General features: G+C 44.3%; 5 protein-coding genes across 5 annotated transcripts in view; 4 read left to right on the forward strand and 1 right to left on the reverse strand.

The window, feature by feature from the left end:
• Window positions 1-524: 524 nt before the first annotated feature.
• LOC136950936 (SH3 and cysteine-rich domain-containing protein 2-like) lies at window positions 525-17,203 on the forward strand. Its single transcript, XM_067245461.1, has 11 exons — window positions 525-623; window positions 7,545-7,887; window positions 8,669-8,763; window positions 11,844-11,928; window positions 13,552-13,664; window positions 13,786-13,849; window positions 14,443-14,498; window positions 14,862-14,950; window positions 15,621-15,672; window positions 16,629-16,766; window positions 17,105-17,203. Exons 1-11 carry the CDS (start codon window positions 525-527, stop codon window positions 17,201-17,203), a joined length of 1,233 nt encoding a protein of 410 aa, XP_067101562.1.
• Window positions 17,204-29,557: 12,354 nt separating this feature from the next.
• LOC136950842 (large ribosomal subunit protein eL19-like) lies at window positions 29,558-31,621 on the reverse strand. Its single transcript, XM_067245324.1, has 6 exons — window positions 31,591-31,621; window positions 31,003-31,109; window positions 30,660-30,782; window positions 30,208-30,328; window positions 29,947-30,057; window positions 29,558-29,738 (listed from the first exon to the last, which is right to left on the reverse strand). Exons 1-6 carry the CDS (start codon window positions 31,593-31,595, stop codon window positions 29,615-29,617), a joined length of 591 nt encoding a protein of 196 aa, XP_067101425.1. The 5' UTR covers window positions 31,596-31,621; the 3' UTR covers window positions 29,558-29,614.
• A 1,158-nt stretch (window positions 31,622-32,779) lies between these two features.
• Window positions 32,780-53,651, forward strand: gpam (glycerol-3-phosphate acyltransferase, mitochondrial). The gene is made up of 21 exons (XM_067244924.1): window positions 32,780-32,899; window positions 38,099-38,227; window positions 38,409-38,528; window positions 38,772-38,845; window positions 39,934-40,047; window positions 40,619-40,768; window positions 40,980-41,079; window positions 41,224-41,360; window positions 41,685-41,784; window positions 43,761-43,973; window positions 44,073-44,186; window positions 44,413-44,498; window positions 45,247-45,374; window positions 46,198-46,268; window positions 46,762-47,026; window positions 47,366-47,520; window positions 48,003-48,080; window positions 48,369-48,503; window positions 48,916-49,105; window positions 49,252-49,310; window positions 49,576-53,651. Exons 2-21 carry the CDS (start codon window positions 38,132-38,134, stop codon window positions 49,690-49,692), a joined length of 2,502 nt encoding a protein of 833 aa, XP_067101025.1. The 5' UTR covers window positions 32,780-32,899; window positions 38,099-38,131; the 3' UTR covers window positions 49,693-53,651.
• A 427-nt stretch (window positions 53,652-54,078) lies between these two features.
• On the forward strand, window positions 54,079-58,744 carry LOC136950615 (FERM domain-containing protein 6). The gene is made up of 13 exons (XM_067245055.1): window positions 54,079-54,151; window positions 54,310-54,400; window positions 54,879-54,952; window positions 55,542-55,600; window positions 55,791-56,055; window positions 56,279-56,434; window positions 56,864-56,929; window positions 57,057-57,125; window positions 57,312-57,477; window positions 57,707-57,859; window positions 57,988-58,227; window positions 58,334-58,356; window positions 58,542-58,744. Exons 1-13 carry the CDS (start codon window positions 54,080-54,082, stop codon window positions 58,572-58,574), a joined length of 1,467 nt encoding a protein of 488 aa, XP_067101156.1. The 5' UTR covers window position 54,079; the 3' UTR covers window positions 58,575-58,744.
• Window positions 58,745-64,257: 5,513 nt separating this feature from the next.
• Window positions 64,258-70,443, forward strand: part of cpn1 (carboxypeptidase N, polypeptide 1) — a 10,411-nt gene continuing 4,225 nt past the window's right edge. Inside the window, exons 1-3 of the mRNA XM_067245056.1 lie at window positions 64,258-65,009; window positions 67,705-67,901; window positions 68,608-68,763. Coding sequence (XP_067101157.1) covers window positions 64,775-65,009; window positions 67,705-67,901; window positions 68,608-68,763 — 588 coding nt within the window. The 5' untranslated portion in view covers window positions 64,258-64,774. The remainder of the gene's footprint in view (window positions 65,010-67,704; window positions 67,902-68,607; window positions 68,764-70,443) is intronic.

Genomic DNA, 70,443 nt, shown 5'->3' on the forward strand with positions numbered 1-70,443 from the left:
CCATCGCGTGCCTTCTGAAGAAATACACCTGTGTCGCAGCACCCACCGTCGGAATGTACGTCATCCACCTCAAGCCAATCGTGACGTGGTACTACAGCTGTATTAGCATACCGTGGGGAGTTTGGTCCAATCAGGACCAGCCAAGCATGTCCGTAAATCAAAGTTTTTGTAAAGGAGCGCGTGTAGCAAAGGAAAGAAAGTACTCGCCGGTGGTTTATTCAGGCGTTCAAGTCGAATAGCATAAGAGGATATATAAGAGCGTGAAGCACTGGATATTTCATTTATTTCACGCATGCAACATCGCAGCTCAACCCCTCCTGTTAATTGAGGTATTGAAAAGAAATAATAGCCCATTCTTTTTCACAGTAGGGATATTGTTCTTATTGTACGTTTGATGCGTGTTTGTAACGTAATGCACAGGCATTACATGACACCATATCAACTAAAGATTTCGAAGAGATAAATAAAAAGAGACATTGACGTCTGACCTCATATTTGCAAACGATAAAGTGTTTTTCTGACACATGATGACGGAAATTAGTGAAAAAGAAAATGAACCACAGAATCGAGACCGGGACCTCCAGCGTTCATTGGGAACGGTGCCTATACAACCCGAATCAAAGGTAAGGAACTCACTCGACCTGCTACCCCCTAACCCCCCTGTGAATTGATAAGAATGTTCTTGACATGAATTCTATATATCTTTGTAGTCGAAGACCCCGTGTTAACAAAATGCAGGGGACAACAAGTTACAAGCAACAGTACACTTATGTAACCCTATTAGGCTCAGCACAGCCTCTGCATGGTGATCCTTGCAGACTACTCACGGGTTGTGTAAGGTGAGAGGTAGATTCAATATGTAGTATAACATGTAGTGAAGCCATAGAAATGTCAAACTTTTCAACTAATGTTGACACATGCCACCTATGGGTGATAGTATTACAGGAGATAACACCTCACAGATTAGCTCCTGAAATCCTAAAGTATAGCATCACAACCAGGAAATATATAGCCTTTTTTCAGACAATGTCTATGACAGGAGGAATGTACAATGTAGCCACAAAGTGTTGCTGTTACTGTGTTGTATGTTTGTCTGTGTGTGTCTGCGAGGATGTGTGTGTGTGTGTGTGTGTGTGTGTATGTGTATATATGTGTGAGATGAACTGGTAGACATAGCTCCAGGGCCAGTCTGGATCTGGTCACCCCAAAGGTTTGTACTTGAGCAGAGCAGCTTTGCTTCAACTCTCCAAGCACCCAAAACTATCACTGGATGCCCCTGTCCTAAAACCCCTTGTATATGTGCAATGGAAGTTAAAGTGATTATGAGAGGTTCACTATGTCAACTTGCTCTGTTGTAGATCAATGGATCATAGCCCTTAGTGTGGCATGTTCAAAAACATGTTGTGGTTAGTAATTATCACATGTAGTTCCCTGAACGTCTATTTTCTTAGTGAAATAGTGTGAGAGTAGGCAATTTATATTGTGAAGTCAGATTTTTTCACAGTCTCACATGATAGTATTTATTAAAGTGAAATGGAAGTATGCTTAACAATACCTACAGTATATAATCTAGACAGTAAAAACAATTAAGAAAAGACATCTTGAGTGTCAGCTATACAACCAACAAACATCTCCAACTAAAACGTCAGCAGCAAACAGGCACCACATTATCCTCAACCCCAACGCACCCCAAGCCACCCCCCCCCCCATCCCCCCCCAGCGTCGCGAGGATGGGAGGGTCCGCTGTTGATCAGGGCTGGGGCAGAGGGTGGGCTGGTCCAGGCAGGGGAGAAAATTTATGACTTAATCAGGTAACAGATGTTTCTCTTGTCTGGCTTGGAGCTGGGTCATCACTCAGATGAAACGCTGGCTGGACAAGACAACAGCGGAAAACAAAACAAAAGCCCCCACTCCATGTTGCTCTCTCTGCCAAGACCCCGGCAGCCGTGTTCCCTTTCCAAAAGAAAGAGGGGGAAAATGGAGGAGAGAGAGAGAGAGAGAGAGAGAGAGAGAGAGACAGAGAGAGAGAGAGAGAGAGAGACAGAGAGAGAGAGAGAGAGAGACAGAGAGAGAGAGAGACAGAGAGAGAGAGAGGGTTTTGTGTTGCCACAGGCTGGAAGAATCATCCGTCTTTCATGCTGTGCCTCTCTGTTCCTCTCTCTGTCTCGCATACTCAGTCTTCCTCAGCTTATATTTCTCTCTTTCTTTTCCGTCCTCTGTCTTTCTGCATCACTCCCTCTCTTTCTCTGCTCTGGATCTCCCCCGGTCTCACCTTTCCGGCTGGTTCTCTTGCTTACCACTCTGTCCTTCTCATAGCTCTCTCAGGTGAGCCCGCTGGCCTTTAGTGCCCCTCTCAAAGTAAGACAGTGAGAAGTTAATGGATATATATATATATTAGGGAGTCAGGTGGCTGAGCGGTTAGGGAGTCGGGCTAGTAATCCGAAGGTTGCCAGTTCGATTCCCGGTCATGCCAACTGACGTTGTGTCCTTGGGCAAGGCACTTCACCCTACTTGCCTCGGGGAATGTCCCTGTACTTACTGTAAGTCGCTCTGGATAAGAGCGTCTGCTAAATGACTAAATGTAATGTAAATGTAATCGTTTTTCCACTTCTCTTTTTTACATTCTGAAGGCTGGGTTGATTATGTTGAGGTTTTCAAATAGACGAGTCCACTTGAAAGGTCCATGACACAGCGGGGGTAGAAACATGTACAGTTTTGCTTCTGAGTCCCTTTCTTTCGTATTTCACTTCTTTTATTAGCTGGTGTAGCTGGTGAATTTGCTGAATGTGCAGAGTACCAGGCCCTCTTTACACGGCCCATCAGTTCAGCAATGAACACAGAGACACTTTTATGAGTGAAAAAGTTATGATGCCGGCGTGCCTCTGTATGGAACTCCATTTAGCTGCTCACTTGATTTTGTCCTGTTGTCTCAACCCGTTTCTTGTTTCTTTGTCAAACTGTTTCCCATCTCTCTCTTTTTTAGGCTTGAATCCAAACCCATGTTTATCTGTTCTTCCATCTAGTCTATCTGTTGTTCTCTCTCTCCTCGTCCCTCCATCTCTCTCATGTTTTGCTCCCTGCCTTCCCCTTCCCCTCCTGGTCTTTCTCATCTTCCTCTCCTCCTCAACCTCTCTAAATCCCCGGATAGCGATTCGCTGGGATTTTGGCAGGTTGGAGGTGTCCTTAAGGACAGCAACAGGGGGCACACACCAGAGGATGGTAAAAGTATAGAGGGAGGGAAGGTAGACGGGGAGTGGAGGGAGAGGGAGTAAAGGGGTGGAGAGCGATCCAGGGAACGCAAACGATACGAAGACAGGAAACGAGAGAAGCCAGAGAGAGATGCTGGAAATAGAGACACACTGGCAAGGAAATAATGAGGTGATGGAAGGGAGATAGCAAACACATGCTGCAGTTCCAACAAACGTTTTCTCTTTCCCTTCTTGTCTCCTGTATACGTGATATCTGGTTTCTCCTCATTTCTCTCCCCGTGAGTTGAGCTCCAGCATAAAGGTTACTTCATTCACAGCACACAGTAGGGGCGGCGTTAGAGGAGAGGAGAAAAGCTCAATTCAGTCATTCAATACAAAAAAAAAATAGTCTCTATTATGCTCATAATGACAATATTTAAAAGGTGACTCTGACCTAGAAAGGTCTTTGCATAGTCAGCGTGAAGACTGAAAACAGATGGATAAACAGAAGTGACCTTTTGTGGTTTAATTACAGAATAGAGCTGAGTTGGGATGTTCTTTACAAGGTGGGGAAAATTGAAACAATACAGTGGGCAGGTTTAAAGGCTGGCACACACAGAAAAAAGACAGATTAATATATCTTTCTTTTGAAGAGTTGTGTTGAATGCATACAGCACACCCCACAATATATACTAAATGTCTATATTCTAAAAGCATTGCTTTTGAATTCATATTCCAAATTTAAACTAAATTGGATGAAATATCAGTTTGAAAGAAGTATTGACATGAGGTTGAAGTTTAAAAGTGAAAGGTTGTGTGAGGACACTAACATCCCTTGTAGTACAATAGAATACTTGGGCTTTCCTTAGCAGACTTGGACCTCAGCTAATAGGAGGTGTGTGTGCACCCATCTGTGTTCCTGGGTGTGAAAGCCATGAGAAGATGTGAACAGTGGTGACGTATCCCCTCACCCTGCCAGTCGCCCGATTCGCAGATTGATGACTGTCGAGTTTATGTATTCCAGAGACATCAAAGACCGCTGTTACCTCATGCTAATTGCTTAAGCTGCTTACGAACGAGATAAGCCTTCTGAACTGCTGTATTTGGATCTACACGTTCTTCGCCACAACACTCTCAAACAACCACCATGCTAACATATGAACAGCTCATTATAGAAGGCAATGCTGTGCTAAATAAAGACCAACCTAGAATAGTAAGACACATGAACAATGCTAGAATAAGAAGGCCTTCCACAAGCGGAAACCCTCCACTTGTCTCATCGACTGGACTAGCTCTCCACAAACTATGAGCCATTCCTGTGAAACCTTCCCTTTTCAGGACATCTTTGAATCAAGCACTGATTGGATCTGTGCTTGCGAATTTGTTCCGTTCAGCCATATCAGTAATGAACTGTCTAAGAAGTTCCATCACATGCAGCACCATTTAATAACTAATATTATGTCTTGACAGTATCATCACTTGAAACAGACACAATCCCCCCCTCAAAAAAAACAAATTCTCCTCTCTACCTGTTACTGGGACAGTCGCTATAAAGAGATTTTTATAAAGCCAGTTTGTGTTGGAAGCAGTTTCCTAGTATCTTGAAACCTCACCATTCCTAGGCAAGCCATGTGAACAACACCTCTCCCTGTAATCATTAATTTATCCATGCATCTCACAACCGGGCTATAAATAGCACCACCAAACATCTCTGTGCAGCACACGCCTTCAAACAGGCAGAGTACAAGGCCGGGACGTCTGCTCTGCTCTGGCACTGTCGGCCCATCTCAGGGGGTTGGGGGGGGTGGTGGGGGTGGTTGGGTGGGGGGGGTTATGGGGTGGGGTGGTGTGGGGGGGGGGTCAGGGCCGGGGTGCATTGTTTGGGTCCTCAAAGGGGAAGGGGAGAAAACAGGGAGGAAATATTTCCCAGCCTAGTCTTCTTGTTGTCTAACCGCCTCTCTGTTAACTCTCTCTCTCTTTCTGGCTCTCGCTCTCATTCTCCCATGCTTTCTCTTTCCCCTTCATTGTGGCCTTACTGCTATCTATCTCCCTCTCCTGCTCTGTCTCTTTCCCTATCGCCTGCTCACTCTGTCTGTTAGGCTAATTGCTGTCAGTTGTTCAAAGAGAGATGGCGCTCTGGGTTTGGGAGCCATAAATAGATTCTACAGCACCTGAGGGAGAGATAGCAGAGCAAAGAAGCACTGTTGGGATTGACAAGGTTGGCGGTCCCCAAGGGCCTGCTTCTGTCCCATTAATTTTTTTTTGGGGGGGGGGGGGGGGGGGGGGTAGAGGGGAGGGGGGGGGTTGGACAGACAATGGGCATCGAGGCAAATTTAAGTGGCAGGCATGTTTCTCTTTCGGCTCATGAATAGGCACCCCCACAAAGTTAAAACTGCACTCGTCATCACACGATCACCACCACGCCCCTGACACCTCCACGCCTCATCTCACACCCGATACCCCCAACCCTCCCCCTGAACAAACCTCCCCCCCCCCCCCCCCCCCCGCCCCCCCCCAACGCATCCACGCACCCCTGGGCCCCGATGTGAACGCCGAACACTGCGGCGGTTATGAGTCAGATGCCTCGGGCTCTCTGGGGGGCTGGTGCCAAGGTGTGAAGGCGCCCATGGGAGGAGCCTGTCTGTCACTGTGCCCTCTTGTTCACAGCTGGTATCTCTGCACAGCATGGGACCAGCCACTGTGCTTTACCCACTGCCTCTGCATAAATGTGACAGCACTTTAGCCCAAACCAAAGACCCGTGGAATTAAGGAGACATTGCTGAAAAATGCAGACCTAACAGTCTGGTGATTAACCCTGATGGAATTCACAACTGCGTCAACATTAATACTCGGAGGTGCTTAACTGTGCTGTCATTGCGGTTATTCATTAGAGACAGTTGAATATGTATGCAGGTGTTTTACAGGAGGCCTGTGATCTAGCTCTTTGTGCGAAGGTAAAGAGACAGCAGGCAACTGCGTTTCAGAAAGGACATTGGTTTGAGGTTTACTCAGGTCATTGTGACAAAAATTTATTTTTATAAGTTCACAGATGAAAAGAATAAATAAAAGCAGCAATAAAAATCCGTAGACTGGGAAGAGCTAGAAATAGATTACCAAGGTCAAATGGGGGCACGCATTGTGGTGGAAAGGAAAATGAAATAGCCTATTTGATTAGTCCACCAGTCAACCTGAAAAAAGACATTAAAGCGAGCATGGCTACAGCTCCCACAAGAAAAACATTTGCAAGAGACACTCACTAATGGGTCAACAGAGAGAGCTCTGTTCATCACTCAAGCTAATTGGCGTTAGTGAATCCATGGCTTTAGGGAAGAAAAGAGGAAACTACTCAACATTATTGATGATCCTTTCCAAGAAGAAGCGCACACAGGCTACAATAATTTCTCCCAGGTGCTGAGAAAATATACAGATGCTACAGAGACACAAGGAGATGGCACACCCAAGCACACACACACACACAGTTGTGTACACCACAGACACAACAATCATGCAGAGAAACAAAACATATGTTCCCCCAAATGTGTCTAATATGATAAAAATCACTTGAAACTAACTGTTTTGTTTTGGTTTCCACTGTATATCACTCACTCGCCCTCACGCCTCATGTTCTGTTGGTGCTTAGGTCCGTGGCGCTTATTATCACCAAATATTGGAGCTCATTGCCTCCAACTCCCCGTAATCTGTTGTCATTAGTGACATCTCATTATTGCGGCCAAGATCAGTTCCTGGCAAGTCCGCAGGAAACGGGAGGTGAGGGGGGGTGGTAGTGGGGCAGTCTGAGTGAAATATAAACACTGTCTTTGTTGTGCATCAATGCCTCAAGTGTGGGGGAGCAGGCCGCTCAATAAAACTAATCAAATCTGAATTTTAAGGGATATTGAGTTGCCAGGATTTGCTAGGAACAGCACATTTCTGATCCAAACGGAGAAGGAGAAAAGCAGAAGATGAAAGAGGAGATGCCAAGTCTGGCAGGTGAAGGTCAACCAGAGGGCATAAGCAGGCTGCTGGAAGCACTTAACGTCGGACGCCAGTTACTTGACCTACATGTAGATGGAATTCTGTTCATCCTAATTGCCAGAAATTACAATATTGTTTTAATATACAGGATATCGATATTTCCCATTTTTTTTCCAGTTTTGATTTGGAAAAGCCTTAAACCCTTGGCTGATGTCTTGGAAGTACTCTAAGCCACAAATGTGTCATTTTCTGTGGAGAAAAACCTTCCTAAAAAACATAGTAATAGTACAGATTTTGTTACCATTGTGAATAACAGCACCATGGTATATATTGGAGCATTTCTACTCCAATGTAAAACAAACCATTTTCTTTGGTCCACAGCTCCAGAGACTGAAGCGTTCTCTCTCCTTAAAGTCGGTGATGCGCAGTAAAAGCGTGGACAACTTCTTCCAGCGGAACGGCGAAGCCCGCCTCCCCTCGACCCTCATCACCGAGCCTTCGCCGCAGGAGTCCCCTCCGGCCGCCGAGCGGTCGCCGTCCATCTCGCCGTCCATCAGTCCCAACCCCTCGCTCTCGTCCCACTCGCCCTCCGTCAGCCCCTCACTCTCGACGTCCTCCAAGGCCCACGTCCAGGCCCTGGCTCAGCCCAGCAAAACCCACTGTTTCCAGGAGCATGTGTTCCGCCGGCCCACTTGCTGTCAGCAGTGCAAGCACATGATCCAGGGTAGGTCCTCTGAAGGCTCAGGCACATGATCCAGGGTAGGTCCTCTGAAGGCTCAGGCACATGATCCAGGGTAGGCCCTCTGAAGGCTCAGGCACATGATCCAGGGTAGGTCCTCTGAAGGCTCAGGCACATGATCCAGGGTAGGTCCTCTGAAGGCTCAGGCACATGATCCAGGGTAGGTCCTCTGAAGGCTCAGGCACATGATCCAGGGTAGGTCCTCTGAAGGCTCAGGCACATGATCCAGGGTAGGTCCTCTGAAGGCTCAGGCACATGATCCAGGGTAGGTCCTCTGAAGGCTCAGGCACAACACAGTGGGCCATTCGCTTCCACCCTGGTCCTGCCATCCTAGAGTCAAAGGGACGGTAGTGTATAGTAACAGAATGCAGCAACGTGTTTTGCAGTACAGCGCAAACACATGATCCATGGTGACAATGGTGACAAGATTTGTTGTCTACTAGTGTGTTCAACCATACATTAGCAATCTTTAAACCATGAGTCTTACATGTATTCCCATTGTAAACCCAGATGGTCAGTAGCTAGCTAAAGTCAAAGCTGTCTATCTGTGGAACATCTTGTTAAAGCACCCAAGTGGAGCTCCAATTGAAGCCCATGTATACAATCATGATGGATAGTTGTTCTTGATCGAAGATCAATGACTTCTGTCATCACTTGTGCTGTCATACCATACAGTATGCACTGATACCTCTTATTGCACAGGATGCTGCTAATATTCGTTTATACTCTTCTTTAACGTGGGTGTCCTTCATGTGTGTGTTTGCAGGAAACTCCAAACAGGCGCTGCGCTGTAAAGCCTGCAAGCTAGGAGCTCACCTTTGGTGCTCCTCCGAGCTATCCCAGCAGCCCTGCACTGGCAAGGTAAACCCAGCTCTCTCCCCACCACAGTCTCTCACCAAATGCTAGTACCAATAAGCATAGCTTCCAAACACAGTTCACAGTCTATATACATTGTCTTCTATAGGCAGCCAATGTAAACAGAAAAAGGAGTACAAATTGCAAGGTAGAACTTGAGATCAAACCATCACCAAGACCCGTAGTGGACTTTTTTTTCTTTTATTCCTTTTTTTTGTCCTCTTGTTCATTTCAACTCAACCATGATATATGAACTGGCTAAACAACAGTTCTCCAGAGGCTAGTTGATTATGCAGTAGGTATTGTTTCAGCTAGGCAGGAACCAGCTGGTAGCCTTAATTGTCTCTCAGTTGACTCAGATGTGTGGGAGGAGGTGGGGAGTCTGATCAGTGCATTTAGACTCAAACTCCCTGCGCCAGCGTACTTCGGAGCGGATCAGACCTTTTCCTGAAGCGTTGGAGGAAATATAAAAAGACAAAGTGGACCGAGCAAAAGAATTAGAGAGAGAAAGAGAGGTTGAGAAGAATAGGGAGAAAGAGAAGAGAGAGAGAGAGAGAGCGAGAGAGAGAGAGAGAGAGAGAGCGAGAGAGAGAGAGAGAGAGAGATGGGAGGAATGTGTAAAAAGTATCAGATGTTCTGTATGAGAAACATAAGCCAAAAGTGCAGAGACTGATATCAGCTTGGGTCCCAATTTATTCCCTTGCCCCGCCCCCCCGACTCCCTCCCGCTCCCCGCCCTTACCCCCCCCCCCCCCCCCCCCCCCCCGCATACCCCATCCCAAATTCTGTGTTTTCCTTACTCTCCTCTCAAGTCGCTCGGAAAATCAATATCTCCCTGCACCAGCCGCTGTGGCTAATTCAGTGTGAAATTTGCTGTGTTTGAGGCGCACGTGGGCCCTCGAGGATACGACATGCCAGGCCGGAGCCAGGCCTCGTGTGTCCACACCGCACAGTCATCAAAGCAAGGGATTAGACATATTGAAGAACTGGAAGAGAGATGCTAGCACACGCTAGCAGCTAGTTTATTTCAAATGTAGCCTAAGGTTGGTGGCTTTCTGTTTCTTTTTGGTTAAGGGGTGTAATGAATGTTGGTGTCATTTCCTCAGCTTATGCAAAAGTGCTCCCACGGGGCTATTCCTTTTCCTTTGATTAGGCGTAATTGACTCATGAGTTATGTGGAGAATGTTTAACATCAGATGAAGTAGCCCTGTCTATTGAATGTAGCTAAACTGAAAATGATTTAACAAATACAAACTGCTCACAAGTATTTTTTGTAAAAGCTTAAGGGGAGCAAGACAGTAAGTGATTCATTAACAACACACACTAACCAATAGAGAGGTGCATGGGAAACATTGTGAACAGCATACTTTAGGCTCACTTGTATTACAAGTGAGCCTAAAGTATATTTAAGAAGACATGGATGGCTATTAATATTTTCACAGCAAACACATGTACAATATAAGACACAAATTGAACAATAAGAGTGTAGTTTCTGGCCAGACCAGGGTGAAAGTGTGTTTGTCGACTCATGCATTCTAAATTCGCAATCAGTTCAACATCTGGCTGGCATACTAAATTACCTCGGAGGGACAATCATCCAAGGTGCATTCAGTCCTATCCTCAGAAAAGGGATTATGTGCTGGTACAAGTTGGGCTTGAGGGGTAATGGTGAGTGAGTACTGAATCATGGGTAAGATCCCATCATTATTCCCTTAATCTGTTTTAAAAAAAAATCTTTTTTGTCTTACCTAATTTTGAACGTGTCTGTTGTGAACCTGCAAAGAAGAGCAGAATGCCCAGATATTATTATTATTAGTAGTAGTAGTCTTGGAATGAGTCCCTCCTGCCTTCCCTGTGCACCTCAGGCCCGCTCGCTGGCAGACTTCGGCTCTGCCTCTCATTTATCAGAATCTCACCGAGGCATTCACACATCTATTATGTTTCAGGTGCCGGGTAAACGAGAGATAAATCTGATCCAGGAAGGATAGCTGGCATGCCTTATGATTTATGTTCTCGGAAAGAGAAGCTTTATTTTGATAAAGTGAGCACGAGAAGAGGGCTTTTCAGCCGTATTTTAGACTTTGGCAGCTTTTCTGAAAAAGCTTTTTTTGTCTACATGGTATGGTTCTTCAGCCATAGAATAGAATAGAAATAGAATAAAATAGAACACAAAACAAAACAAACCAGTCTGCTGAGCTCTTTTAAAGTGGAAAGTTTTACAGATTCCCCAGAACTGGATACCAAAACTTTGCCGTCATTGCAGTCAAAAACAGTACTTTTAACAGCTTGTTTCTGTTACTACATCTGAAGCACCCTCTCATGTCTGCGGGGAAAGAACGTCTTTCCATAGCTGCTGGGGTACTTTGATTTTCATGTCAAACGACAGCACCATGACTTTGGTGTGTGCAGCCAGTCGGGGGATTGTAAGAACTGTGTGTTTCTATAATCAGAAGTGTGCAGAGATGAACAGGTACGGTTCAAGCAAGGTAGAGCACAGCCAGCAATCGCATTCCACTAGTCCAAGTCTACCCCGGCATTACATGTGGTCCTCAACTCACAGTGACCCAGAGGGTGGAGATTGTGGTGAGGACTGTCACGTCCTGTCAACGTCCGCTTTGTGCATCCACCCATCCACTTCAAACTCTCCCACACACACAAACAAAAACACACAGGTAATACCCACTCAAAATCACAACAACAAAAAACACAATATACACTCATTCTCAGACACATATGTACAGTGAACAGTCAGACACCCATCCGACACAATGGAAACACGTGGGGATGAACACGTAACAAAGGGACACATATGTATTTGTGTACACGTTACACACATGGTGAAAACTTAGAACGCTATTGTGTCCACTCACTGCAAGTAACAAACACAGTCACACACAACCCTTAAAAAGCATCCATTCCGATCAACGTCCCGCCAGAAACCACAGGACTATCCATTTACTGAGGACAAAATACCTGACCTTTGTATTATTCAGGTTTCATCTACTCGGATTGCATTCAGACGAGAACAAACGTCTATTTATACATCTCCGTTGTCCTCTCTATCTCTGTCCTTCCTTGCTCTGCCAGACGGGAGCCTTCAAGCGGAACTTCAGCTCTCCTCTTCTAACCAACGACATGTTGGGAGTGGTCAAGGAAGCTCCTACAGCACAAGGTAAGTGTGTGTGCGTGCGTGTGTGCGTGCGTGTGTGTGTGTTGCTTTCCTCCTCCGGTTTGTCCTCTCAGTTACTGTTGATCTGTTAGTAGTGCCAGGCACAAGGACTTCTTCTACAGACACACACGCGCACGCAAGGAACATTTAGTCCCTCATCTCACTCACGCCCTCGGAAGCATATTGGGGCTAAAGATTGAGAAGCTTTTGCTGGGAGATTCCAGAATATCATGCTTTGAACAAGCATACCTATCTCTCCCCCCCCTCTCTTCTTTCTTTTCCCCTCTCTCTCTCTCTCTCTCTCAAACTCTCACTCTCTCTCTCTCTCTCTCTCTCTCTCTCTCTCTCTCTCTCTCTCTCTTTCATCTTCTTTTCCCCCACTCACTCATGCACACTTGCTGCCTCCCAATCCGCCTCTTCCTCCCTCTCTTCTTGATCCCCAGTAGAGAGGGAGGAAGTTCTGTATCCTTACTGGAGTCACTGCACATTGTGTGTGAATGTGAGAGCAGCTGTCAGACACACACACACAAAACTCTTTGACTCCAAACAGCTTCTAAACTCTAAAAAGACCCTGCTTCTCTGCCTTCCAAACTGATTAAGAGCCTCAGACTTGAATTACCGTGTGTGTGTGTGCGTCTATTTCCACACTTCTTTGGTCAGGTTTGTGTCTGTCTGTGTTAGTCATTCCCATTCTGCTTAGATCAAGTGTGTGTGTGTGCGTGTCAAATCATTGCTTTGGCTTCTTCATTCTGTACCAGACAGTCAATGCGAGGTGGAGGTCCTTACCTCCCCACCACTTGTGTCCTGTGAGAATAGCCAGTTGTCTTTCCTGTCATGTACACGTCTGCTAGTGCTGGGCGCACAGAACACAAGGTTTGTTCTCAGGTGGACATCAAGGTCTACCTTCTCCAGCTCATCTTTGACTATGCCAGTAAAGCCCTGAAGACTCAATATTCGGACTATTGAATAACTTTTTTGCTGTTGGTCGTGACTGTGTTGACAAATAGTTGTCTTATGCATGTGTGGTGTTCGTGTGTGTCTGGGGATGTTTAAATGTGTTTTTTTTTCTCCCAGTCTGATCAATTGTGTGTGTGTGTGTGTGTGGAATGTGTAAATGTGGCGTTTTTTTCTCTCACCCTGATAACGAAGTCTGTGTGCTTACTGCTTCCCAATGGTGCCTTTGCCTCTGATGCTGCATTGCATACTGATGAAGGCACACGTCAGAAAGCTTCCATGCTTGGTAATAAGTGAATTTATGCTTTGCGACCATCTAGGTGTAGTGTTTTCATTGTTCCATAACGCGCAGTCCCTGAATGCACGTGTGTCTGTGACTGGTGTGGACGACCATCCCTGCTAAGGCATATTTATGTACTTTGGGTACTTTCTCTGTGTGTGTGTGTGTGTGTGTGTGTGTGTGTGTGTGTGTGTGTGTGTGTGTGTGTGTGTGTGTGTGTGTGTGTGTGTGTGTGAGTATTCGGCCAGACGATTGAGGAGAGACAGAGATTGTAAGCTGTGTGTGTGTTTGTGTATGTGTGTGTGTGGCCAGCATATTGTGGAGAGACAGAGACTGTGTGAAATGCATGGAAGTGGACTTGTAACACTAGATGTGTGTGTGTGTGTTTCTAGAGTCTGGCAAGGCGTGTGTTGACCCTGTATATGAGGCACTGCGCTATGGAACCTCACTGGCTCTGCAGAGCCGGTCCAACTTCAGCAGTATCTTTGAGTCACCCTGTCAAGAGGTAACACACACAGTAACCCCCCCCCCACACACACACACACATAAAAACAATTGACACCGCTGAAATTCTAGTTATGCACATCCTCAAACGATCTCCCTTTCTCGTCCCTTGTTTCCTATAGGATGAAACATTTGATGAGGGCCTCGAATCTCAACCAATAGCTGAAGAGGAGTCTGTACCAGGAAGTAAGTTACTTTCACCTCTAAACTGTTACCCTCTTAATTTTATTTTTTGCTGTTCAGAAACTTTTGCTCTTGTTATCAGTATGTGATCCAACTAATAAAAAAGTAATTTGTATTAAGCTACAGTACTACTTGGTGGGCACTGCTAGCTCTCTGTTGCTATCTGTACTGCGGTTCTACTTGGTGGGCACTGCTAGCTAACGGTGAACTGTCCCATTTCCTGAAATATGGCTGTCATTACACACCATCATTACACTAATCTATTACATAGGGAGCGCTGCTTGCTGACATAACTGGGTTGGCTGGGAGTGAGGGGGTGTAGGATTGTCTACGCTATCTTGTCGGAGAAGGATGTTGTCTGTCTGTACGTATGCTTTTGTGCATAGGGCGAATGTGCGTTTGTGTGTGTGTGTTGTGCCGTCTTTTGTCCAGTCATTCTCCTGTCCTTATGGTGGCTGATATTCTAAGTAGTGAGCAAACTTTCACTGACCTCATGGTCCATTCTCTAAGTGACAATTCTCTTTCTCTCACACACACACACACACCCTCTCTGACTCTTAAACGCACACACTTCCTCTCCTCTCATCTCCCTCCAGATCTCACCCCTCCTGAAAGTGAGAAGGCCGATTCAGAAGACAGGGTCAGCTTGAAGGTGAGTAGTAAGCATTTATCTCCTCCTTCCTGGTCCTCCCCTTTCACTCGTCCTCCTGCTCCTCCATTCCCTCTCTCCTCTCGCCCTTATCTCTCTTCCTCTGTTCTCCATGACAACCAGCAAACTCTGATTTCATGTGATCACATGTGATTCTGACTGTAATTCTCCCAGTTTCTAATACAGTACTGCATTCAGTATGATAACTACTACAAGGGTACAGCATTATGACAAATCCAGCAAGTTCTTTGGCTAGCCTAAGAAACAGATGCATTTCTGACTGTTCTTGAGTGTGCTACAGTACAGTGTGACTGCTCCAGCATCAAGCCCACCACTGTGCTGAACTCTCTGGTCTCCCCCTCCCAGACTCCCAAACGCATCGATGTCCATTCCATACACACCTACGTGGCTCTGTACAAGTTCCTACCCCAGGAGAAGAATGACCTGGAGCTACAGTGAGTTCAAGACACAAGGATTTGTGTGTTTGTGTGTAGGTGTGGGTGAGTGTGTGAGTGTGGGTGTGTGTGTATGTGTCTAGCTCTGTTTGATTGGAAATGGGGGATAGGGAAAGTATACAATTCAATACATGACCATAATCCAGTAATAAATGACTTATTCTGCATTACGTGGTGCAGGATTTATTCAAATAGGATGTAAAGATGTGGTTGGGCTTAGGGAAAAGAAAAGAAAGGGTTGAAGGTGTGTGTGTGTGTGTGTTGGGAGAGGGGGTGAGTTCACTGCAGCGATAAGGTAAGTGTGGGGAGGGGGGGGCACAGCGCCAACACACACACACTCACCATCTGTCTTCACACTGGGGCGCTGAGACATGGCTGGCACACAGTGGGGGCCGCAAGGCTGGGAAGGACAGGCAGCTGTGTGTGTGTGTGTGTGCGTGTGTGTGTGCGCGTGTGTGTGTGTGTATGTGTGTGCAGGCATGCGTGTGTGTGTGTGTGTGCATGCGTGTGTGCATGCATGTGTATGTGTGTGCAGGCTAAATGATGTATGTCTCTCAGCGTGTGGTTTGTATGTAGTCCTTAATGGGAACCAATGTCTGACAGAGCTAGTCACTGTAAAATGTCCTAAGAAAATCCGGTGTTCCAAACAACCCGTTCTCTGTTTCTTCAGACCCGGGGACAGGGTACAAGTCATAGATGACTCCAACGAAGACTGGTGGAAGGTAGGTAGAAAAACATCCGCACTCCATTTTCAACTTCCTTACATAACGCTTTATAAAAGAAAACAAAAACAACTCGATTCACTTTTAGCCATCAAGCTAACCTATTTCTGTCCAAGTCTTTCAGTTCAACTTAATGGGGTGCAATACAGTGGTAAAGTGCAATTTATCCGTGGACCGTCAAGCTTAATCAGGCACAACTTGGATATTTCGTCTATCGGAAATATTCCAGCTGAGTCTGAACAGGAGTTGAAGGAAGTGTCCGGAGCTGGCTCTAATACATGTTTAATGAGCCTCGGCTTTGACGTCCTAATGGAGCGTGTGCTGAGCTGAGGGGAAAGCAGACATCAAGCTCACTAAACAGACACACACAGAGTAAATAGAACACACACACACTCTGCCCGGTCACTCACACACACACACTCAGACACACACTTGCATCCCTGTTGAACATTTACACTCACACAAACACACACACAGGCATACATAGCTTCAGAATGGGTAAACAGACACACACTCACCCAGAACTAAGAGTCCTAAACCAAAATGCACTTATCAATGACCGATGCTTGTTTTGCAGTCTGACCATGTCCTTGGTTAACTGGGTGACTGCGTGAATTAAAACATATTAAACAAATAACAATGCATTAATCTACTACTGTACGACCACAGCATCTCCTTAACAACAGGACTGTCACCACTCGTTTTCTAGTTTTAATCATAAACATCAGAGAGTAAACAGAACTGGGAAAACAACCGTGTAGGAAATTATCTTTTATTGTACACACATCAATTCAATGTCTTTGTTTATATGTTGAATTACCAAATTGATATTTCTAGGATTTACAGTTTTCTGGTATGTGTATGTGTGTATGTGCCTGTATTGTGTGTGAATGTGTGTGTGTGCCTTTGGGATGTATGTGTGTGTGCCTGTGGTATGTGTGTGTGTGTTTACACAGGGGAAAAGCAAAGACAAGGTGGGCTTTTTCCCTGCCAACTTTGTGCAGAGGGTACGCCCTGGCGAACGAGTGTGGAGGGTCATGGAGGGTTTCCATGGCAACCGCGAGAAAGGCCAGATGACTGTAAAAGAGTCTCAAGTAAGCTGAGACACACACACAAAAAGCCACTCTATCTAACACACACACACGCACACTCACACATACAGAACACTCTCTCCACAAACCCCATTCTTCTGCACATGCGTGCACAGTCCATCCCATTTTGCACATGCATATTAAATGGCGTGCAGATGAAAGTGACGACCTCACTCCTCTCCCCCTCCCATCCTCATCTACCCTTTCATTTCCCATTTTCTTGTCATGAATCCATCCCTCGCACTTCCCTCGTGTCTCCTTCCCTCGTGTCTCCTTCTAAACGTTCTGCCCCCCCCTCCCTCTCTGTATCCTACGGTCCCCCTCTCCTTATTCACCCCCAGATCTGTGTGGGCAAGAACGAGGAGACCGACGAGTACCTGAGGCTCAGCAGTGGCAAGAAGAAAGGCTTGGTCCCATCCAAGTACCTCCTAGAGATCTGACTCTGACCAGGGGGGGCTTCTCCTCTCCCACACCTACTCTGCCCTCCAGGCCCCTCTGCTAGCGCTCCCAGGTGGGCCTCACCACCTCAACGCTGTCTGCCGCTCCTCTGGCAATGACTTGGAGCCCCCCCACCCCCTCACCCTCTCTGCCCATCCGGCCCCAACCCCTCAAAAAAGGATTTGAGTTGTGAGACAAGAAAGGTGGACGTTGTTCTGAAACCAGTCTCCGTGAATTTGGCCGCTGCTTCGCGCTAAGATGTGGAGTGTTCCGGAAAGAGGAAAGGATGAGGATGATGGAGGCTGGAGGTGTAGCTGACCTCACTTCTTTCCTGTACCGGTCACACGTAGAGCACACACAACTGCAAATAGAAACACTAACAAAGACTGAGGTGGTTGTATCCATAGCCTGGCAAACACACGCTTACAGTACACACACACACACACATATTGACAAAGACAGCCAAGTGTTGGTATTGAATTGGAAACAACTGTGAAAGCCTGTGTGGATCTAAAGGAAATCTGGATATCTCACTGACTATACAATAACCCTGCTTCTGCTCTAGCCCTGCAGAACAAAAATGACCGATCCTGGAGCCTGTAGGGTCTCTGAGCTCAGCAAATTTGGCTACCATCTTCAAAGAGGTGTATCTTTGTCTGTTTGATGGTAGCATTATTTCATTGTAGCAGCTTGTGCAAACAGAACTTTTTCTTGGCTGAACCTTGACACCCCCCTAGTGAGACTGTTCAGCCCAGCTCGCTGTGAATCCATTTATTTAGCACAAAGGGCAAACCAAGGTTGGTTGCAGGGGACAAAGAAGCCACAAGGGTCCTATGATGACTGACTAGTTGTAGCGGGAATGGTGGAACTGAAAGGGTACTGTTGCATGCGTCGCTCACTCTGACAAGTATTTTGAGGTTTTCAGTTGTCTGGGTCATTGCTGTCTTTACTCCGTAGCTTAGGTTTATTCTTCTGACACCAATCCACTATTTACACACACACACACACACACACACACACACACACACACACACATGCAAACACACTCTCCCCCACTGTCATATATCTAAGCCCAGTGTGCCCTTCTACACACACACACTCACACATACAAACACACACACATACAGTACTTCTGACAGCAGATGGTGTAGCAAAGTCAGATATGTTCAGACATAAACCAAGGTAGAGAGTTCACTCCAAAAGGTAAATTGAAAGGGTTTTCTTCAGATCTTCTTTAGATCAGATGTCCTGTGTCACACAGCCTGACAATTGAGTTGTATTCCACTGACTATCTTAAAACAAAGGTTTCTCTGTGGCCCAAATGAATGTTGAGCGTCTTAAATCAATTTTTATGGATTGATATCATGTATCAAGATTTAATTCTTGTTTATTTATCTTTATCATGATTTATACATTACAAGGCAGTAGCGCGGCCACATGAAACCTGGCAATAACCGTTGTTGGTAATATACTGTGTGTACTATGTGTAAATAGGAATAAGATACCAACTTTAAATGTATTACAGCATCAACTGTGCTGGATCCAGCTTCTCCAAAATGTTTATTGCCCCTATATGGCATGAGCTCAATATCTGACCAATCAGCACAAACTTATCACAGCACTATGCACACCAGTGTAAGGCAATCACACGTTTTCTATTCTCCCTCAATCCTAACCACTGTATGTATTCACAAATTGTACCGTCGACCATACGCCCTCAGTGTGGATGTTGAGCAACGGTTTAATCCTCAGCATCCTTGGTAATGTATGGGTTTCAGGGACACATTGGTTTAGCATGTGTGAACCCTAATCATGACCATCCTTTATGAAACTGTGGACAAATATTGACTCAGGAAAGTAGTCACTGGTAACACATTATTCACTGTTTCTGCACTGCTAGCTGGAATTCAACCCTCAAACATTTCAATAAACCTGAAATAAAATATGGAGCAAAAGACAATATCTTCTCTTTTTCTGGCACCCTGATATTGTGTCTTAAAGTTTAATTGACAACTTAACCTCAAAGCCTCACCAAGCCTTCCAGCCCCTGTCTGTCTAGCAGACCTGTGATGAGCCAACAAGCTGATGATGTGCAATATGTGTACACAAGGGTTTGATCTCAGGCTACAGTACGATGATTCTGTAGCATCCAGGAAGTTTGCTCCTTTCTTAATGAACCCAAATAGCATGATTAGTTCTCAATTAAACTAATTGTCGACGGAGGAGCTGCTGGCAGGCGAGACGGCGAGCTGGCAGGCGGGTGCGTGGGTGTGTGCTCGAGAGCGAGCGAGCGAGGGAGGGAGAGAGAGGGTCTGTGTGAGTGGACAGAAATGTGTGCGTGCAAGAGGGAGGCACTAATGAAGTGTCATTCTGTATACGTTCTTGTCAAACCCTCATATGACTCCCACGCGCTCCATCTACCTCTGACTCTGTCCATCCCGCCCTCTCGTCGCTTCGCTCACCCTCATCTTCCACCGGCTCTCCCTTTCCCCCCCGACTGTTTCTCAGTCTCTACCTCTCTCCTTCTCTCCTTTCGCTCTCCTTCCATCTCTCACTCTCTGCCAATTTAGCTGGCAACAGGCCCTATTGTAGTGTAAATGAGAGGGACTGTCTTTGTTCAGCGTGGCATCGCTCTGTGTAATCAACTCTCCCTTATCAGATCATTTTCACTGGCTCAACATGAAAGCTAGAAACTAGAGAGTTTGCCAAGAGGCAAAGCTAAAGTGTGTGTGTGTGTGTGTGTGTGTGTGTGAAAAAGAGGCAGGGAGAAAGAAGAAGGACAAGTGTGTGTGTGTGTGTGTGTGTGTGTGTGGTGCCGAGGGGTTGCAGGGTATTGATGTTGTGCTAGTGTTTGAATCATTTTAAAGAACCTGCCATGAGATGTAGACACAGGGACCATCGCCACAAGCACGCAAGTATCAGAATGTGTATGAAACAGTTGTTTCCAAAAACAGCATATCTGGTATTTACATGCATCTGCATCTGTAAAAAGACTGGAAGGTGCACGAACACATGCAAACACACTTAAGCACTTTAGTGCAAAACAATCTTGAATACAAAGAACATGCCTTGCATGGCGAACACCTTCTTTCTTAGGGCTAGCTTATTTGCAATCACCAATTGTCATGGTTTTATGTGTTTTAATTGTTAACATTTCAAAGCAATAACTTTAAGAGATCACAAGATCTCTCACTCTCCCCTGTCTGTCTGTCTGTCTGAAAGGGTATAATTACCACGTTCTGCTTCTAAATAGGATTGCTACATTTATATCAGTCTTTATTTATATAACCATTTGTTCATTTTCTCATTTGATACAGAAACAATATGCAACTATAAATAACTCTTCCACGGAAATAACTTTGTCATAGAGAAAGAGGTCTATAAATAAGTAGGCCAGAACTTCTTGGAGTAAGAACAATCTTGTGAGATACTGTGTGCAGAAGAGGAAAACATTCCCTGTCCACCATGAATACACATTTAGGATTACGTTTAGGATTTTCTCAAATCAGTCCCTTATTACATTTGATCTCATCCACCTTCCATTTCAGATTGGACTGCCCAGAAGGGAAAATATATTGTGTAGGATTTTATTATGTAGGGAGTAAGTCGGTGGCTGAGCGGTGAGGGAATTGGGCTAGTAATCCGAAGGTTGCCAGTTCGATTCCCGGTCAAGCCAACTGACGTTGTGTCCTTGGGCAAGGCACTTCACCCTACTTGCCTCGGGGAAATGTCCCTGTACTTACTGTAAGTCGCTCTGGATAAGAGCGTCTGCTAAATGACTAAATGTAAATGTAGGTGGATTGCGGCCCAGTTCTCGGGTTATTGCGGTTTGTTTGTATTCCTCCGGGCCACTGTCCAATGACTTCATAAAAAATTAAACAGGTACACAGAGACTGAATGTTTAATGCATGTACCCATCTCCTGTCTATGTCATTCGCTCTGCTTTCTCAGGATGTACACACACACACACACACACGTGTGACAGGGACGAGAGCCACAGGGGACTCGTTCCTACTTCAAAGAGAGGAGGGGAAACAGAGAGCTCCCAGGGTGCATTGGGATTAGATAGAGGAGTCGAAACTGGCGCCGTACACTTTGAGCAGCCCCGGAGGTTGAACAGGACAGACGAAAGACCTCGGATAGATGGAGGAATAGGAAGATAGTCTTTGAAACTTTCGTTTGTTGGGCGCACATGGCCCACCTGCTTGTGACACGGCACAGAATAACCTAAAGGTTCCAAACACCTGTATGAACATGGTTGGGTGTTCAAGATGAATTCAGTATTATGGACATTATAGTAAATCCTTGCCACCCAAGGAAATCCATCAAAACATGCTAATCCTCTGCATTTTATATTTGGCTGCCTTATCAAATATTGTTCAATATTCACGGAGGATGAAGACCTTAAGCCATTAAACTTTAATTGTGAGTAGTCCTTTTATCTGCCAGTCCCTTTGTGTGAATTCTAAACCTGTGGCCTACCATTAGTACCTTTGATAACACAATTATCCACCTGATCATTGAAAGATGACTATAGAGCCACTGAAGGAGGGCGAGTTGGAGGACGAGGGGACAAGGTCGTAAAGATGTCTTGTCCAGATAAATGAGCACCATCCTGAATTTGGATAAGGCTCACTTCTTGACCTTCGAGCACGGCCTTCTGCATTGGGAATGAGAAAGTCAGAGACACACTCTTTGACTTCTACTCACTCTTAAATGCACAGGCCCTGCAAAGGCACTCTTGCTTCCTCTCTCACTCTCTCTCTCTCTCTCTCTCTCTCTCTTTCTCTCTTTCTCTCTCTGTCTCTCTCTCTCTCTCTTTTTCTCTCTCTGTCTCTTGCGCGCACACACACACACACACACTTTTTTAGGTGCTGTAACACACTCCCAGGTGGCTGTGGCCTCGTTGGCGGACGTAGAGAGGGCACGCTTGTTTAATTACCGTGGAAACCTCTGGTGATTAATCTCCACACTTTGGCAGTGTTGCTCTGCATTAATGACAGGCGTTAGAGGAGGATGCAGAGCCCTGCTCGCTCCTCTTCCTCCCTGGCTATCGCTTACTTTTTAAATGTAGGCTTTAATTCATTCTATAATGACAGGCATATATATTTACCTTGGTCTTGCTTTATGGCCCACCTTATTTCTACTTGTGATCGTTAACTTTGCATACTTGTTGTTTGTCCATGTTTTATGCTGTCCAGCTTCCCTCTCCAACTGTCTACAGACTGGATCATTGGGCAGGTCTGCATGTTTTCAGGGATTCTCTTCTGACTTTTGTTTTTTTCAATCTTTACTATTACATTTTAAAACAATGTGTTTGAAGCCACAGTGTTTGCTCTCAGAGCCCTTATGGATTTCATTCAGAGGAAGAGGAGTGCATGGCCCTGCCTTTAAGGCCAAACTGCCTGGGGAAAAATGATCCTGCCCCAAGTACTCTGTATATTTCAAACCATCCTCCTCCTCCCTCCCCCGTTCCTTCAGTGGAAGCCGGCCGTATTCAACATGCTCAAGGAATCTTGAAAGCAGAGTTCAAATCCATTAAGTCGCAGAGAAAGGGATTTAGCATCCATGAGACTCCCTTTTCTCCCCAACTCTACCCATGTCACGCTGCATTTGTGCATCTGAGGATATTAATTTTTCAGCCACCTCTACTGTCGCTTAGCTGCAGCTGCTCTACCCTTAGGAACTAAATATACTCATGTTATTTCCTGCCGACATTGTTTTCTTTGTTTGGACATTCAGTTCAATAACCTTCCAATAGAGGTGGTAAAACTGTTCTGTAACACTCTAAACACAGTTATCTATTCTATTTTTACAATGCAAAAAAGAGAGAGTGAGTGAGTGAGAGATGGATGGAGAGAGAGAGAGATGGGGGAGAGGGAGAAAAGGAGGGATGGAGATTGAGTGAGATAAGGAGGGAGAGAGAGTGAGAAGGGGTGAGAGAGTAACCTTGGCTTATTCCACACTTCAAGATAAACATACTGTCCTTGGTATACGTCCATAAATACTGAAGGTAGGGAATCATAAGTCAGGCACCTCAGAAGTGCGTCCTGGGAAGTGTGTTGACAACAAGGGCATGATTCCTGCGTATCCAGTCCTGAAACTGGCTCAGTCTTGTGTGGTTATACTTTCCCACCACCTTATCCTTGGATGAAAATGTCACATTGGTGGGGAACAGATCAACTGTTTGATCCATGTGACTTGGACAGAGCCATGCCTTGCTTCAGCCACTCAAGATAAGAAATGTATTTTCCTGCCACACGAGTCTAGGTCCTCTTCTGGACTGTGCTGAGCCCCTGCCTGAGATATACCAAATCAAGCAAGGGTGTGGGACGACAGCCGTCAATCAGTGACAATGGCCACTGGGAGCAGAGCCTTCGTGTCACCCCTCTTGTGAAAGGCACATGTACATACAACGTGAAAAAGGTTCGAGGAGGACAAGAGAAAGATTCTGATTTACAGTAAATGTGACATCAAACTTAGTTTTTAATACTTACTTGTAGACCAACAATATAACACCATGAATTGGGTTCATGTTTTAGGTACAGTACATAGGGTCAATGGTCAAAGCTTACATCCAAAACCCTGTTTAATCCAAGTGACTGTATCAGACAGGTCGTGGGTGTGACTCAATCCAATTGTGAAGGAGATTAGGATTAAGGATGGACCTTTAAAAGTGTCTACTACTACCCTTGCTGCGTTTCCTAGACCCCATAACTGAAAATGGTAACTCAACACAATGGGGGAACTTACAAAAGCGTACAACGACAACACAATAAAAAAAAATCGAAAAAGAGGATTCCGGAAGGCCAAACAATAGACTGGAGTAGTAGGGGTCAGTGGGCAATGATGGTTGGACAACCACCAAGGACTTAGCCAGACACACGTCAGGTACACAGCAGGCCTGTCTGCTGGTCACCAGGAACACAGGCTTTACCTCGGGCTCAGGTGGACCTCTGCTTGATTCCTGATCTCTGTGACACTGATCTGGAATAATCCTTTACCTGATCCCTCTCAAGAACGAGGGAGAAGAGACAAGAGAGAGAAAAACCAATCTCAAACTATTCTCCACGCTCTCATTCGATAAGATCTCTTGCTTCTCTTTGGAACACACTCCAGTTTTTTCGTTGAGGAATCAAACAGAGAGGTGGCGGATGTGAGGAGATTACAATAAAGAGGCGGAAAGGGGAGGGATGGAAGGATTGTGTGTGAGGGGATGAGAGGGATTGAAAAGAGGTAGGTAAGGTGAACCGTCACTCTCTTGGTCACTTTAAGGTCAAGATTCAATTAAATTAATGGGGTTTTCATTTTCCTGTCTCCCACTTCTGTTCTCACGTCTGTGTAGACTCATCGTCTATTGATTGAATACTATTGATTGAATGAAGGTACATTCAGATGATAGGGGGTGTTATTGTTAATCCAAAGTGACAGTTGAATCTTTCACGATAGAAAAGACTCCACACTCTCTCACTTTCCTTCCCCCTCTCTAACTCAAAACCAATCCTATTAAGACTCAGACTTCAAGAAGTCAATTGAGTTAAAAAACTAAAAGGCCTGCATCCTCACTTGATTATCGCAAAGTCTCTCAGGGCATAATCCTTCCCATACCTCTATCCATATGGCATTATATTCCAAATATAGCCCTTGGTAGACACTTTACATTTGATAGCGATTAAATACTGTAAACAGCCAAGCTGCATAAGGCCTGTAGATTCCAACAGTTGTACAACAAGTGTGAAACACCTCAAAGGGGTCAATATTCATATTTTGCTGTTTGAAGTGCTTACAGACCTGAACACTATTGTGTGTTCAAGGATGTTGCACATGGAGTACTATTATCGCCTGCAACCGTCTGCCTGGATGGCCTTCAAGAAGGGTGTCATGCTAGGGAGTTTGAATTCAACCTAGCGTCTCAAGCACCAGACATAAAATAGCATGTGAAGTATAGAGTACTTGACTTTTACACACTTTGAACAAAACATATATTTTTTGTTCTTATGTTGTTATGTAGGCCTACCACAGTGACAGTATTGCTATGTTTGAATACTGACTGAGAACGAATACTGAGGGGACTGGCTGAGGTGAAAAGGTAAATAAACACCTCATCCCTTTTCATTTGACGCTGGTAACAGAGTCAGCATCTACACTATCATTCCCAAAAGTCCTCTCCACATCAAAAAACCATGTCCAAGCACAAATTCTCCCGTTATATGAATACTCCCACAGTATTTCCAGACTCACAGACAATGCTGTCCCTGCCTCTCCTGGTTACAGACAGATCTGTCAGCGAACACGTCAGTCACACCTTCTCCGGGGGACCAAAAAAGAAAAGCATCCTTCAAGCCCCTAGACAAAAAGCGAAAATGACTGGATGGCACATCAGGGAACCCAAGGTCTAATTTCCCTGACAGGAGCACAGGCTGCCGAAGCCAGCCCCCTCACTGTCGACGACGCCCGCGTACCAGGATCAGCGATCAGCCGTCAGACTCGCGCCGTCTGCGGCTTTATCACCTGTCTTTGGCTCGGAGAAAAAGGCGCGGGCTGAAAAGGAAAACAAGTTGAAGCGTAATAACGGTCATAAAGCAGTCACTGACAGGCAGGGAACATCTGTCTGTTGCCAAGGGAGTGGGGGGAGAGGCTCAGGGGACAGCGAGCGTTTCCCTGATGTGGTTAAGATGAATGGTAGGGTAAAAATGCCAATAGACACACCTGTCTAGCAAGTATTGATGTTGTTTCCATTCAATTCAGATACATCTTTAAAATGTGTGGGATTACACCATGGGCCTCGCCACCTAAACTTTTTTAGTACTTAAAAAACTAGGCATCCTTCCTACTGCACTTTGAACTACTTTCTTCAACTCAGTGACTATAGAAATGGACCCCAAAGTCAATGTGAAACACACAGGAAAGGGTGTTTTGAACTTTCAGAGGTATTTCAAACTTGTCAAACTTCTCCTCTGACCTCAATGCACAACTAGGTCAAAATGTGTGTCCCACTACAGCTGTTAAGTGTGTGATAAGGAAAGCTGTGCTTTGATCAATAGTCTCTTGTGAACAGTCTCCATTTTTGTCTCAACCTACGTTGTGGTTCTCACTCCACTGAGATTTGAGCTAAACACGCACAATGGGAGATGAATTGAAATTGACAGCTACCAGGCCAAATGATTGCTCACCCAGCTGGGTGGATAACTCGATCAGTCACGGGTGAGGAGCATCACAGATATGGACACACACACACACACACACGATTGGTCTACGACTGGGACAGAAGCTTAATCATCCATGCAACATAGATGTGTCTGAGGGGTAGTAACAAAGACAGATCCTGGATGACAATTACCTGATTATACAGTTCACTAGGCCTGAACGAGGTATACCGACTCTCCTAGGTTGAAGGTCATGGTACTAACACTGTTTAAGAAACTACGTTTGTAGGTTTAGGCAAACCAAACTGGCTTTGATAACTTTATAACAGATATGTTCATATCAAGCACTGTTTAGTCCCGATTAAAGATTTGTTGGTTTGAATAAGAGAGTGACGTTTATGTGCAATTTCAGTTTAATAAATGTGTTTGACTAAGATCATTTCACCAGCCACTGGGTCAGCATTCTGTCTCCAATGACGAGATTTATAGAGATGTTATCAGAAATACACAGTGAAATACTCTGACTCAGCTCCGCTCCAGAGGCAAACTCCCTGGTGTTCTTTACAACCATGCATCTCTCAAACACCCTGGTTTGAGCTAAGGTTTGCAGGTCTGAATAAAATGTCATCTGAAAAATATTACATCACAAAACAAATCTGACATTACCTTTTAAAATTCTATTTTCATGGACTTGAGTCTTGCTCAAACGTGAGGAAGGAGAGGGCTTTTTTTAAGTGGAGAGGCCTAAAATAACATCTGTCTGGCCAGTCATGCTTGGGTCTGATGCTAGGCAAATCAATGACCCTCACGTATGTTTAATGCAGGACTCAACTTTGTAAAAGTGCTGTACTAACCATTACTGTGCTCCTGGTGCAGGTCTTGCAGAGGACAAAAAGAAAGTCAGAAAGACAGCCAACTGATGCTGCTGACATGTTAGGCTACTGTGAGGCGGAATAGGACCACAATAAAACCACATATTAATGCTTGCACTACAAGTGCCTATGGGCTGTTGCAACATTCATAATCAAGTTGATTGAAATATCCATGTGCTTAGTGTTTAAGACAAATGCATCCATCATGTGTGAAAATAATTGTGTCAATTAATCTATGCAATGGACTCTTTCCTCTCTCTTTGTGGTCACAAAGGGAGTGTGGATAAAGGTTCTGACCATTACAAGCCCCTTTGTGATTTAATTTATAGATCAAATTAGCTCAACCCTCTGGCATGTCCGTTGATAGATAGATAGAACTGTATTGATCCCCAAGAGGAAGTTACACCTCTACACGTGTACAACAAACATGGCATTTTCATAGTCAATTTGAGGAAAAAATGAATCATTGTCCATCAAAACGTTATTTACTTTGAGAAGCTTCACTTTCCTTGCCTGTTTATTTATTAGTGACAAGGGAAGATAAACAGCAGTTAGGATTAGTTGGTGGTCAGGCCAACTGTTCTATACACTGAACATATAGTGGTTGGCCAGTGTAGGGCCAGTTTAGTTGCACAGTTTATGAAGACCCAGCTATTTTAAGGACTATCTGCCATGGCCATCTGGCCACTCATTTAGTTACATTTTATTGCATGGTTTTCACGGCATCAAAGAATTGGCAAAGAGAAATAGGAATGCATTAATGTAAGGCAAATGTCAGTAAAACCTATTCTGTTTCAGGTTTTAGTGAGTACTTTGGGGGAAGGTCAGAACAATAAGGGAAGGAAGGTTAGAGTTGCTTTAAATTCATGCGAAATTTATTTGACATTTAAATGGTTGATAAGTTCATTATCATTGGATAGCTATTGGCCAGTGTCCTTGGCTGTTCATATGCAGTTATTTGAGACTAATGGAAAACTTTCTCATTATCTTACAATACCTCAACTAACAGACTGACCGACAGATCTGAGGATCAGACTTAAAAACATCTCTATTGTCTATTCTGGTTCGTGTCAACATATCACTTAACATCATGATCCTTTATTTGGGATGTTAGGATTCATGTTGAGGTGGGCAATTTTCAGGGACATGATACAAGCTTGCAAAATGATTGGTCCAGGAATATCACATGATCGTGTAGGGTTAAGGGTCAAGCGTAACAACTCTTAATGACTGTAATTTCTAAGGTTAGTGTATTAGGGTTTATTCTCAAAGAATACACTGAGGCTCTCAGTGTAATAGCTTAGCTGACTATTAGGACACTGTCGTTGATAAAGAAAGCTATGGTTAGAATATATTCTGATTTGAGATCTTAAGTGTATTAATCATATTATATCTGTACCATTTTACTTTCCTCATTTGAAGAGATGATTCACATGGAACACTTCCCAGACAGGCTAGGATGGATTGTAGAAACCCTGTGGTTTTAGAATCATGCTGCACAGGGAGATGATGCTCTCTTGTGTTTTGAACAGGAAGTGCACCCATGAAAATTCCAAATGGTGAACAAAGCACAAAGTATGGATGGGTCATGACTGACTGCCAAAGGCGTAGGTGTTGAGGGCATCCTGAGAAATAATGTTGCGTTTGAAGGAGAAGGCAGGGGTGAATGTGCTTCATCAGGAAAGCAAAACTATTAGTCAAGAATTACGCAATCATTGCCCCTGCTTCATCAAGCAAACACTAATTCTGTATGATGGATCACATGCTAAACATTGCTAATGTAGGAGACTGAGGATCCATTTCATACAAAATGGGCAGTCTGCCTCCTTTCCATAGCTGACCTCTTTTGCCAACACCTTCACAGGTCTGCAGGGCTCCATGCTGAAAGCGCTGTACCTGCACATTTCAGAGCATTCCTAAGCTCCATCTCATCAAATGAGTTCAAAAGAACACACTGCCTTTGTGTGCGGCGTATTCAATTTAGTGAAGGCTGTGAATTGCCTTGAAGTGGAAACATTTTCATAATTTACTGATTTTGAAAGCAACCACCAAAGTGAATAGAAAGACCAACGTCAGCATGTTTATTTTTAATCATTTTTCCTTTCCCTCCTATTGGTTTTGAGCTGAACAAATTTTCATAAAATGTTCCTAACATTGTTAGCATTATATACTGCTATAATGCTTATAATGCTTAATGTCCAAAAATCATCCCCCCCACATTAGTACAATTACTTCAATACAATTTATCACATGGTTTCTGGGCCAGTCTGGAAGCTTCTGGACCTCAAATACAAAGCTATATTCACCACACACACACAATACCAAACAGACAACTTCATCCTTTTTGTGTCCAAATTTATTAACGTGGAAGTAGGCGACATGGGTGTGACTAGTCTCATTTCTTGGTGGACTCCTCCTCTGACAGGGCCTTGATGAACTCCTCCTTCTTGGCCAGGAGGCGCTCCTCCCTGCGCTTGCGGGCCTCCTTCGTCTTGGAACGGCGGGCTTCCGCCTGGTCGCTGGAGGACGAGAGAAGACAGGGAGTGAGAATGCTGGGATGGTCCTGAGGGAGAGCCTCACCCCCCCCCCCCAAAAAAAAGCCAAGTTATCCAGACCAATTGAAGTTATAGAGACACATTTCCATTATCAGTCACCTTCCAAAGGTAAAGAGAGCAGTAATATCAAAGAGTGGAGCTAGGATGAGTAACGTTTGTAGTGTGGACTTACGACAGGAGCTTCTTGCGGGCCTTATCTGCCTTCAGCTTGTGAATGTGCTCCATGAGGATGCGCTTGTTCTTGAAGACGTTACCCTTTGCCCTCAAGTACAGACTGTGGTACCTGGGAATGACAGGGCAAAAGACAGCACTGTAAGAGGACGTTTTGCACGTTTCAAATCAAAATGTGTCCCAAGTCAAGTTGCAAATCACTTGCCTTCATGCCTCTGTCCAACAAGACACATCCACAAGAAAAGCCCCGAGTCAGACTTACATGTGCCTGTCGATCTTCTTGGACTCCCGGTAGCGCCGCAGAAGACGACGCAGGATCCGCATGCGCCTCATCCACGACAGCTTCTCTGGCATACGAGCGTTGGCTGTACCCTTTCTCTTACCTGAAGACGAGATCATGAAGGATTACGAAGGCCTGCTAAACGTTCAAAACATCCTCAAGTTGCTCACATGGATTCGAGTAAGCCACGCCATGTTTTCCTTTTCCATTTGAATGAGCTATCTTTTAGTCCTGTTCTTGAAGGTAAACCATGACAAGTGTTATTCAAAAGGTGATGTTTGCCTTTAAAATTCAAGCAGCATCTAAAATCCACACATGGGCCAGGTAGGCAGATCCTTACATTTTAGCCCACTCCCTTCTCTAAAAGCCTACAAACGAAGACCATCCTGTCGTATTCAAGAATCCTACTGTGTGTGGCACCTGTCCATACCCACCTACACCCATGTGACGTCCCTTGCGACGCGCAAGTGTGTTCTTGCGGCAGCGGGCGCGGGAGTGCACCGTCACTGGTTTCCTGATAATCAGACCATCCTTCACCAGCTTGCGGATCTGCTGGCCTGTAGAACAGAAGGGAGACCACCATAAGATTCAGTGTCTAAATTCAGATATAACACGTACAGGAAACGGCCAGTGATATGGTTTCCACAACCACTCATTAACTATTTAAGGACATTCATATGAACAGCTTGATAGATCCTTATCAGATATCATGACAGATGAACTCCTTGACAGCATATCCTAAAATACGGCAGTGAAAATGTTGGACGAAAGACTTACGGGAGTTGGCGTTGGCGATTTCATTGGTCTCGTTGGGATCCAGCCATACCTTCTTCTTACCGCAGCGCAAGACACTGGACGCCAAGCGCTTCTGAAGCCTGAGCATGCTGGGTAAACAAATGACAAAATGTTCAGTACGATTCTAGTCAACTTTTGGTTGCTGTGTAGATGGGTAGCTTACATCAGCGTTATTATTAGCACCTCCTGGGTAGGCTAGCTGCTGTACTATAAAAGATGTTAATGCACGTCCATGCAATAGGTAGTTTAAGTGGCCAACTACTGTAAAGCTCATAGATCCGGTAGTCTTAAAACATCCCTGGACATGTCTTGTTTGACATGATAGCTAAATTCTCTGTAGACTTGATAATCAGTCTGATACTAGCTAGGCCTTGCTAGCTAGTTAGCGCGTACCAACTAGCAGGTCAGATTGCAGAACTTTTAAAATATATAGCAAAACTATCCAAACTCGTTCTACCATGTATTGCAGTGGAGTTTACCTGCGTTACTACTACCCTGCGTTTACATTACTTGTAGAGGAATTAATAATGTCTTTAACAAACGCAACAATGCGAGAGATCAGGCCCTTACCTCATGGCTGCGAGTAGGGATAGAAAAGGAAGAGAGTGACGTAGTACGGACCCTACCAACTATAAAGGAGATCCGACCTGAAGTGATCGTCACGTTGTATATGCGGCTTCGATTAATCAACCTAAAGGAAAATAGATACCACTGAAAACATATGAATATTCGTATGATGATAATAAATATATAATGTCATGGCATATCATGTTGTACATTGTATTTTACACCCCATTTTGCCACAATAGAACATTCCAAAATTGGATTAAAGTTTGACCGCCAGATGGCACTATTACTTCCCAGTTACTATTACTGTGACACATTAAAGAGTGTGTCCTATGGAAATAGTCATGATGATTGATAATAAATTATGATTGTTAAACCTTTGCTTAGTCTATAGCCAAACATAAACTGTAACTGTACTTTATGTTAGAGCCGAGCTGATATAAGAGCATCCTTTAAAGTTTTATCCTTTAAAGGGAATTCCACAAACTACAGGCCAGTCGTTGATGCAAATGCAAATTCCCATTTTACATTTACATTTTACATTTAGTCATTTAGCAGACGCTCTTATCCAGAGCGACTTACAGTAAGTACAGGGACATTCCCCCCGAGGCAAGTAGGGTGAAGTGCCTTGCCCAAGGACACAACGTCAGTTTGCATGACCGGGAATCGAACTGGCAACCTTCGGATTACTAGCCCGATTCCCTCACCGCTCAGCCACCTGACTCCCTTAAACATATTTTATTGTGATACATTTTAGCTGTATTCTTCTGAAGTACTATTTTACAGGTACATCTGATATAAACTCGTGTCCATTATTATTCTCTCTCTCTTTCTCTCTTTCTCTCTATCTCTCTCTCTCTCTCTCTCTCTCTCTCTCTCTCTCTCTCTCTCTCTCTCTCTCTCTCTCTCTCTCACCCACACACCCACACACACACTCCTTACAGGACTCGATCTATACTCCGTACCGTACTTATGAACACGAATAAGGTCGAAACATTTTCAAACATTTTTTTCTTCATAACCCCCCCCCCCCCGATACATTCTCAGAGAGGCCTCTGTGACAAGCAAGCAGACCTTCACTACCTCACACAAATTAAATGCCGCCCCCCTCTGGATCCAGAGCAACAAAGCAGCTGATTGACTACCTTGCTGTGCTTTCACCGACAGTAATACACACATCCAGTTTGCTCTGGCTCTTGGTGCACCAAGTTCACGGCTGATTGTCCTGCAAATTGTCAAGGGCATAATTGGCGAACATTTATCAATTTCGACTCGGATGTACATTTATGAGACATGGTACACCACATTCAAGGTAAGATTTGGAAAACCTGAGAATTATTTTCTGTTTCAGCTAGAGCTAGTTTGTACTCGCCATCTATTTGCTAACTAAGCTTGTCGTGTTCTCATAGAAAAATTGACTGACTTAGCTCCTCTAGATGTCATGTTTACATCCCGGATAGGTAGCAGACGATTTGAGTTCACCAACAGTCAGCCAATAATACTTAAAAACCATAATATCTCTTTGTGTCTGATCTTTCAATTTTTACTAACCGGCGAGTGATGCTACAGTTCCTTATTCTTCTAGCTGAACCGCCGCTAGCTAGCTTTGGTAGCTAATACTATATCACATCATGCATGAATGATATTCATAGCAACTCTACACTAGTGAGAAAGACCTAGCTATTGTTATGAGAAGAGTGGTTTGGATAGCAGTGTTTTACACCACCAGCTAGTACAGTAGTGCTAGTTCTAGTTAGGTACGCTAGGTTCGACTCTATCTCTCTGTATCTTTCCATATTAATCTTACACAGCTACTCTAGCTACTGAATGATATATTATTGTCATCAACGTCTAGTATCCTTGGCAAAGAGAGATTAGCCTAACGTACCGATACCAAGCTACACTTGCTGTAACAAGCACAATGTAATATGTGATAGCTGAGCTTCGTTGATCAGTGCCTATGCAGGGCTAGGCAAGCTACCTGCGATGAAGCAATCTAGATTGCTTCATCTGTCAAGCCACGCTGATGATGCAAGCACAAGTTATATGGTCACCTCCACGTTGCCGAACCATAATACGACACGACCCATCAAATACTCCAGCTAACTTGTTATTGTCTGATTCAACAAAAGATGCGTCACCTCCCATCTGTCACTAATGTCCGACTTCTCTTTTGACCTGCTTAGCCCAGACATCTCTGAGCTTGTGAAACGGATTAACCTACTAACCCCTCATGGATGAACATTGTAATATTTTGGCAGCAGTCAGTCCACACAAACTTAGAAACCATATTCACTTTCCAAGAAAAAAATAATAATATCTGCAAGTAACAACATTGCAGGTAGTGATTTAGAGTGCAACTGATAGCGTGCATGACCGGTGAGTTGCTTCTTTACAAACCTGTCAAAGCCTTTCACAATACTTTTGTTGCTCATTCATGCACTCTGAACTGTTACTGAACTTTACAGAAAACTATTTTTCCATTCTACTTTTAAGTCTCTCACCAGTAATGCAGGGTCAGTCAGTAAAACAATTTAATGTGCCTTTATAATGATATCATAATTTATATAATTTTATATTATTATCCATAATAAAACGTATGTTTTTTGCAGTCAAACGAAAAATGAATCACAATTGTACAGTCAAAGTCAACATGATCGATCCTGACTAACCACAAGCCACAAACAGTAAACAGCGTTAGTTACAATAAAATGCAAAACACAGTGGTTAGGTTATCACGTTTAGGAATACTTGACAGTCATTGTTATGGTGGAACCGTTGAGCGGTAAGTGGGATTTAAATTGAATTTGTATTCAATAAAGTTAGAAAAGGCTTCATAGGCCTGATACTGACTCTAGGACGGTTTACTCATTTGTTGGTGTGGTTCAAGGTGCTAGGCAAGTTGAGCGGGATTCAGGTGGGCTATTTGAGTCATGGGCTTGGCATTACTGGCTTATCATAACCAGTCTGGGCACAAACACCCAGCTCAGCTGTTGTTTTCTGTCTTCTTCTAACAAAGTCGCCCCATGTCTGTTGGCACTGCCGGTCAATGACCGTTTGTAAACTCAATCCACAATTCCAGTCACACTTCCCTCCTCAATGTGTGTCACCTACTAGATGGGATTACCACAAAAGAACAATGCCTCAAAGCTTGAATTGGGCAGGAAAATTTTGGCAATACGTAAAGTCCTGCTGCCAGCTTGCACTTGTTATTCATCTGAGATGATCCTTTCTTTTTTCTGATACGCACATACACACACACACACTCCATGGTAAGGGTATCCTGTCAAGTCACCACAAGTTTCTCTCAGTGTCTGACCTACTTTGCAAACTAATGAGAATCACAAGCCATTTTCTCTTATTAATTACATTAGGATTGCCTTCCCAAGAATTTTGGACTCCACAACCAATATCTAAGGTTTGTACATTTTCCCAATACCAATTGCATTGAATAGATATTTCTTTAGTGTCACTGTTATAATGCTCACGTGAAAGAAATTGCTGTGTGTCTCCTAGAAATGTAGCTATCAGTTCAGGTTCTGGGTTTATAAGCATTAGACAACAAGCTGATTAGAGCTAGACTAACGCACACCTCGACAAGAACAAGGACCAGTTCAGACATAATTGTTGTAGCAAAGTCTCTCTGAGCCATGAAGGTCAGGGGATGGAATGAATAGAGAAAAACTAAGATTACATGCTGCTAACAGATGTCCAGTTAAGGCAGAAGTATGACATCAATGCAAATTACTGGTTACAGCAGGAACACATTGCCTTGAATTGTACAATAGGATATGAACAAATAATGAGGCATAACTGATCTACTGATAGCGGTAAACTTAAGCACATAGGAAATCCTTGTTTTCCCCCCCACACTCCCGAGCCTTGTAACCCAACCCAGGGCAGCAAATTAACGTAACCTTCTAAAATTAACTAACAGTTGACTTAATAACCATCCCAAACGCTTGAAAAAAAGGCAATGCTATCAGAGTATCTTGGCCCAAGGCAAGCAAGGCATGTGTGAGCACAAAGCCTGGCCACACAGCAGTGATGATGACTCAGGGTAAAAGTCCTGACTATGGGCTTTTATGATACTGCATCTCATGTCGCCTCAAGGTTGGCCACTGTGCTGAGTGCACTGGGCTGCTGCAGGCCCACTGGATCTGGTAAAGAACGTAGACTATCTGGTTAGGATGCAGACTATCTGGTTAGGCTGCAGACTATCTGGTTAGGCTGCAGACTGTCTGGTTAGGCTGCAGACTGTCTGGTTAGGCTGCAGACTATCTGGTTAGGCAGCAGACTATCTGGTTAGGCTGCAGACTATCTGGTTAGGCGGCAGACTATCTGGTTAGGCTGCAGACCATCTGGTTAGGCTGCAGACTATCTGGTTAGGCGGCAGACTATCTGGTTAGGCTGCAGACTATCTGGTTAGGCGGCAGACTATCTGGTTAGGCGGCAGACTGTCTGGTTAGGCTGCAGACTATCTGGTTAGGCTGCAGACTGTCTGGTTAGGCTGCAGACTGTCTGGTTAGGCTGCAGACTGTCTGGTTAGGCTGCAGACTGTCTGGTTAGGCTGCAGAGACGTAGTAGGGAAGTGTAATTAGGGAAGTGTGAAATGTAGCTTTGCTATTTTGCGGTTTGACTTAAGGCTTGTTGGTTCCTTTGTAATGGGAGGTAGGGAGTCAGGTGGCTGAGCGGTTAGGGAATCGGGCTAGTAATCAGAAGGTTGCTGGTTCGATTCCCTGGCCGTGAAAATGATGGTGTGTCCTTGGGCAAGGCACTTTACCCTACTTGCCTTGGGGGAATGTCCCTGTACTTACTGTAAAAAAAAGTTTTTTGTATTGTACTGTATCCTGTTTACTGAATTCAAGGTCTCTTAAATGAGCCTAGGCTGTATCAGCTGTAACATTTGTTTTAAAGGCTGAATTAAAATGTAGTTTCACATCAGAAAATGCTTTAGGTGCTCGGAGTGTTGGTGGTTTAAGGGAAAACCTACATGCCTTATGATGCTTGTGTTAGTTAGTGGTATACTGATGACATTAGATAGACACACACTTTATTGATCAAGTGAGTTTCTTTCTTCTGCCGTGTGGCTTTCATTTTGCTTTTGAACATACTGCTTTACTATCACTCCTCCATTCCCCCTCTGATCAAACCCATTCACTCCAACCTGCCTCCTCTTCCTACCCGGCTCAGAACAGCTGCAGGACCCGGGTCATGTGTGTGTGAACGTGTGAGAGTGCGCGTGCATGCCTGTGTGCGTAGCCTATAATCCGACACCCGAGGGGAAAGAGGGCTCTTGCCCGTAGGTCAGCGAATCAGCTCAGCTGACGCCACACACACAGGGGTCAGGACGGACGTGTTCGGAAAAGTCTTTCCACATGACCGTCTTAGCCCGTTCAGCCTTTGTAACTGAGCCCCGAGTCCTCTGCTATCTCTGTTCCAATAACACAAGCCGCTCCTTCCACAGCCATAACATTGAACCTGGATGGAGCCTGTAGTTTAGGAAGTCTGGATACTAACTTGACATAAGTAGCCTACATTGTGGACTAGATAGGCCGCAAGGTCATGTATCTCCGCCCTGTGAAGGCCCCTAACTGTGGAGGTAAATGTTGTTCTTGTTGTCGTCAGCATGGATGATGCATTCCCCCCCTTGCCACTGTGAGGTCAGTATTCTGCCAGGAAGAGATTAACGTCCACAGTGATGCTGTGGCGTCTTGTTTCACATCCCAGCCTGTACTGGGTGATCTCGCCAGCCGAGCCTGGAGTCTGGTGATCACTGAAAGAATGTAACCTTAGTCAACATCACACAGACGTGTCGCCTATTCAAAAAATATTTTTTAAAGGGCTTGTAATACCAGGTCTTTGAATGTATCCTGTCTCTCTGACTAGAAGCTGAGGGGAAAAAATTGCTTTGGCAAGATCTCATGATGTGCTTGCACTTTAGGCTACTTTTGTCTTTTTTTCTTTTTTTGGCTGACACACTTTTCACGCTCTTGCTTCAGCAGAATCTAACTTGGTCCAGTATTTCTATTGAGCTGCTGTATGTTCACTCGAGATTACGCTCAGACCCCGGTGAGGGGCACTTAGATACGTGAGAGCGTCCCACCCAGATTAGACACTAAAATGAAATACGTTTGTCAGCTGATTTTGGTGTAGTTTCTGGCTCTGATCCTCCCCTGAGTCTTGGTGAAATGAGCAACTGTTCTGAATAGACCTAAATGCCATGATCCACGAAAAAAGTTCAATTATATCCACTGTTTATGTACTGTCCATAGCGCCTTTAGCCAAATAGCTTAACTGTATTGCTGCTTTTGCTATTCTTGACCTTCTTTGTGATTGTTTGTCATATTTATTTGTAATATTATGCCTACTATGTAATTCTACTCAGAAAGACCTTGTGTAAGACTGTCCGCTTGATAAATAGGAGACTTTGACTTTGACTGACCTGTGTTTCAGCCCCGTGGCGCAGAGCGGAAGTGAAAACCTGTCAGTAATGCTGTGCTTCTCTCAGACTCCTAGCTGGTGTGTGATCTAAAGGCAGGAGATGGATGTGTCGGTCTCGTTCGGGCCAGACAGCCTGCTCCAGGTCAACAATGGCGACCAAGGAGGCAGTCGTTGGAAACATCCCAACGACGACTCGGTAAAACTGAAACCTCACGTTTGATTTTGGGGGGAGGGGGGGTTAGGGTTAGCCTCTATAAGACGAGGGCCATTTAAAAAATGGTTTCAACGTCTTTTGAGAAACAGTTGTTGGTGTCAAGTAATTTTTTTGTTACAATGTGTTTGTGTGTGTGCGTGTGTGTGTGTGCGTGTGTGACCAGGAACGGAGCTCCAGCCCCTCAGTGCTGCGCTGTGTGACCAGCACATGGAAGGAGGGTCTGCTAAACAGAAAGAGACCTTTTGTGGGCCGCTGCTGCCATTCCTGCACCCCCCAGAGCCAAGTAAGTACACACAGAGAGGACGACATCACTGTATTCTCCCAGCACATGTTTGCAATCCCACCATAATACTGATAACCGGGATCATTTTGGTCACTGTGATCGTTTCATCTCTAATTATCTTTCGCTAAGTAACTTTTCCAACCACATACATGGCCAGAATGTTCCAGACACTGTATTCCTAGTGTGTAGTTATTACTACTGGGTGTATAGTTGTGTGTAGTTTGACGTTCCACTCTCTTCCAGGAGAGACTCTTCAACCCCAGTATCCCTTCTCTGGGACTGCGTAATGTGATTTATATCAACGAGACCCACACAAGGTAAACCAATCAATAACGTGAATACATTCACTATTCAATTCGATTTGAATAATATATGCGTTGCAATGTAGCCATTGCTAAAGTTGCTGGACCCATGTGACCTCAGATTGTCACAACTGTGAGATCAGCTGTTGTACTACAGTGAACCCACACCAGATGAACCAGTTTTACCAGCAATCAGTCAATTCACCAGATCATCTCAGGGCAAGAAGAATGCTTCACTGACAAGCAGAAAAACTAGAATGCATCTTCAAAGCTGGGAGGGAGCTGTACTGGTTGATTGGTCATTCAGAACCATGTAAAAATAATTCTCAGTAGCCCTGCTCATGTCCAAACAGACCTTGGTCACATTGTTTGTAAAAATATTTGACGTTTTGGGTGGATGGATGAGCTCAGCATTGCTTAGATATTTCCCTTGGAAAGGTTGGACCACCTAGTTCGAAAGTGCATTTCAAATACCATTTAACCCTAGGTCACTTTTCCTGTTTACGAAAACTCACTAGAGGGTATCTACCAGGATAATTAGGGTTACGTTGGTGCATCTTTGTGAAACAGTGGAAACCTTAAGGATGAATAATTAACCGTGTTTGTTAGTTGACACCCACCTGGATCAGGTGACTGTCTTCAGTGGTCCAAGCTGCCATTAGCTGCTCTACAACCAACCATGAAATATAAATATGCTCATGTCTACTGTAAATAAGAGCCTTATCTATTGTGGAATCAGGGGAACTTAAAAAGCTCTATAAAACCTGGAGGTGAGATGCTTCTGACATAATTTAAGTGTTCATTTCACTATGTATTTCAGGGGAAATGGTTGAGTTTTACATTACTATTAAGTCGTTTTTTTCTTAATTGTTTGGAATGATTGACCTTTTGTAGACTTTGTTCACTCAAAACAAAATCAACAAATAAAGATGACATTGCTAGCTTGTGTTTTTGTTTTTTACTTTAGGGGTTTATATATTGTAGGGGTTGGAATTCCTTTATCAAGTCATGTGTCATTGCAAGGCCACTGGAAGTGTATTTCTGTGCCTGTGTGTGTGTCAACCTTGACCTGAGGTTGTGTTGCGTTCTCTCCGGCCATGCAGACACCGTGGCTGGCTGGCCCGCAGGCTCAGCTATGTGCTGTTTGTCCTTGAGAGGGATGTCCAAAAGGACATGTTTGCCAGGAACGTTGTGGACAACGTTCTCAACAACAGCAGGTAAACCTTCACAGACCTGCGAGTGGAAGAGATGGATCGTGCCAGTTGCAGGGAGGTAAACGAGCGTAGGAGAAAGACAGAGAGAGGAGAGGAGGGGAGGGATGAGAGTGGGAGGGCTGGATATGGATGGGCGGTTGAGAGATGGAGGGGAAGTGGATGGATAGGGTTGAGGGAGATGGAAAGGTGAGGGGGTCGATGGAGGGAGGAGCAATATTGATTGATGGTAGCAAGAGACATGCAGGGGGAGAAGGAAGGAGGAGGCAATATGGAAAGGGAGAGGCAGAAAGAGGGGGAAGGTAAATGTGTGCATGCAGACATCCTCCACTAACATACAGTTGGCTACCGGTATATCATGGACCAGACCTTTAATATTGCTTCAAAACAATGCAAATATTGTGACAGAACCCTTTCTAAGAAACATGGAATTCCCATGAAATAAGAGTGTGTCTTTGAATAGGCTGTCGTAAAATAGCCTTTGACGAACTGCAATAACCCCCGAATACCCAAATAAGCCACTTTCAGATAAGGGACTGCTGAGCAAAGAGAATAAATGAACTCTACTGTAACCCAGGGTGGAGAGCGCCATCGTAGAGGTGGCGACAGACTCCGACCCAGCGGCCAGCGAGCCTGGGCAGGAGTACAAGGCCGTCAGCAAGGTGAGGAGAAAAGCCAGAGGCTTCCTCCAGGAGATGGTGGCCAACATCTCACCAGCCTTCATCAGGTAAAAAAAAAAAAAAAAAAAGCACCACGAACCTTCAAATCCCGCCACACTCTCAAACTCATTTTACCGGCTGAATGGGGGGTCCTACTGCAGTATCTGGCATGTGTTTAAAGTGAGAACTACTCCAAACTCATTTGGCCAGCTCGCTTGTTTTGGGAAGTTGTAAATGGCAGCCAGCGAGCTAACTCGGTGGTTCTCGGCCGTCCTTCAGGATGACAGGATGGGTGCTCCTCAAACTCTTCAACGGATTTTTCTGGAGCATTCAGATTCATAAAGGCCAGCTGGAGATGGTTAAGAAGGCTGCAACAGAGGTCAGAGAAGCATCTTAACCCTAACCCTGAACAGAAAACCATACACATGTATGCAGTATAGTTGAGACGTCCTAACGTAGCTCAGTTGAAGCCGGGGTGTTGACGTGGAGGTTCACAGTGTTGTGTCTGTCCTTGTGTCTGCAGCACAATGCTCCCCTGGTCTTCCTCCCCGTGCACAAGTCCCACATCGACTATCTGCTCATCACCTTCATCCTCTTCTGCCACAACATCAAAGCTCCCCACATCGCCGCCGGCAACAACCTCAACATTCCCATCTTCAGGTGAGTGACACACAACATGGGAACCTGTTGTCGATGCAGCTCTTATTTTGGCTCGATTTTGTACCCGCTAGGGATTAGAAGAGTTCACGATGTGGTTTCAGTTGTTGGGGATGAAGTATGTCAGGAAATACACGGTTGAAGGCCCTCTCAATCAGAGTTGGCCTTTTTTGTTTCCAGGTAGCTTTGTGCATACCTAAACCAAAGACTACGGCTCTGTCTATTATATTTGTTTGCTTCAGTGAATGAAATGACTTTGATGCTTTTGCTGGGACTCTTCAATAACAAGGGAGTATAAACTAATTTGCCGTCTTTTGTTATTTGCAGTACATTGATTCGTAAACTTGGAGGATTCTTCATCCGGCGAAAACTCGATGAGACAAGAGATGGAAAGAAAGATGTTTTGTACAGATCCTTGCTACATGCTGTAAGTGTATGGAACTGTATGAATCAGCCACTAGCCCCTGTTTCATATTCGGTGGTTAGTCTTACATACTGCAGAGAAGGGAGTCTGAGAGACTGGAAAGGGAGACTTCAGTCACTGTGGTCTCTGTGCTAGTGTACACTTGTGGCGTGTGTGCGTGCTTGATTGCATCAACATTATGAGTGGGGGACCTCCTGGTTTGAAATTCAGTGCTCTGATCTCAGCTTGCATGGTCTCCGCAGTGTTCTATCTATGTGAACATAGAAAGCAGTGTTCTATCTATGTGAACATAGAAAGCCTTGCCTATGAGCTGTTATCTGTCTCCAGTGTTATATAACGAGATTAAGAACATTATATATTTGAATGTAAGGGCCTGGAGACAGAGGATCAGCATCAGTTTCTATTCCACTTGGATAGAGATCATCCGGATTTAGTTAATGGACAGAATTTACAGTTTTTTCTAGGTTATGTGGCTATTCATGCTTTTTAGACATCAGCAGTTAAGCTTGACCTTATCTAACTGATCTGACCAGTTGGACTGCTGCAGCTGTGAAATCCTTTTTTCGTAGAACATCATGCCTGCAGCATTGTGTGACGAGTGGTTAGCGAAGGCCATTGTTACTGCTTGTGACACTAAGTGATGACTCACTTCACAGCCGTAGCTTGAGCTGTCAAATCCCCTGCTTTCTCTCTCCCTCCCTTTCTCTCTCTCTCTCTCTCTCTCCCTCTTTCTCTCTCTCTCTCTCTCTCTCTCTCTCTCCGTCTACTCCGTCTAGTCCAGCTCTTCAGCTGTCAATCACTGCCCCTCATTAAGGGTACGTTGTTGAAGCGTGTGTAGAGGTGAGAGAGGCAGAGAAAGAGTTAGCGTGGTGTGAAGTTGTGTGCATGTCACCCATGGCCTGGTCTGGAGCAGTGGCTGGGTGATGCTGGGAATATTCCCAACTGCAGCAAACACATTTGACTTAAAGACCACTCCGTCCTATTGGCGTCATAAGTTAACGGAGGAAAGGCAGCAGCTGTTGGCAATTCATGCGATTAAGTTAGGCCGTATCCTCTATTGAAACCAATGGCCTGGTTGTGATGCCCTAACCCATTAGACCTCAATTTAATGCAATTTCAAGAGATGGATGGGGAGTTTAAGTGAAAGAGGGAATACATGCTATTTCAAAGCTCCCTCAAAATGCCACGGGGGGGCTATTTGGAGCCGAAGCTTATCTTTTCAAAAGCCTTCACAATCTTTACAACAGCTGATACTAAGCAAGAAGTGCAAGGGTGTACTTTCAGCAACTTACAAGACACAAAATGGCCTGCAGGGCATGTGCTGAGTGTTAGGGAAAACTCGATCCATGTTCTGAAACCATGATAGAGCACCGCTCTTCCAGAAACCCTCAGCTGCCTGCTACCGTACCTTGATGCAGACTGAATGGATGAAATGACGTGTTCCACCTTTAGCATTTAGCAATCCCCATTTCTCTCTGGAGCTACAATGCTGTAAGCATTTAACATCACCTATTATATGACTACTCTGTAGTCTGGCGTTGGTAGCATCTTGCTAATGAAGAGAGTAAACAAGGGAGAGAACAATTTTGCTAAAGCAGTAGCAACCAATTTTCCTGAGAGCAGTAGATCTTTTTTTCCCGTTTGCCTTTTGTTGGTTTGTGTGTGATATGTGGTTACTCCCCTCGCCTGTGTCTGTCTTTTCATCCGTCTCTTTGTCATTTTGCTTCTCTTCTTGCCCCTATTCATCCTCCTTTAACTCTCTCTCTCACCCCCCTCTCTCTCCTTCCTCCTGCATCTGTAACCCTCTCTCTCTCTCCCTCTCTCTCCATCCTCCTGCATCTGTAATCCCCCCTCTCTCTCTCTCTCTCTCTCTCTCTCTCTCTCTCTCTCTCTCTCTCTCTCTCTCTCTCTCTCTCCCTCCATCCTCCTGCATATGTAACCCTCTCTCTCTCCCTCTCTCTCTCTCTCTCCTCCCCCAGTACACGGAGGAGCTGCTTCGTCAGCAGCAGTTCCTGGAGGTGTACCTGGAGGGCACGCGCTCACGCAGCGGCAAGACGTCCCCGGCGCGCGCCGGCATGCTCTCCATCGTGGTGGACACGCTGTGCACCGGCGCCATCCCCGACCTGCTGGTGGTGCCCGTGGGCATCTCCTACGACCGCATTCTGGAGGGCAACTACAACAGCGAGCAGCTGGTACGGTTCATAGCTGAGGGGTGGGCTGGTTGATGAGTGTCCGGGCGGGGGGCATGTGCAAAATGTTTTCTAATGGCATCTCCCCCTCCCGCCGTTCAGGGAAAGCCCAAGAAGAACGAGAGTCTGTGGGGCGTGGCGTGCGGCGTGTTCCGCATGCTGAGGAAGAACTACGGCTGCGTCCGGGTCGACTTCACCCAACCCTTCTCCCTGAAGGTGAGGGCAGAGACGGGGCGCTCACAGCCTCTCCCCTCTGTGGACCACTCACTGCTACCTCGCTCTGCCAGCTAACCGGTGCCATACACTTGGCCGTAGCACCACACACATTCTGTTGCTCTTCAATTACACGACATCATTGCGTTGACGATGATGTTCCCAAAATGTTCTGTTCCATTCCAGGATGTGTTGTAACGTGACGCGTGTTGTTGTCTGCCTCTCCCAGGAGTACCTGGACACTCAGAGAAGTCGTCACATCCCTCCCCTCCTGTCCCTGGAGCAGAGCCTGCTGCCCACCATCATCTCAGCTCAGTAGGTAGAGCACACACGCGTGGCTGCCTCGAGTACGGAACATGTCGAACCCTTCACCCCCTCAACCTGTCCCCCCCGACACACACACACACACTTACCACAGAGAACCCACTCTGTGAAACGGTATCCTTCTTTCTCCCACACGTGCACACACACACATGTACGTACACACACACACACACACCATGTGTAACAAACTCCAGTTCCCATTTCCGCCAACTACTTTTGAACTATTTCGCTAATAATTATACATTATTAATTGCAGAATTATACAATGAATGTCTAGCCACATGAGGCAACCCCAGTTTGCTGATGATATTTGACATTTGGCTTACTGTGCCAAATGTAAGCACACACACACACCTCTCCCTGAAATAAGCCCCAGAAACCCTCTGCACTAGATCAACATCTCCCACTGTGCTCCCTGCATGTCCCTCAGCAGTCTCCTGCAGCCATGTCAACAAGATACACTTTCCCCCACATTTTACACGTTTATTCTTACTTCAAATTGTAAACATTTGAATAAGCGAAAAGAGGTTACGGGGCAAAATGATCTATTTCTGGTCTTTGGTATGTTTGCTGGATCAAAGTGCCTGAATGTCAGGGATTTGTATTGGGGTTCATTCGAAGTGACCCCCCAAAAAATGGCAGAGAAACTTCTGAAGTATACGGGACACGTGATACTTCCAGTGTAGCGCGTGCTGTGTGTAACGGGAGTGTTGACGCAGCTGCTCCGCTCTGTGTCCAGGCCTGACCAGGCTGTGTTCAACGCCGAGGAGGAGGAGGAGGACGAGGAGCAGCTGAACTCCAGAGACCTGTCTGACGAGCCCTGGAGGAGACGGGTCATCGCCAACCTGGCCAAGCACGTGCTCTTCAGTAAGACGCACGCACAAGCCTGCCCAGCGTCTGGGAGCACACACAATGCATTCAGGGAATACATTCAGTTCCAGCTAACACGCCGCTTTGCTTGAGTTGTTATCAACGTCAATGGGCTACATCCTCGTGTTCTTGTATCTGCTCTAGACTTGAAGCCTTCGCTTGGCACTTGCCACACTTAACCAAAAACGTCATTTTCTCACAGACTTAACATGCAGCGGCGTTTCTCATTTGTAAGCACAACCAGCATCATTGAGCTTTGTCCAGTGCTCTGAAGACCCAAGCGGTTCTCCCCGTTAGTTCATTCAACTGCATTCTCTCCCACTAGCCCTATTCACGCCAGCCAATGGCATGCTCTCCTGGGAGATGGGCTGTTGTCTGTGAGCCAATCACAGTGAGGGGAGGACAGAGGAGCAGGTTAGGGGTGGAATTGCAGTATCAGTGGCACTGCTTGTAAATGTTTTACGCCCAGACTGACATTGTAGTCAAGGATGAACTGCTAAAGACGCACTGGTTGCTTGATCGGACTGCATTGTGTTTCTGAAGTCGTACATTTAGTCACGCGGAGACGCCCTGCGTGGGCCAGTCACTTTCAGCCAGTCTCCTTCCACCTGGATCCTGGCACCTATCAGGGCTCAGTCTTACATGAAGTACCATTATATACCGGATCGAATATTATTGGTCTAGTAAATAGACACCTGTCAAGATTGTGTTTTTGCTTTTTGAACACAGATGAAGACGGATTGTCATCTTGTGACCCTTGTGATTGGAAGTGTCAGTCATCACTTTCCACGTGTCCCTGTGTGTGTGTGTCTCTTCACAGCGGCAAACAAGTCATCAGCGATCATGTCAACACACATCGTGGCCTGTCTGCTCCTGTACCGACACAGACAGGTGATCCACTCACACCCACACCCACCCCCCTTCTACCCTTTCACTGTCCAAGGGAGCCAAATGACAGTAAACACTGGATCAAAGCAATGGATTGTGCTCTCTCTCTCTCTCTCTCTCTCTCTCTCTCTCTCTCTCTCTCTCTCTCTCTCTCTCTCTCTTCCTCTCTCTCTCTCTCTTCCTCTCTCTCTTCCTCTCTCTCTCTCTCTCTCTCTCTCTCTCTTCCTCCCACTCACTCACTCATGCACTATCCAATAGTGCCCTCTGTAGGCACAGATTAGGAATGTTATGTTGTTAACCAGTAGAGTTGTATCCTACCTTTTTGGGTTGAGTTGTGGAGTTAGAGTAGCCTTCCAGGCGAGGGAAAGGAGAAGAATGGACATGCGTTGGTGTGTTACACTGTGTATCATGTCAGCTCTCAAGAGCTTTCATCCTTATCGTCTGAACAGGAACTTGAGATCGGAAATGAAAGTAAATGCATCTCCTCTCCCGGCAGGGCGTGCCTCTGTCCAAGCTGGTGGAAGACTTCTTCAACATGAAGGAGGAGATCCTGTCGCGGGACTTCGACCTGGGCTTCTCCGGCAACTCGGAGGACGTGGTCATGCACGCCCTCCATCTCCTAGGCAACTGCGTCAACGTCACCAGCACCAACCGCAACACCGAGTTCACCATTGCGCCAAACTGCACGGTGCAATCTCTCTTCGAGCTCAACTTTTACAGCAACGGCCTCTTCCACGTCTTCATAGCGGACGCCATTATAGGTAGCTAACACGACGACCCGCTGGTGTCCAAGGTCTTACACGGCTAAGGCCTTGCTTATCTCATGTAATCGTGATGTTGATTCTTTTGCAGACAAGTAGATATCAAATGATGTGTCCACTACTATGCTAAGTAGTGTACTACTATGCTAAGTAGCGTAAGCATGATACTAAGGGCATACTGTGCATACTTTTGTTACTCGGCTGATAACATGGTGAAAGGCCAGAAAGGAATGCTCTACACCAGACCAGACTGGTCTGACACCAGACCCATGAGGGCTCCCCAGATCACCGTCACGCTGGATGATCAGAACTCCTGCTCTGTCTACTTTCTCCTCCCAGCATGCAGTTCTCTGGCGCTGCAGCGCGAGCAGGCGATGGAGGGGGAGGCGGGGCAGCAAGGCCGGCCCAACAGGCTCCTCCTCAGCCAGGAGAGGCTGATCCGCAAGGCCGCCAGCCTCTCCCACTTCCTCACCAACGAAGTGATGGTCGCACCGGTCAGTGATAGGCTCTCTCGCCCAACATCTATCCAATCACACCACCTCTGCACAGTCCACCGGGCTCTCTCGACCAACATCTATCCAATCACACCACCTCTGCGCATTCACCTCACCACTACACCCCACTATGACTGTATGTGCAGAGCCTGTCCGTGTTACGCACCAGTTCTTCTGTGCATAGACCTCTGTGCGAAAAGTGTTTGTTTTACCTCAATCCAAAAGATTAATATTTACAGACTTGTGGCGAGGGTCTGTGGCTTTTTCTGTAAAGTGGGCTTCCATTACTTTACTTTTCACCCATAACTTATTATGGATTGTTATGATGCTATATGATAGAATACAACAGTTGGCCTGCTCTGTTGGAGTGAAAAGTGTTCAGCCTCATATTTCACTAAATACAGGGAAAGACATCCATTTGAATGTGGAGCTGTGCGTTTTTGCTTGTGGACGTGTGACCTTATCTGACCTCTGTCCCCTAGCCCTGTCAGACCATCTACCAAGTCTTCCACGACGCTGTCTGCCGTCTGATCCAGTATGGAGTGCTGCACGTAGCAGAGGTGAGATGGACTCAAGCTCTGCACGTCAAACCTCTCAACCCGGACGTGTTGTCAGAACCCCTGGTTTCAGGGTTGCAACATGCATCCTTTAACTGTGTGATCGCATGACAAACCGTTCCAACGCACTAGAATGCTGAAGCATAACATAACATTTATTTTCATTCTAATTTAAGGTCTTACTGAGGTCTTAAGTTTCTCGGAGCTGGCCCAAAGATGGCTTCAAATATATGAGTGTGCAAATGATTAAACTAACTGTGTGGATGCATGTGCACTTTCTTGTGTGTTCAGGAGGACCAAGAGGAGCTGAGTCCAAGCCCCACAGAGGACTGGCCTAAGAAGTTTCCGGAGCCCCTGTCCTGGAGGAGTGACGAGGAGGATGAGGATAGTGACTTTGGAGAGGAGCAAAGGGACCGCTACCTCAAGGTCTGAGTTCTGCAGTCATTTACTGTACGTCTCAGCAGGTGTGGTGAAACCGTCTGATGACAGACGCAGTCGCGTTCTTAGAAAGCAAAGCTGAATTTCCCCGATTTAAGAAACCCTAAACCATAAATGTTTCCTGTTTCTTTCTAGTTTTCAGTTTCGAGTTTAGTTTACAAATGGAAACATTTGTGGGGCATCTATTAAAATGAATACTTTTCTACATTGTCGTTTCTGGCGCAGTACTGTATCGTACAGTATGCACGAGCCGAGCTTGAATGAATGTGGAGCCAGCATGGATGCTAACTGCAAGCAAACAAAATGATATAGACAGAAAGATTACCCAAAAGGATGCCAGTATCTTGACTGTAGTGTATCATCCTTGACTCCTTTGTGGTGTTTAACTCCCGCATCTCAGGTGAGCATGTCGCCGGAGCACCAGGAGTTCTTTGTCTTCCTGCAGCATCTGGTCAGCCCTGTGCTTGAGGCCTACAGCGGGGCGGCCATCTTTGTCCACAGCCTGAGCCAGCCAATGGCTGAGTCGGAATACACACAGCAGCTGTTCCGATACTTGCTAACCCGCACGGAGAAGGGCATAGCCGCGTACGGTCAGTTTACAGTCGCTTTTTTGTCTTATTGTTTTGTCTTTTTTATATATATTTTTAACAGGAATTGGTTTGAAGATTATTATTATTGTAATGGTAGCTCTACATGAGCATTTCTCTGTCTCATATTTGACCTCTCCTTTCCAAAGGTGAAAGCGCAACGCACTACCTCGTGAAGAACACAGTACGGACATTTAAAGAACTTGGGGTGAGATCATTTGTTTAACATGGTTTTAGAACTGTGCCTAATCCAACACAGAGATGCACGAAACACAATCAGTTGGAATGTCCACTGCTGATCCCTGTTTTGCCAGAATCTTACAGTAGATACGTAGTTTGTACCTATTTAGCATGTTACTTCAGTTCCTGTTGTCTTAACCATTGACTCTACTGTGCAATTTAGAATCTGACCCGTTGTGAGATGAAACAAGTTTGTAATTGGTCTCGTATGGTCTTGATTTGATTGGTGGCAGGTCCTGAGGGAGAGGCGGGAGAATCGCGTGTCATATTTGGAACTGAGCAGTACCTTCCTATCTCAGGCCAATCGGAACAAGCTCCTGCAGTACATCCTTGGTTTCACCCTGCTGTGACCTATGATCTCCAGCTAACCTGCTGCCCCTGCCCCCGGCTCCACCCACACAAGTACTCCCCTCAAGGGCTTTTACTGGCTAGTTCTAAACAATCAGAGGTGCTACTCTTTGGAAAGCTTTACCAGGAAGTGCCTTCATGAAAAATTGCTAACCTTTTGTGGTTAACCAGACGAGACTTGAAGTCGGTCTTCCTTTTCCAGTCAATACCCCTCCTAACACGAATAGAACTGCACCCCTCCAAACATCTATAGAACTCTGCAGCTAGTGAAAGTTATAACTGAACATAGACGGCAATGGGGATAAAAAAAATGAAGAAAATGATACCTCTTCATTAACCGTCATTGTACTTTGTGTCCTTTGTTTGCCAGTGAAAGCCCTAGATTTGTTTTCATGTAGTTGTTTTTTTTTTTTTTTTGGTCTTTTAACTGTAGGTATAACATTTCTTATAACAATAACAACAGTCCAGTAAATGAAAGTCATATTACCATCAACAAAAAAGCTGCCTTTAATAATATAAGCAAGCAAAAACAAAATGGTACTAAAATAGAATGGCATTAATACACAATGTTTTTTTGCTGACTTATTTGTACCAGAATGCATATTAAGAGAATTGCTCGCTTCCTTAAACGGCTACACTAATGAAATACACACAAAAAATGAAGCCGTCATGGGCCTATCAGAAGCTCTGTTGTGACCTTCAACCTTTTTATAGCTGACAGTTACTGTAACTCAAGTTTAGGAGCCACTCTGTTTCCCTCTAGATTTGGCAAACAGGTTGTTACCTAGAAAGTTAGGATAAACCACTTGAACATTTTACATATGTAACCGACGCAAGTAAAATTCAGCTCACATTCACTACCAACTAACTCACAATGATAACAATATTACAGATCTTGTACAAATGAGAAATTCTGCCATGCTAAAGTTTGCATGTTGAAGAAGGTGACTCAATATGGGAAAAATGTGGGTATCAGAAAATGCTTGCGGTCAGTCTGCATTGTATTTCACCAGCCTAGTATGTTCATCTGGAGTGTTTTGTAATTGAGTTGACTGACTAAATTAGTGTCTTTTTTTATTTTATAGAGCATCAAGGGTTGATTTCCAACGCATCAGAATTCATATGCAAACATAGACTCATTTAACATTATTAGTTTACAATTGGAAGCTCCGATAATTCAAATGAAACCACCGATCCAGAGTTTGCATTGGAAAGTACTAGAGAATGCACTATATGTGGATGTCTTTAAGGATACCTAGTTTCACATACAATAGAGGTTGTTTACTACTTAGTCTAAAACATACAGTTGTAACACAGTTTTAGTGTTGGAAAAAAATATAAACCAAAAACATTACTAGCTAGCTATACTGACTGGAGATCTAGCATAGAGTAGCACATGAAGCACTAGCAAATTGTACTGCATTTCTAAATGTGTGTTACTGTAAGAGGGATGAGAGGAGTAATTTTGTTTTTTCAACATCTACATGAATGTCAGTCTCTGTGGAGGACATTTTGAAACTCAAGGTCATGCAATGCTGAGGTCAACACATTAGACTAACACCAGAACAAACGGATACGATGGTATGTACGATTGGTATTATAATTCTAGAGGTACTTGAGGATTGCTTTTTCCCAAACTGTGTTTGGGGTTCAAAATGCCACCCATGTCCACTTAAACTACCTAACGTAAACAAGCCTTTCATAGATTTTTGTTAAGTTGGTTTTGGAGTTTCTTATAGTGGACAGTCTAGATTGGGTACAAAATATTTGTGTATGTACTTATTCATGAGACTGTGCTGTTGAATATATTTCATAGCTTACATTTTAGGCGTATGGTTTCCTTCACATGTTTAAGACCGCTGAATATGTTTTGGACCTGTGGTGGGGAAGATGGAGTCGTATGATCTTACAGCATATGACTGGTATGGACATGATGTTCTTCATTAGCTATACAAAGTGTCTGGAGGTAAAGATCGAGGCTCGATAGTTATTGAAAAAAGGTACAGGGATGTAGAACCTTTTAAGGTTTGAAGGTGAAGGGTGATATCCTCTAGTGATTGGTTGTTGTTTACGCTTGTAAAAACTGCTGTAGAGATCTATGCTGCTCGAGCAAGTTGAATAGGATATCACTTGTCTCCTACTTCCCATTTGTACCTCTTACCTACTGGATATTACACCCTCATTTTCTACTTCAAAGTCTTTCAGTCTACATTGAACATGGACGTGTACGGTCTGTTTGGAATCTTCTGGAATGCATGTCTTGCCAGTGCTGTGGGTCTGGGAAGGTAGGAGGTAGCAGGAATGTGTCACTTGGATGTTGTCTTATTCAGGGCTGGATGCCTTCCAGACAACGTACCCACCTCATTGTTTCACCCTCCAAAGGGATCGATGATGTCATCTGATGGTGTGATCAACACGTAAAGTAAGAGGGGAAAGGAGGTGGAGAGTTGTGGTGTCAGAGGGAGATGATGGAGCAGTGGACGTTGTGTTGGACATTTAAGTAAAATGTATCACAGCACTGGTTTGTTTAGTGGGGTCGCATTGATTGTGAAAGATCACACTGGATTTCTTGATGATTGATGCAAAATGTGCAACTGTACTCAATTGTAGACCCTGTTTTTGAGATTGCACATGATTTATAAATGAGGTGCTCTGCAAGGGCTCCGTGACATATTCGTCATTTATTTAAACACATTGGCGTCGCATAACTACGCATTATGCTAAGGTAAGAAAGCCTATGCAGTTTTGACCCATATTTAATTTGGGGTTTTGAGGTAAAACACTGAAATGTTGGGATCTATTCAATTTAATTTAGGAATGAAATTGTTGGTGATTGGCATTATGTTTAAGTTGGATACATTATTAAAAATAATTAAGGAAGATGGCATTGATTCCATGGACTTAGACTCCAGAGGTTGATATGGGAGTCTCTGTGGATTTTGCTAGTGGGAAAACATGCAGCACCATACTTGAGGCCTATGAGGCATAAAGAACTATAATGTGACATCATAAAGCATATGTGTTTATAAATGGGCATTTAAAAACGTACTGAGGTAGGAAGATAGAAGGGAGCATACATTTTTGTTAGCTCTTGTTCAAAATCTCGACAAAAGAAGATTGACACAACATGGTATGTTGAAGAAAAGATTTATGTAAGTCACAACTTGGTGCACACTATCAAAATCAAAACACATTCACGGAGTTACTCGCGTTATCTACTCTTGTCATTTGCTGTAGCTTCTTTAAAGTATTGAAAGCAATACCCAGTTTCTGGAAGGTACTTAGAGGCACCCCTGAGTTACTGAGGTAGCGATCTGAGGCTTCAAGCACTGACTGTATCCACAGGACGCCTTCACATCAGCTGTTAAATGTAGAATAAAAACAAATGCAAGTGTGTAAATACTTAATTTGGAGAAAAACTCAACAAAATAACTTGATTCTGTAGAGAACAAAGCAGAGTTTGTTACTTGAATGTACCTTTCCCCAAAATAGTGAGTGGTATATCGTAAGATTCTCAAAGAAGCAGCGCACAAACCTTACTTATTACTCATCTAGATGGTATTTGTATTATTGTCCTTCTTCCATGTCTAATTGTCTCTTTTTACAAGTGAAACAATGCAGGCACACATGAACTTTGCTTTGTAGCACTAAGACAATAAATGAATCCTGTATCCTCTGAACAGGATGCCTTTTTAATGCACTGTAGTTTCTTTTTGTTTGTGTGTGTGTGTAGGTGTTTTGCATGTTAGCTAAGGCCCATGTAGCATGATGGATAAAAGAACTAGCAGTTAGTCCAAAAGTGATTTTCTTTCTTTGGAGAAACACTTCAGCAGACACCAGCTACTGAACATGATTGTCACTCTTCTTATTTGACTCCTTCCATAGAATGAAAAAAATGTCCAAGCACAGTTGTCATGCAATTTTTTTTTGTTTTAAAATAAATTAATGATAGATTAACAATTCTGCCTTGTCCATCTTCAGTTTTGTGAAATGTTTAATGAGTCCAAGTAAATGACTACATTTTGTATATGTTGTATATGCTGTGTTTTGTTATTGTTGACTGATTGTATCTATCACTGCCCACAAACATGAGTTTAGTAAGCACATGGTCTGTATGGAATACCTGCTTCAGAAAATCATTCAAACAGATCATAGCTTCAGGTAGTCTAAACGGATAGATGTGTGTGCGCATGCAAGTGGTAATCTCTGTGGTCATTCAAATAAGCCACAGAACCTTAAACTGTATAGAAGGTTAAAAAAAAGGAAAGAAAATGGTGCTGTTTACGCCACACGTGATGGGAGGTAAGAGGAGGTGGGCGGGTGTTGACATGTATTAAAGCAGGAGGGAGAGGAGGGGATACAGAAGAACTGTGAGGAAGCGAGGAGAGGATGAGGGGCCGGCAAAACAGAGAGGTGTGTGTCCTCCTGCCTAACAAAGAGCGGCTGTACATCACTGTCGGGGTGAGTGGCATGCTTCATATGGAAGTTGTGTTTGTGCGAATGTGACAGAGGGAGTTGAAAGACAGTGTGTGTGCTTAAAAGTGTGAATTGTGTGTGAGAAGACATATGGATCTAGTCTATGTTAATGTGCTACTCCTGTGTGTGTGTGTGTGTGTTAGGTTAAAGCAAAAGGACAGGAGGTGTTCAGCCGTGTGTCTGACCTGCTGGGTGTGAAGGAGCTACACTTCTTTGGACTGAGTGTGCTTCATGGTACTGTATGTTGGGAGCTGGCCAACTGATCAGAATGTATTTGTATGTCGCCCTTTCAAAAAAAAGGCACAGAGTGCTTTACATTTGCCCAGAGAACTGCACCTACACCAACCTAAGAACGGAAATGTGGTTTTCTGTGCAAGAGAACACTATTTGTCTTTTGGCTTTACCAGTGTCTGTTAAAACAGGAAGTGTGTGAATCAATTTAGATTGGAATGCTCACAGGGAGGGAAGGAGGAACAGTAGACTGTTGGTGCACATATTGGTGAAGAGAGGAAAAACAACTGGGGCTGGGCTAAGTGAAGAGCCAGTCCACTTAAGCAGGACATGTATATGTCCTTGGTGGGTAAACACTCGAAATAGATTGTATTTAAACAACTTGTGTTACTATAATATGGATGTTTTGGACAAAGACGTTTCCAATTTCTAAGATGTTGAGCACACACTGTTCTTTGTTTCTCTGTTAATTTCCTGTCAGACTGTGAACATCTATTCTTGGACCTGGAACAAAAGCTGACTAAGTATCTAGGAAAGGAAAGGAAGCCATTGAAGGTGAGGTCAAGCTACCACAGGTAACACTGTAAATTCCCTGTACATGTAACCTTACCTGGCAATAAACCAGATTCTGATTCTGGTGTGTGCAGCTGGTTACCAGCAAGGTAGGGGTAATACAGGAGGCTGACAAAAGTTGCAGTGATTTATCATTCATTTATTGGGACTTTACCCCCTGTAAACTCCAAACAGGGGTTGAAAACACATTTTAAAAGCCCTAGAGAACCATAGAAGCAAGTCTAGGTGACCCAGGCTTGATCAGGCCCAGGTGTGTCACACTGCCATGTACTGGTTTATTTGTTGTCGCCAGAAAGCCCTTGTTCAGCTGACGCTGACGTTTTTCCTGCACGCGTCTCTTCCATCACCAGACCTTGACATACACCCCTCTTCTTGACACACATATTTCCCTTGCCTGTTACATTCCTTGTTGTAAAGGTGTTATTCGAAGCAGCTGTCTTCATGTCCCATTGAGTCTAGATTCCTTAGTCATTCTCTGACCTCACTCAGTCCCATAATGGTTTCTAAAGTAAAAAAACAAATACATGTCCCAACTTGAAATGCCAATGTTCATTTCCTTGTTTCTGTGCAGGATCCTGTTCAGCTCTTCTTCAGAGTACAGTACTATGTAGAGAGTGGTCGCATGATCTCGTGAGTCGCACAACTTCTGTTCTAATCAGTGTTATTTTCCACTGATTTAGCTGGCCATGCCAAATGACGTTGTGTCCTGATCCACTTCACCCTACCTCCCTCGGGGGAATGTCACAGTACTTACTTTAAGTCGCTCTGGATAAGAGTGTCTGCTTCCTCCTCACATTGTTCTCGTATCTTTATCATTAAGGAGCAGCAAAGCCCTGACTCTCTACTACGCTGACTTGAGACAAAGGGTCCTTCAATCACACCAAGGCCTCGCACAGGAAGATACCATTTTCCGATTGGCAGCTTATGCTCTCCAGGTGGAAGTAGGGGACGTGAGCTCTCTGGAAGAGAGAGAGGACAAAGAAAGACAGAAAAGAGGAGCAAGAGACATCAAGGATGAAGTGGAGCTGAAAGAGGAGCGAGAATGCAGCCATTACTTTCTTCCTGAGGATTTCTTTCCTCCATGGGTATGTGTGAGTGTGACAAGAAAAGCCAGCAGAGAGAGAAAGAGAGAGGAGGGAGGGGGGTAACATGCATTCAAGGCTGCATTCAAACCTTAGTTGCTGCGGTAAGGCCTTAGCCTACATGGTGGTATATGGCCATATATGGTCGTTGACATTGTTCTCACCTGTCTGCCCACAGTATGCTTGGTAAGTGTGCACACATGCGTGTTTGTATTTATGTGTTAAGGTAATAAAGTGTCGTGGGCGGGAATACGTGCTCCAGCACCTTCCAGGACTGCACTCTGATCTGAAGGGCTTGCCCAGACAAGATGCCATCCTCCTCTTTATCAAGGAGGCCAGTGCACTCCAGGATGTCTCTGCCATTTGCTACAGGATGAGCCAGGTCAGAGTGCAAACCCACTAGGGCAGCCAACTGAGTGAAACTGGGTAGGGCCGACCAGTAACACATGCATGTGTGGTGCAAACGAGCTTTACTAACTTTAAAATGAAACCCAACTAAACCTGAGCCAGACAACTTGTTTCATATCAGCCAAGTTGCAGTTGACAGAATGTAGGTCAAGTTTCTGAAAGCAACTGGATCTTTTCTTCGCCCTGCTGCCTCTCTCTCCCTCTCTCTCTTTCTCTCTCTCCCCCTCTCTCTCTCCCCCTCTCTCCCCCCCTCTCTCCCTCTCCCCCGCTCTCTCTCTCCCTCTCTCTCCCCCTCTCTCCCCCTCTCTCTCTTGAGACACTAAGTGATGACACTTTACAGCAGTAGCTTGAGCCGTCAAATCCCTGCTCCCCCTCCCTCTCCCTCTCTCTCTCTCCTGAACAGAGTAAAAAGAAGAGGAAGTGCTGTATGCTCCTCGGTGTCTCACTGAGAGGAATATTCACTTACCAGGTTGGGGATATTCCAATGATCCATAAAGATTAACAATAATCACCCAGCACAGATGAACATGGGTAGGACATACTTTGCCAAAGGTCCATTAAATATGTCCTGTTTAACTGTTTTGTTTGCCACTAAGGAGGTAGATGGAATCCAAACTCTGCTGCATGATCTCTCCTGGGAAAATATAGACAGATTCACATTCCAGGTTTGTTAAAGATCATGTACACAGACCAGGTTTCTGTTTAATCAGACTAGATCTGTGAAATATTTGAATTCCTTCATTACTTAAGGATTTGCTTTAGAGAGAGCACAACCTGTCTGACAGAAAATGAGTCTAAATCAATAAAATCCCCCACCAAGCATACCACACATTGTCTTCATTTCCTCATAGGGGCGCAGGTTGGAGCTGCAAGCAGTGGGGTTTCCCAAGCTGCTGTTCTACACCCCATCAGCCTTCCACTCTGTTCACATGCTCAGGCACTTGAGTGACTCACATCGCCTCCACATGAACACCAGGGTGTTGGCCGCTCTCATACGCAAGCTAGAGGAGAGCCATGGTCAGGTTCTGCCTGTTTATCTCTGAAAGTCACTGCCTTTTTCGTTTAATTCTTTCAGTCTGTCTGGTTACATTTAGTCATTTCGTAGTTCCAAGCTTCTGTATGTCCCCTAGGCTCCACTCTCCATGTTCACTGACTCATCTTGATGATGAGTCTGTTACAATGTGGGCAAATAAGAATGCTCTGTCTCTCTCTGTCCATTTTTGTCCTCTTGCTGTCTCGCTTCCAGTAAGTACGCTTCACCACGAGGCCTACATCTGTGACAGAGCAGCCCTCGGCCTCAAGTTAAGTCACGGCAGCAGAGGAAGTAAATGTCTTGTGTCCTGTGAAGTAGTTCAAACCAGGATGTGGAGAGAAGACATAGAGAACATCTCTGTAAAAGGTGAGAGAGGTGCACGAGCAAACATGACTCCATACTGTGTTCAAGATCCACAGAAGGTCACAAGTATCTGGCACCATGTAGAGCATGCAAACACTAGAAAGTAAACAGAAACATTTACATGACCCCAGAGATTGAGCTGTGCGTGGACGAGCCAGTGGAGGTCTCTGTCGATGACCCAGCTGACCTGATGTGGTTAGCTGAACAGTCGGAGGGCGTGTCTGTCGATGACCCAGCTGACCTGATGTGGTTAGCTGAACAGTCGGAGGGCGTGTCTGTCGATGACCCAGATGATCTGATGTGGTTGGCTGAACAGTCGGAGGGCGTGTCTGTGGATCGACCTTTGGTAATGCCAGTATCTCATTGGGCAGGTAAGCCATATTCACACCACAGTCTTGTGAGTTTGTGGGTGTAGCACAGCAATACCACGCCTCAGGCTTTCCAGTCCTGCACCTCACAAGTCTGTTTATTTTTCAGATGTTGCTATGGAAATGAAACAGGTTGGTGTCATGAGTTATCTCCTCACATCCACTTCCTTTTCATTATTTGTAAAAAAAAAATTGTATGTGGCATTGTTTTAATACTGTAAATGCATGTGCATTCCTCCTCTCTCTATATATATTTCTATTTCTTTCTCTTTTTCTCTCTCTTTCTTTCTCTCCCTTCCCTCCTCCAACTGCCCCAGGTTTTAAAGTTGAAGGCATTGAAGGTGCTGTGACTTAAGTTGGATAAGACAATTCTGGAATTCCCCACAGCACTGAATGCATTAATAATATCATCCACTGAAATATAACATTGTAATATTTAAGTACATGTTGTTACGTATTGATATACAAGGTAGTCAATGTACACTTAATGTAAAGTGTTAACTATCAGTGTTTTATTGTGTGCATTTATTGGGTCCCTCCCTCTCCTGGGGCTACTCAAGATTATAGATAAAATAACATCTGGCTCCATGCTGGAGCTTGATGAAAAGTTTGTTATGACTGGTCACATACATACATTTCACATTCCTTAAAAACATGCAAACACACCTGAACATTGTGTACTCTGATAACCCCACACCCCTTTAGTCCAGAACAGACCAGAGTTCCTCATCAAAGCTCTTTCCATTACCTGGCCATCGCCTCTCATCTTTCCTTCCCCGCACACTCATGACCACTCACGCACACACAAAATATACACATATGCTCACATTCACATGTTTATGCTTATATATTTTAATAATAGATCTGTTAATATAATCTGTAAGGATGAAAGTGTGAATAACAAGTTTTGTTTACTAAGATAGTGTCAGCAAACGAATTATGAGTCATTGAAGAAAAGTAAAAAAGTAAAGGGAAGGCTGGTCGTGTGGGCATTTGTTTTCCTATTAGTGGTTCACCCTAGTGATGGACCACTCGGCCACTACGATTACACTGTGGAATAGCTATAAGACTGACTGTTGTATGCCATAGTCGAAGCTGCCAGCAGATGGAAGTTGGCCCGACTGTTTCAATTGTGTTTCGGAAATCCGGTTTGCCCATTTCTCAGCCTCACCCATGACAATTCATTGTAGGATGTCTCGCAAACGAGACGAGGATGCATAACGCTACTTTTGGCTTCATGGATTATTTATTGACGAAGATAGCTATCAAGGTAGGATAAGTTATAGCCTAATAGTTTAACACGTTATTTCGGTAGATACATATGGCGATACAATATTGATAATTTTGTACATTGATACGGAAATTTGTTGGAGTGACGTATTACTGGATTCACTGTCCAAAATGTCAAATTTGTAGGACAACTATGGGCGCTGCACTGCATTCTGTTGCAAAGGGGAATGAGCTGTGGGACTCATTCATTCGTGGTTGACCGTGTGGCTGATTAAAGGGGGGAGGCGGACTGGTTATTAAAAAGGCCGAGGCAGGAGAAGGCTGATCTTAGTTTCTAACTCTGTGGAACGGGGTGGCTGAGCGTTCGCAGTCCAAATTACTCTCTTACTTGAGACTTAATTTGCCATTCACTTCGTAATCAATTTAGCCTGTATACGTTTGTTCTTACTGCAAATAAACTGTAGTTTATTACACCCCCGTTTATGAATGATACGGACAATTGTTTCTCTATCATTCTCTAGCATATATTATACAGTACAATTAAAACGGAAAGATGAAAAGAGGGTTGAGCTTGTTCTCCTGTGCAGCAGGGAGTTGTTCTTGCCGACACGTCCCACCTGCTCGGGTTCCGTCTCCACCCGGTTTCAAGGTTGTTTCTGAAAATGAAGAGATAGAGACACAAAATACAGCCTTTTTCCCACACTCTGTGGTCGAAACTGAATGTTTAAGCCTAAGCACACTTCTAAGTTTCATAAGACATAACTTTAATAAGCACAATACATAACTTTAAGACATGCATCCTTCATAAAGTCGTAGAACGTGATGCATTCGGTGATTAAGATGCCACAAATATTAATAACTGGGATTATAGATAGTGCCGTGCCCGTGATGCAGCTGGTGATTACAGTTCTAGAATTGTACTGTAATGTATTATAGACCTTTTTAGATTAACATTCTAGAATTTTAATTCGTCAAGTTTGGTCCTTGAAAGCTTCCCGTTTCAGACGCGCTTGTTGGAGTCAACAAGTTTAAATTTCCTATAAAAACGGGACGAGTGGGTTGCTGCTGTAAAGATAGCTACTAGTACTGAGCCTTTGCAGGTCACGTGAAAAAGGATCCAAAGACTCGTACCCGGCAGATGAACGAATCGTTCGCCTCCCGACCGTGTCTTCGGATCAATGTTTCGTTCCTCTGCCAACCGAGTCCTCTGATCAATGTTTCGTTCCTCTGCCGGGTACGAGTCTTTGGATCCTTTTTCACAAATAAAAAATATGATTTGCCCCCCCCCCCCAATAAATCACTGTAAACATAAGTACATTTAAATAATATTAATAATATACATATCACAATGTAGGCTGTGTTACAGCAGTAATTTTGGTATCACCCTCAGGAATTGCTCTTGAGAAAATGTCATATCATTGTCCCCCCCAAAATTGATAGCAGATTTTCGCTACTGCCTAGGCCTACAACTAACATAGTAAAATCTTAACGTTTATCCAAATATACAAAATAATATGGTGTGTATCTACTGTGTCTGCATCCTGTATGTGTGATCTGGATGGGCTATTTTTGTTCCCTCAGATGAACAGCATTTTTGTCCTAAGCAGTGTATCATTGCTCTTGATCAGCTTGATCCCAGATACAAGTAGTGAATTTACAACTAAAGGTAAGAGAGTGAAAGACTAACTGATATTTTGGAACCAAGGGTGGATCTAGTGGCATTTGCATTTCATTTGGTTTATTTCATGCAGTGTCTTAGCACATGTTCCTCACAGAGTGCCAATATAAGATGAAGACATTCAACGTAACACATTGTCAGTGCTTCAGTGTGATGGGAGGAGATGAGCCCCTCTGTGAGTCTGGGAAACCACCTGGAGGTTGCCACGTTCAGAACACACCTGAGAAGTTATGCCTCAAATGGCGTTCAAGTCAGCATTTGTCATGTTGGATGGGCGATGAAAACATCCTTGTCGGTAAGACTTTCTCTATAATTTACTTTTGGCATGTTTGAGTTTATGTTGTTGGCACAGTCCAGCTAAGTGTTTTCATTGTGATTAAGTTCTGTGCATTTGGAGCACAACTGATAGTGTCCCAGATGACTATATTCTGCTCATAGAGATAAAGCAGTGGAGCAGAATGTCATAATACAACCTGTTTGGTGTGTCTGTTGCATTTAAAAGATTAATGTATTTATGTGTAGGCTATGACAGGATGTCCATTAACTGAGAAACGTGTGAACAATGAAAGTTTATATTAAGTGTCTTTCCATCCTGTCTTAGATGATGAATATGGAATGTGCGCCCATGACCAATCAAGTAAGACAACTTTATTTGGAAATCACTTTGGATTAAAGAATATGCTCATTTAATTAAATGTCAAATGTGAATCTGAAATGTTATCTGATGGTTGACTTAAGTCAGTCAACCATGGTTGACTGAAGTCAGTTCAAGTACATTCCACAATCTCAACATTAATTGTGTAACGTCTTCTTTCAGCCATTAGCTGTAGTAAGGAGCTCTCTGAAGATGGTATGTATCAGTAATTTATTCTGGACACTGAGAAATTAAATATGTGTATATAAAGTATATCTAGATATATATACATATTTAATATACACATATTTAATTTCTCAGTGTGGTTGTTGTTGTTAGACTTTGTCATGGCAACCCCTTGCATAGTCCCTGTCAAACAGTGGTTTGTGAGAAAAAGTCGTAAAAATGCTTACTCACCTATCAGATATGAACTCTTTGGTTTGTGACTCATAGATCCATGGTTGCGATTTAGTTTTAACTTTTGTAACAACAGAGTGGTTTTTAATATGGAAAGGAAACATTTACAAAAGACCATCATTTGGCTAATCAACTTGTATTGACCATTAATGGGTAATGCAGATGTTAAGCCTGGATTTGGGGTTTCTTTCAAAATAAAAATGTGTTTCAGGGCCCCAGGAAATAAATCCTCCTACAGCAAGTACTAAAGCAGTCACATCAGCTGCTGCACATCATCAGTTTGGTAAGTAGTACACTACATGACATCGGTCAGGTTCTAGTCAATTCAAATGTTTTAAATTTAATTGATAAGCAAATACTTATGTAGTATGGTACTTAAGATCATTACTAATTACGATGACAGGTACGCATCAAATGACCCCACGAAGACGTGTCTGTTTCTACACAAAGTTTCAGATGTAGCCTTTAAAAATGGATCAGCGTAGCTCCACTCATGTTCAGAGTCATTGTGAAATGGCCACTCTGACAATATAAATATGACAGAATTTATGAATTGATTTAGTTTACAATGGTTATTTGTTCATGGAAGCCTATCAACGTATTGATAAAGAAATTGAGGATAAACCATTATGTGTTGGACCTATTTTCATGACAAAAGCAGTTATACAGACAGCTCGTGAGTAATGCTTTTACGACAAATTAATGGAAACTACGCTGATTATAGAAGGGACGGAAGGGTTCCGGTAATTCACTATGGCATGCTACAACTTGTACAGTCCAAATCCTATGCTATTCTTAAATCCTTCTTCTGTTTTTCAGGTACCAAAATAATGGCTTCTTACAAATTTCGATACATTTTTACGGACCATGGTACACATATGGGAGTTTTATTTTACTAATTTTCAAAGATTGTAACTTGAATTGAAAGAAATACCTTTAATAAACAGTAGATGGCAATACAAACCAACATGTCAACTTTTTCCATCACCTGGTACTTCCTTGAGTTTTTCTCAATTGTTTACTCACCAACACTGGAACTTAAGACACAATGACCAAAAGCTGAAGCACATGTATTTTAATCTACCCAAATTATGTTCAAATAAACTTTTTTTAAGGAACAATGGGCCCCCCTGTTGGAGCTGATGCCCCCACGACCCAAAACCAGTTTTACAAATTTAATTTAATTAATTTGTAATTAATTTCACAAATTGTAATGATTCTAAACCATACTTTTTGTAAAACACTTCATACAGTTCTCTAAATCACAGTTCTTAGGTCAGTGTTCAATTGGTTCTTTTTTTTTTGGCATATATTTTTCAAAGTTAAGATGGAAATTCTTTCACTTAAGTGTATTTCCTTTTCTGGCACTATCTGTAAGACCAAATTTATGGTTTAATAAACACTACACAATCTTTTCAAGAAGATTTGCTAATTGCTAGACTGATCTCAAAACAGTGGTACAAAAGACTTAATAAACTTAGTAAACAGAGTGCCACTACACTATCCAAAAGCTGTACCTACTCATCCCTTAATTTAATTTTCCTAACAGTTACAGGTGCACTTGTTTGTAGCAAGCCTAAAATGAAAATCTAATCTCTCACCTCAACAACCTGTTTCAAATTCCTCCCCCTGTGTGTTCCTTCCTCCCTGCTGCATATTGAGCAGTTTGACAGAGAGCCCATGCTTTACAGACCTTGTGATTGACAGCAACTTCTGCTGCTGGTGTGTCCATGTGTGTGTGTGTGTGTGTGCTGCTTGTTTAAGTGGTGTGCCTACCTACACTGTGTGCAGTTCTTTGGGGAAAAAGACCCTCTCCCCAACTGAACCTTTGGACCAGTCTCTTTCCCAGAAGTGGAATTAGAGGCACAACCCCCATCCGCACACCATTCTGTATTTACTCAGGGGTTAATACATGAGGTGGGGTGAGGGGGATACCAGGACATGTAAACCCCCTCCCCCCTTCTTCTTTGTCTCTTTATTTACCTTCTTCATCTCTTTCTCTGTCTCCTCAACTTCATTTCATATTTCATGTTGGTAGTCGTTTGTTGTCGGGTTGTCTGGCAGAGCCACAACCTGAACCCCAGTGACAATATGAACCCCAACATTTGTCAAGAGAGGCTTCGCAGAAGCAATGGAGGGAGAGAGAAGAATAAAGAAAAGTGGGAGAAAAGACAAGTGAACGAGTGAAAGAGATGGAGAGAGAGAACGACAGAGAGATAAAAAGCGAAAGAGAGAAAGTGTGTGTGATAGAAGAACAGATTGTAACATACTGACTGTAAAACAATACTCTTAATGTGTATTTAACGCCAGTAAAGCAGCCAGCATGTAATTGACAATGGACCAAAGGCAAGAGGCAGCTGAGGGAGTAAGGGAGCATAAGATAAAAACGAGAGGGGGCTGTCCTTACTTGTTCTCCAGTGTATGTTTGCTAGTTCCAGGGGGAGGAGGCAGTGTGTGTGTGTGTGAGAGAGAGGGAACCAGAGACACAGAGAGAGAGGCACACCGAGAGACAGAGTGAGGCAGTCAAACAGAGAAAGTCAGTAAGGGAAGCTCCACTCTTCTCCCCTGTCCAGTGCTCTAGTTCAGGGACCATGCTGCAGGGGTGTCATTTAGCCTGGCTTGGGGCTCTTTTCCTGGGGCTGGCCAGCACCTTGGCTGGGGCCTCTGGTTTCCAGCATCACCGCTACGAGGAGATGGTGCGTGCCATGTTCGCCGTGCAGAGCGAGTGTCCTTACATCACCCGGATCTACAGCATCGGCCACAGCACTGAGGGACGCCACCTTTATGTCCTGGAGTTCAGTGACAACCCTGGGGTCCATGAAGCAAGTGAGTACATCTTTAATGTAGGGTTAGGAGTGTGAGTAGAACTGTTATTGTTGTCATATATGGATATGTGTGTGTGTGTGTGTGGGGGGGGGGGGGTATTCATAGGTATATTGTTTCCTTTATTCACTATCTTATTGCGGTACAGTGACGTTGTTTAACATTAGTGTCCCAAAATGGGCTCCAGGCTCTCCACCTCTTGTGGCATCCACTTATTGACTGCATGTGAAGAGCAGAGTGTTTCTAGGTAGTCAGAAGAGGAGAGAGAGAGAGCTGTGCAGGCAGGAGGCAGCTTTTATATGGGGGTTGAGGGTTAGCCTGGAGAGATGAAACGGTAACTCCATTTTTGGCTGTCTTTGTTTTAGCATAGTTGTGTAATATTTCATTCAGTGTCAGTCATTTGATTATGGCAACAAAATCAACACAGTTTGAGTAGTAGCTTTTTCTTGGAAAACTGATGGATGTGTGCCCACCCCCATACTAGGAAAACAACAGAGTAAGCTTTTTGTGAAAGTTTTTAGCACTTAAAATGGAAAGAGTCTCCCTGTGTGTCTGTGTTGAGTGGTTTCACAGTTATGTCTACTGTCAGGGGAAAGAGGAAAGAGCCAACAGGAGAGAAGCTTGTTTGAAACATCTGCATTTCATTTCAAAACCCAGCTTCTGATTCTGTACGTTCTGTTTGATTCATGTCAAACTATGTGAAACGGCCAGGAGAGGAGAATTTGGACTAATGTTTCTGTACAGATCTTGTTCTGTTAATCACTGAAACCTCTGCAAGTCTCAGCACAGCCACTAAATCAACATAATGGAATTTAGTTGAGCTCTTTAGATGATCTGCGTGCTCTAACTGACTGCTGATTGATGGTATTTTGTTTCTTTTAATGTGGAAACCAGTCACATTTTATAAACTTGTTACATAGAAAGGATTAAGGTAGCTGTACTCTCAGAACAACCCAAAGTATGGACGGCATATTCAGCATTCTTTAGTGCAACAATATTAAAAAGGCATTAAATAACTGATTGCAATTTATGATGCCTATAAAAAATTGATATGATGCCTATATAGGCATCAATTTATGATGCCTATATAGGCATCAATTTATGATGCCTATATAGATGAATAGCTGAGAGCATGCCTCTGGGTATCATTTTTTGGCCGGGGCTGAGCTTGCATTTTTTCACCCCAAGTGGAGCCTTCCTTTAGTAGAATGGAAGGATGTGCGCGTGTTCCAGGGCCGAAGGTAAGAGAAGTAGAAAAACAGGAAGTGTGTGGATAGGCAGGAGGAATTGCTGGGTGACCCTTGTCTTGGTTAATCCAATACAGGAAGTTTATTTTGCTGATTTGGTCACGCGTTGCTGAGTGTGGTCATTCTCGAGCCTAGCCCCTGGGAGGCTGACTTTGTATGCTGGATGTCAGTCCAGTTGTGGGCTTATTAAAGCTTTAGGGTCTGTTTCCTGGGCAGAGTTACGCTAGGTAGAAAATATAGGCAGAGGTAGACACATTTTTTAGAAAAAAAATCGTCTGTAGAGGACGGTTGGCTGCAGGAAAACTGGCATAAAGTATCACTGGGTTGATCTCATTCTAGATAATAATCTTGAAAATAACTGCCCATGCCCAGGATGTCCATCAAATATAGTGATCGAAGATTTGCTCCTTATCAGGGTCTGTTAGATTTTTCTTTAACAAAGGCAGAATTTTCCAATATGCACACACCTATTCGGCAATGTCTTTGCTTTATTGTGTAGGAAAGAAAAATATTTTACAGACTGCTCTTGCTTTGTTAGGAGTTGAGTCTGTTGCAGACTCCAAAGAATAGATGTTTTTGTGATAACATCCGCTCCTTCTTCTGTGGTGAAGGTGGTGGTGAGGTCCCATAGGGAGTGCTGGTGGTCAGTCTGTGTTCAGCTGCCTTCAATTCAATAGCTATTTGTCGAGACAGTCTGTTTAGATAGGTGGCTAAACCAATCAATGAGGGATTCCCCAGGACAAGCAGATGAAATTAACCAAAATAATCTACTCAAATTACTGGCACCCTAATTACTTGTGTCTTGTTGTTAGTTGTGATTGACTTTGTAGGTATCATCAGCACTTGTGTCATTTATATAAATCTATTAGCCTTATCAGTTTTTGGATTGTGCTACAGTGTTTTATTAATCGCCCTAATTTGGGTGTTACTTTTGATGCTACAAATACCCCATGTATTGACATTTCTTGAATTTCTTCGATTATTTATGCTACTGAGTAGATGTTGCTTTCCACGTCACAAGAATGTCACTGTCCTGATGACACTATGCTATTCAGTGCATGTGACAAATAAACCACGTTGACTTTGACTTGGCTTCATGCACTTACCAGACTGCAAATTGTTTTCGATAAAAGTGTTTGCTTAACAGCATGTGTTTTGCTGCTCAGAGTCCTGTTGTTAGGACTGTAAGAAATGCTTGGTCTCTCTACAACATTTCCACGCTGCAATTTTGTAGTACTGCTTAATGAGCCTCAGGGTGTATGTGTGTGTGTGTGTGTGTGTGTGTGTGTGTGTGTGTGTTAGAGAGTGTGTGTGTTCACCGTGTTTGCACAGGGGGGTCACTTGTTTTCAGTTTTTGCCTGCTCTGCATTCTAAGCGGACGTGACCCTCTCTGACCCCTGGTGACCCCTCTCCCTCTCTGATTGCTCGCCACCTGACTCATGTTTTTCCAGTGGAGCCGGAGTTCAAGTATGTCGGGAACATGCACGGGAACGAGGTCCTGGGCCGCGAGCTGCTCATCCAGTTGTCCCAATTCCTGTGTGAGGAGTACCGGGCAGGGAACCACCGGATCATGAGGCTGATCCACGACACGCGGATCCACATCCTGCCCTCCATGAACCCGGACGGGTACGAGGTGGCAGCCAGGCAGGTACGCTGATGCAGAGCAGACTGCAGGGGCGGGCCTGCGGAGGGTGGGGCATGCATGAGCACACACGTACACACACACACAGAAACACGCGCGCACACACGTTGACGCGCACAGAAACGGACACACGTTCAGAAACACTCACACACACACAGACACACAGACACACAGACACAAACAGGTGTACAGAGCAGTTTTTCTCCATGTCTATTATCATCTCTTATCTACCAAATCCCATGAAGAATTCTTGGCATCCTCCAGAGGGTAATTACATGAGCCAAAAAACACTCACATGGTTGCAGACACACACACACACACACTTCACACACCCACACACACACAGCATCTCTTTGAGACTAATTACAGTATATATAGAGGGACACGTGGTGGCTGCTCCTCTCTTCTAAACAACACACACACACACACACACTGCAAAGTGGTGAACCCATACCACAAATTGGTGTAAAGCGTTCAATGTATGTCAACAACCCTAAGTAAACAACCAGAAAGTCAGCAAAACACTTTTCAAACACACTGTAGCAACTTACTCATCACTCCAAATAGAAGCACATGTATTGTAGAAGTCAATATTGAATTAGGTTCTAGCATTATTTAAAACACTAGCCTGTGCTTTCCCACTAGGGTTAAGACATACTGTACAGTTCATAGCTGTAATAACTACACACGTTGGTCTGCTTTTGGTGCACAGGGTCCTGAGTTCAATGGTTATCTGGTGGGGAGAGGGAACTCAAGGGATGTGGACCTGAACCGGAACTTTCCTGACCTGAACGCCCTCATGTACTACTACGAGAAGACCAACGGACGTAATCACCACCTGCCCCTGCCCGATAACTGGGAACAACAGGTGGGTTATTACTGGGCTTCCAGACACTCAGCCACACACACACCTACACCCACTCACACTCCATTCCACTCCATCACACACACACAACTCAGACACCCCTTCAGACAACCTCATATTATCCACAGATATCTGCTTACCTCGGAGCAAGACTGGGTTATGGCATGATGGGGGAGTGTGTGCTTATGAGGGAGACAGTTGTTTGCTATGTGTTTTCTACTGTTCTCAATAACAGACATGCTGACTGTCTGGGATACATTATAGTGCTGTCTTGGATTGTGTTGACGTACATAATGTATGACCTGTGTCAAGTTACCTGAGTGGTTGGTGATGGGGTGTATTTGGGAGGGCTACCTTCTCCCTAAATCCGGTTTTGGGCAGTTTAAGGCAGAATGATTGGATGATTGACCAAACATAAGCTTGTCACAGATAATTGATGACATAACATGGGTAAGCCTATGTATGTGTACTGTGTGTGTGTGTTTGTGTGCTCTATATGCCTATGTGCATGTGTGTGTGTGTTTGTGCACATGGCTTAATATGAGTGAGCTTGCACATGTGTGTGTTTTGTGACTACGTGGGTGGTGAGGGCTATGCTTGTCTCCCAGTGTGGGGTTAAAGCTCTCCAAGCCAACTGTGTTGTTCTAATACTAGGTCAAACATGGGCCACAAGTCCCTCCAGAATCAAGAACAGGCACAATACGTTAGTTTACACAAGAGCTCAATGGCAAGAGCCACAGAGATTTAGGGATCCAGGTCCTGCTAGGGCCCCCTGCATTGAAGTTTTACTGTACACCCTCAACAGTACACATCCCTTTTGTCAAGTACTTGCAGTATGGATTGAATTGTATGGTACAAATGAAAGCTAACAGTAAAAACCAATGTCCTTCACACCTGACAAGAGATGGGGTTCACAGGACAGAAAGCACATTTATAGGGACTTCCTCTTGGCCTCGGATGACGGACAAGTGGCGATCACTGCTCTGCCAAGTTTGTTGGCAGGGCAGTGGTGCTTTATATAGCAAAGGTCAGCTAACAGTAGTTATCTACGCCGCGCACAATGATGGGATCTCCCCTGAGATCCGAAGGAAGTGAAGCGTGAAGAAGCCCTGGTCTTACCAGACTTCAGGGAGCAGTGGACTAACAGAGGAATGTGGTTGGATCTTATGAGAGCTTGGTGCCTCTTGGTCCTAATGCTTCTTAAGCTAACATATAAGGCCAGCTTTGTCCCTGGAAAAATGGTCTTGGACACTGCACTGTCAGACATCCACTGCCGCACTTTAGAGTGAATAACTGAATAAAAACAGAACATAAAATCACTGCCTGCCTACAACAATTACTCACATTCATATTATAGGGCTGTTGTATGTATAATCAAAATTCTATTTGTCTGACACAGTTATATATGCTTCCTGGGTATCCATACATGGTTCAATTGAAATGTTTTTTAGAAAAATGAGCAACTGCACTATGGACAGACAGGAGCTGGTGACATTCTTGGCATCCTTTTTCAGTCAAGGTTATTTTCAAACAGTCTGTTCAAGAAATAGTTGTAGGCTACCACCCACAGACTGTGCGTGTTCGTGGGATAGCTTACAGTATTTACTCAGCGTCTCACAGGAAGGACACTGCATTGCATTGCTTTTGCGTCACGTAACAGTAGTTCTTAGCAAGAAGTGTCAT

This window comes from Osmerus mordax, chromosome 10 (assembly GCF_038355195.1).
Source record: "Osmerus mordax isolate fOsmMor3 chromosome 10, fOsmMor3.pri, whole genome shotgun sequence".
NCBI classification, from domain to species: Eukaryota; Metazoa; Chordata; class Actinopteri; order Osmeriformes; family Osmeridae; genus Osmerus; species Osmerus mordax.

Excerpts from the sequence above, each read along its gene's own strand:
- LOC136950936 (XM_067245461.1), top strand. The coding sequence starts at position 525 with ATGATGACGGAAATTAGTGAAAAAGAAAATGAACCACAGAATCGAGAC. Across the intron at positions 8,764-11,843 it reads AGCAGCCCTGCACTGGCAAG|ACGGGAGCCTTCAAGCGGAA; the intron begins GTAAACCCAGCT and ends TTGCTCTGCCAG. Across the intron at positions 13,665-13,785 it reads TTGAGTCACCCTGTCAAGAG|GATGAAACATTTGATGAGGG; the intron begins GTAACACACACA and ends TGTTTCCTATAG.
- LOC136950842 (XM_067245324.1), bottom strand. Across the intron at positions 30,058-30,207 it reads AAGAAGATCGACAGGCACAT|GTACCACAGTCTGTACTTGA; the intron begins GTAAGTCTGACT and ends TGTCATTCCCAG. Across the intron at positions 29,739-29,946 it reads GCCCGCAAGAAGCTCCTGTC|CGACCAGGCGGAAGCCCGCC; the intron begins GTAAGTCCACAC and ends CTCGTCCTCCAG.
- gpam (XM_067244924.1), top strand. The coding sequence starts at position 38,132 with ATGGATGTGTCGGTCTCGTTCGGGCCAGACAGCCTGCTCCAGGTCAAC. Across the intron at positions 43,974-44,072 it reads ACTACAACAGCGAGCAGCTG|GGAAAGCCCAAGAAGAACGA; the intron begins GTACGGTTCATA and ends CCCGCCGTTCAG. Across the intron at positions 45,375-46,197 it reads GGCCAAGCACGTGCTCTTCA|CGGCAAACAAGTCATCAGCG; the intron begins GTAAGACGCACG and ends GTCTCTTCACAG.
- LOC136950615 (XM_067245055.1), top strand. The coding sequence starts at position 54,080 with ATGAGGGGCCGGCAAAACAGAGAGGTGTGTGTCCTCCTGCCTAACAAA. Across the intron at positions 57,860-57,987 it reads AGAGAACATCTCTGTAAAAG|AGATTGAGCTGTGCGTGGAC; the intron begins GTGAGAGAGGTG and ends ACATGACCCCAG. Across the intron at positions 58,357-58,541 it reads TTGCTATGGAAATGAAACAG|GTTTTAAAGTTGAAGGCATT; the intron begins GTTGGTGTCATG and ends CAACTGCCCCAG.